We start from the raw sequence: 72,089 nt of genomic DNA, 5'->3' as shown, positions 1-72,089 counted from the left end.
CACTCACTCTTTCGCTTTCTGTGACTCATTGGTTCGCTCACTAATTCACCCGTCCACTCATTTAGTTGAATGTCTTTTTAAGGAGCTGTATTCAGCGGCAAAAGATGGAGGGACGATTATAGATGCGGCGCAAACTACACCCTAACCAACGGTAGCCCAGCAGAGTGTGACCCCTATCATGTATATAATTGTTGCTCTTTGGGAGGCTGGTGCGGTAATACCTCTGAACACTGCTCGTGTTCTACTTGTATTCGATATTATGGTGAGTATGATCTTCGTGAGTTAAAGCTGTACGAAGAATTTGGCTAGTTTAATAAAAACACATAGTAAGTAAGGGTAATCATCGGAAATCAACGTAAAAATCAACCAGCTGATTGTAATTGCCGGGACAAGTCTCCATGTTCCTTGCAGGATAACTGTCAAGTCAATGGCGTGGTTTACAAGGCCAAAGTATCAATGGGGACAACATGGAGAAGGTGCACATTGGCCTCACTGATAACACCTTCAAGACGCGCTTTGCTAACCACATGCAATCGTTTGGTACCGGAAAATACCGGAATAATACAGAGTTGTCAAAGTATATTTACTGCTTAAATAAGGACCAGGTCTTTGACGTGTCATGGTCAATTATTGACAGAGCATCGAGTTACTCTAACATAAGCAAGCGATGCAATCTTTGCACATCAGAAAACTGAACATTATCAATGCTGACAAATCTACGCTCTTAAACAAACGCTCTGAGTTGGTTTCAAAATGTCACCACAAAATAAATATTATTTATCATATTTTACCACCTAATAATAGAATGGTACGTCTCAAGCATATAACTTAATTGAGAGTGTAGAGCTAAGTACTAGTATCATTTCACTTCTATTTGAAGATTGCAGGGTGCATGAAACTTAAGTAATATATATTATTACTTTGTAGTAGAAGTAGAAGTAATATATGATATATATAATATATGATATATATATATATAACTATATTTGTATTATATATATATATATATATATATGTGTGTGTGTGTGTGTGTGTGTGTGTGTGTGTGTGTGTGTGTGTTCTTTATGTTTGTATCGACTTATACACATGTTGGCAAGGGAACGTACATTGCTATATAGATTATACTGTTGTTTTATAATGTACAGATATAAGACATATAGATTACATCAGTATGCGAACGTAAATATGTAGTGTACTTAGGGGTGGAATAATCTTTGATATATTATATAGTACATAAGGTCATTATACTTTTAAATTAAGAATAACTTTTTGTTTTGTTTTTATTTGCTTTGACAGATACGGACCCACCTCTAATTGACTGCACTGCTGATATCGAAACCAATACATATCTTGATAAGCCAGTGAAACAAGTCACGTGGCCTTCTCCACATGCTACAGATGCTGCTACGGAAAATGTTAGTGTGTTGTGTAGTCATGAATCAGGCGGTAACTTTACCATTGGTCCTGCAACTATTGTGATTTGTGTGGCAACGGATCCAGCTGGTAATGCTGCTTCGTGTTCCTTCAATGTCTCTGTGAAAGGTATTTTTGATAACATTATAAATGTACAAACTCTATCATCATTAATTTCGATTATCATTTACCTCGAGCCACGTTCCTGTATAACGTTATGGGAAAATTCGCCCTCACACTTGTTCAATAGTTTCCGTATCACCCAAGTGATCAGACTTTGTCATAGTACGGCTAGCGTGTACGTTTAATAACTAGAATTAATCTGGTGTGACATCAGCAAGCATTCTATTCGATATTCTTAGTTAATTCAAAGTTCCGATTTCAACGTGTCATAAACTTTTATCGAATACACGCTACCAAACAGGTATTGAGCATTATATTACCATGCCCTGTCCGACACATACCCATGCATCATGTCTTGAAGGTGTTGTCAGTGAGTCCGATGTAGACCTTCTCCATGTTGTCCCCGTTGATACCTTGGCCTTGTAAACTACACATTTGACTTGACAGTTACCTTTTAAGGGGTATGTGGACTTGTCCCGGCGATTACAATCAGCTTGTCGATCTTGACGTTGGTCCCTGGTGATTACTCTCTTATTATGCTATTTGATTATACTAGCCATATTCTTCATACAACAGTAACTCACTTTAATTGTGTTTCTATTGAAGATCTTATGAAGCCTAGACCCCCTTGAAAAGTGTTTGTCAACAAGTTGAAGGAATTTCTTGCCGATATTAGTTTCCACGTTCTTGCTGGAAAGGGGGGGGGGGTGAACCACGTGATGTTTCGTTTCCTGTTATTGTTTCTCCTCGCTGATTGATTGGTCTTGACATATTCAATGCTTCGCTAATCACATGCAATCGTTCCGTAACGAAAGGTATCGGCACTGCATGGAGCTTTCTAAGTACGCCTGGTCCTTGAAACAAAAGAACCGGGTCTTTTACATTTCGTGGTCAATTACTGACAAAGCATCAAGTTACTGTAACTTAGACAAGCGATGTAAACTTTGTTTATCAGAAAAACTACACAGTATCAATGCCGGCAAATCTAAGCTGTTAAACAAACCCTCGGTGTTGGAAAATGTCGCCACCGAAACAAATATTATCTATCAAATTTTAACACCATCTACAAATAGAATGGTACGTCCCGATCATACATATATAAGACTGTCGAACTAAGAATCCTTTCACTTCTTCTGTCTGATGATTGCAGGATGCATGAAACTTAAGTAACAGATATCATTACTTTGTACTTTAAGTACTTTTGTGTTATTATGATATATATATATATATATATATATATATATATATATATATATATATATATATATATATATATATATATATATAATTTGCAATAATTATAATATCCTAGTTTACCTGTTTATTGAGTTGTGTACGCTTACCCTGTATTTATACCCTGCATTTACTCAATGTTTTTAAACAAATGCAGGTATTGTCAGACCGTTGTTGATGACGGCGAATGAGACAAACTCGAATATGCCAACAGATGAGGTAAGTCTCTAATTAGATATGAGCACATATTTTTAAACACATATCCTGATGTCCTCTGTAAGCGCTGAACACAATATGTGCATCCCGACGTTCTCAGTAAACTTAAAGGCTTCCAGTACCAAAGAAGAATGTGACGTCACAACATGTATTTATGAGAGTCTCGGCTTACACGCTTAAATGAAAATTCATCAAAACGTTGACTATAATTATGTGAAGTATTAATATGTTACCTCTCAGTTTGCGTTTCTGTATTTTGTTTGATCTTAAATTGAATTGTGAAAAAACAGGCGTCTAAATCTCTGTTTGTAGTAACTCTACAAAGGAAAATATGTCCCATCTGTGAGATGTTAAAGGAAAAATCAAAACACAAAATTGATAAACCTTGCTTTACCTAGTTTTCTGATACCTCAAACCCTATTTTTATTTACGTTCGTTTGCAGTAATCCCGACATGCCAATATGTTTAGATTCATTTTATCAGAAGCCCCCTTAGTAAATGTTACTTGTCCGACAACAGACGAACCCCACTTTAAAGTCTTTCTGTTTGTATTCTTTACAAAATAAAATAGTAATGAAAACAGTCTTATCACCTGACACGCGTCAATCTTTTACATAAATTGTGCAATGAACACATGCAGAGCTTTGGAATTGTGCAGAACACACTTTTTTCTGCGCATAAATGTCCTACATATACTTGACAAGTCACGCAAAACATAGACAAACAGACCGACAGACAAGCACATACAGCAGCATGTAAAACACAGGCATCCTACGGTGCTTATTAAAGCGCCTTGGCGCAAAAAAAACACCGAAGGATTCACTCGTAAATGTTCATGTAGGCTGTGTTTCAGTTTCGGACTCGATTTGAATATGTCTTACTTTGAATGTCATTATCAACAGATCATTACAGTTATTGCCCAATTGTCAGATACAATTTCAGCACTTCATCATGTCGAACTGTCGTCAGGAGAAATCAGGGATGTCGTTAGCGGTAAGTGTCGCGGTAACCCAAATTGCCATTAACATGAGTTACTTTTCTCAACCGCAGATTTTTGTCATGTGTAGAGTAAGAGTGTGATTTCAAATAAGCGTATTTTAATTTGATGGCTAGTGGCACTGCATTGGACTTGGTAAAACTTTTGCTGCAGTACAGCAGAAAAAAAGATGAAAAACATAATACACTTTTTTATGTAGCAGTTCAGGTTAGTCCTTGTCAATAAACCAGCAGACCTTCTCGGCTTCACGTTAGATTCATTCAAACGAAAGAAGGAAAACGAAACAGACTGACGTTAATGGTTTAAACAGAATTCCCTGTTTGCTTTACACCAATGAAGGTCTTTATCTTCACTTTATAATGCTCGGTGTTACGCAGTAACTTAAATGACTGTCCTAGAGTCTATTCATCAAAATGCGACAGACTGAAATTTAATTTTTTAGAGAATTTGTCGATAGTGAAAGCAAAGAAAAGTGACCGATCATATTTCACATCTAGAATGTTTTATTAGTGTTTACAAATAAAACAGTTTCTGTGGTCTGCCACTTCTTGGGCTAATTGGTTCAATATATTTTTTAATATTTTAATAATGTCTAATTGTATTTCTCAAGAATCTATTCATAACGTTGAGCAAACAGACTTATAACCGCATATGTGTTATTCTTCAGATGTCTTGCAGGTAATGGATGAAGCCATATCTGTAGTTGTGTCTTCAGACAAAGCAGGGGAGGATGGGGATATCACTCACAGATATCGTTTGATTAGTTCTGTACTGAACACATCGGATTCTCTGTCAAAGTTCGCGCTGCGCAACGTTGAATCTGGTAGTGGCCCCGTCGTTTTTAGCACACCGTCAGTGCAACTGACGTTGGAGAGCAATGCTGTTGAAAATCTGACGGGCGGCTTTGAAGAGCTTCGAGACGGTAACGGATTTAGCATTCCACCTGCAGAGAGTATACTCCGTAATACAACTCCTGGAGTCGAAGCAAACAGAATCGTAGGTTTTATTTTGATTTGTAGCATACTACTAATTGTTCAAATTATTAAATGTTCAAATTATGATTATTCGAATTTCGGATACTTCATGCAATTCTTTTCTTACAATGTCGTGAAAATAATGGCATGCATATCGACGTAGCTCAAATTTTCCCTCTTGACTATATCAGAAAAGTCTGCAGGTGGGTAAATTTTTAGTGGTCTCTTGAGCTGATAACGATGACACTGCATATCACTGACGGTGCACATCCATTGTAATGAACTCCAAAGACCATGCGTATATTTGACCCCGGTTTTTGACACAATAAACGAAACCATTGCGAAAATGAAGTAATGGTCATGACCATTAATTATTTTCGTGATGGTTTTATTGATCGTGTCTAAAACTGGGGTCGAATGTATGCATGGTCACCCATTCATTCAGTATATTTTCGACATGTCAAACAAAATAAGTAGTATCTCGCATCAAGCAAAATACATGAGAACTGAACGACTTTGTCCCTTTAATTGATCGCATGAAGCATGTATTGGGATAGCTGATGCAGTAGGTGTTAGCAAGTACGAAGACAATCAGATATTTTGTTGATACGCTAGATTTTAAGGAGTAATTTGTCTTATAGTGAATTTCAAAATAGCTTGGAATCACAACGTGCTTAGGTGATATGAAAAACATTTCTGGCGATAGAAAATGACGCCACCTGCATCCATTGCAAATGTTCTTTGATAGATTTTGCACAATTTAACCTAATACGACGTTCACTGATCTCATTTACGGAACATATACAGTTTAGGAAATACCAATCGTTGTACCGATCCGTACACACTGCACCGAGAAAAAAACTATCGTTAGCGTTATGTGCAATTTCATAGCCGGGAAAGTCACTATAAGAATATTCAAGCAATCAGCGTACGGATGAATTGTTTTCAAGAGAGCGCGGCAACACTGACGATGTTATATATGGCACAGTGAACGTCGTATTGCTTACATTGTTGCAAAATCTATCTTAGGAGAACGTTTAATGAATGAAGGTGGCGTTATTTTCTATCGCCAGAAACGTTTTTCTTATCACCCAAGCATGATGTAATTCCAAGCTATTTTGAAATTCACTGTAAGTGCCATTTTGCTTCGCTTAGTGGTCTACCTGACATAAATTACTTTGAAATAAATCTTGATATATTAATTTTCTACTCTTTCTACAACTTTTATGCAGATGGTATGTTTAAACAGAAGTTCATTTCAAATGGAATGTAATACAAGTTACAAGTTGGTGACTGACATATTGAGTTTGTCCTTTACAGACAAGGGTGGCAATGACCTTGAAGGTAAGCACCTCTTGCAATTACTTGCAGTATTTTGCATTGAATCATTTGCAATACGGGAACTAGACATACTTTCTAAATTGAGGAGTTGCTAACACCGTCAGGCGTTATTATCGCACGTTATATAAACAACAAATCAACTCTGTGAAAGATGAAACATTGGAGGAGATCGGCCGTGGTCAAAATGACACCGCATATCCACACACATCCCGCCCAGAACACATCATTTGCCGGGGATTTTTGTACTGAATAGATGTTGTTGTTTTGACTGCGTCTTATCTCTTTGCACACAATAATTCAACTTTCGCAGAGTTGATTTCTTTGTGTTCGGCTGATAACATCCCTGGATCATAGTTACATCTGACAGTGTTGGCAACTGCTAAATTAAGACAACATGCATTGTTTCCGTATTGCAACATTCCAACGCAAACCACTGTAATGCCATAAAAAGAGCATGAAGGGCTTATATGAATTCTACAACTACCCTTGTTTCAATCTTGTTTATAAGGATTTCTCCCTCGGCTTTGAGAACTTTTTCCGATATCAACGATCGTAATCAGATAAGGTCACGATCGATATTTTATGAGTCTTCAAATATCCCTGGCGGAAGAACTCTAGTCCACAAAAGAAGGTTATTTTGAGCATAGCACGCAGGAATAACAAATGTGTGTTACAGCAATCAACAAAAAAGTCTGTATATAGTAAGTCTATATATTTGCATTGTTGACGATTTTAGGCTAACAGATTTGCCCAATTCTTATAATCTAGTGACGGACTCAACTGAAGGTTTACAAATCATATTTGCCACCAATCAACTTGACTATGCAGCAGATGTAATAATAGAAGGGACATATCTCGAAGAAGCCAGTATCACCAACTTCTTTTCTAATATAACGGTATGTATGTATGTATGTATGTATGTATGTATGTATGTATGTATGTATGTATGTATGTATGTATGTATGTATGTATGTATGTATGTATATATGTATGTATGTATGTATGTATGTATGTGTGTATGTATGTATATATGTAAGTACGCACACACATACGTACACATATGCATTTATTTGTCTATTTAGTTTTCTTTCTGATTATCTATTTATAAATATATCTTGCTAATTAACTATCTAGCTAAGTATCTGCGTCTATGTGTATAAGTATCTCCTGTCACGAGTGTGGGAGACATGTATTGACAGAAGGCAATAGTTAATCTCATCAGTGCCTCTCCTAACGCCTGCTTATATTTTGAAGAACATCGTATTTTCATTTTTGCTAGTAATATCATCGTATGGTTTATGCCTTTTCATATATTTCCACATGCAGATAGCTGAACCGGACCATGCAGTCATCATCTTGCTAAAAAGCTCAGAAACTATATACGGTAACACTACAGCGTACGTCTTCAATAAACTTGTGGATTATACTGATAGTTACCATGGTTATCAGTTTTCCGTGGATGTTCAGTTTGAAGGAGACCATTCCAAAATATTTATCCCGGAGCGCTATTTTCTGGCAAATGGGGTCTATTACCTATCATTTGCAATTCAACACAGTAAGTTTACCATCGATACATTGTCATACATGGAAATTTTTAACGATCTCGTTGACACCCAATAACAACTTTGCATTTTATTTTAATGCATTTTTGTGAACATAAGTATGCTATCTTAATGTTTGGAGAGGGCACTGTATATGACTCTCCAAACGTTAAATTATCACGTTAGAGGCATAATGATGAACGCGTGATTGGTGTGATAGCAGCATGGCAAACCAAAAGAGAACTTCAAAGTACAACATGGTGTACATATAGCTACAAATGTTCGTGAACGTTCCTCTTCGAGGGTTGAGTACATGGTACCGAGTCATCTTCATGTTGTAAACTAGGTATTACTGTCTTCGAAACACAGAACTTATAACGACTGAGGGTTGCAGTGACTAGTAAACATGATAACGTATGGTATATATTTTCAGCTCTCTATCGCAAAACTGACATGATTTAAATTAATATCAATGTGCATGTCCAATTCACGCATACGGCGTCTTGCCAGATGTTACACACGGCGCTAATAGCCTCCAATTTTTTCGTAACTTGTCATTTCTCACCAGGGCATGTTGTCAAGTTCTCCATGGCCATAAAACAAACAAAGTGTTTCTCTCTTGGCCATGGAAACCGAATTTGGAGCACTGACAAATGCAAGGTATTCAAGTGATATAATTTCTCTCACTGACTCTTTAAGTTTCCCAAACCGCATGCACGGAGGTAGTAGCCAAGCACTCGACAAAAGAAGTAGGCTAACATAGAAGTAAACGTACAAACATACTGATTGACTGACTGACTGACAGACTGACTTAAAACGAAGAAGCTTACTTACTGACAAAGGGGTTAAATGCAATACAGCATATCTTACAAAGGGGACATATAGAAATATATTGTTATAAGTTATATTATCACATGCACAAGCCAAGTTTGTCGTCTCCGAACAAAAAATACGGGATTTATTCTCTGGTCGTTCTACGTCACGACAACCCGCGTCTATGTCATCAATTTTGGTGCGTCGGACCTTTTTTTTGTCGATCTTCGGTGTGCTCGTAAATATGTAAACAAACAACATGGCGGCCGATGTTTCTCCCACGATCAAAAGTCATGTAATGAAATCGATATTTTCACAGACTACGACATTACTAATCCGAACAATGTAAACACAAGAGTGTACCGCCTGTATATTCCGAAGGAATTATGTGAATAATTTGCGGAAACAACGAACTCGAAGCTGGTCGCGTTACCGTGGGTTCCATACGCCTTGCAAACAGGGTCAGGCACGACGTTTACAGTGTTCGCACCGTCGAGATTCAGTTGATATTTGTTCCCGAAAACTAGCGTATCTTCGTTGTGATAAATTTCTAGGCCTATGCTATCTTTGAAATAGAGTATAACTTTGCGGAAGGTTGCCTACGTGTAGACCGAGAGCTGTCATTTGATCCACACACGAACGAACGTGAGCGCTAACGCACACGACGGACGATTGTGCACGGCGTACTGATATTTATTCCTAAAGTAGTTCAAAAGTTTAAACGCGGAATCGTCACGGAAAACTTATTTTATTTTGCAAAAAATAACGAAGTCTTGGCTTGTGCATGTGATAAGTATATTATTCCCTAATATTTTTCTTCGTTCAGCTCGGAAAATACTCGTGACGTAATGACCGTGTCACCACTCGTCTTCGACTCGTGGTGACACTGTCATAACGTCACTCGTATTTTCCTTCGCTGAACGAAGAAAAATATTAGGGAATAATATCTAATTGTCGTGCAATAATCCTTCCCATCGTAGACAAGAATTTTGAAGATAACTATTTGTTCTCGACATGTCTTTTGAAGTGCATTTGCAGTCCGATACTAGGGTTTGGTCTCAAGTGATAGTATTTCTGTGAAGCTACAACTTTATTGCTATATTTCTAGTAGTACAGGTAAATCAACTAATCTCTTCGGTATACATTACACAATACACCCTAAGACACCGCTTCGCTCAACTCAAGAGCTCGGAGAGCCGTGACGGACGTTTTGCATGACGTTGCTGAAATCGCAATTGTATCTATTTCCAAACATCACAGATTTGCTTGTGCCTAAAAGGGCTTGCGCTAGAATAATTCTAGTTACTTGAAAAACATATCTTTGAACAAATATACTATTTCGTTTATTGCCAGGTATCGTCGGCGACTAACATGACTTCCACCGTATGTCTGTGCCATCTACTGCCTGATCCTACACCTTAAGCTTGAAGCAACGATGCTGCCTTGATAAATAATCTGTAATCATAAAGAAGTGATTTAGATCGACCACATGATGGTGATGTCTGCTTTGGAGTTTTCACGACAATGAAAATGATGGCCGCCATTCGCCTCTCATCCTCCCGATACGCGTACAGCTGAAAAACATAAAAGAGGAGTAAATGTCTCGTAAACACAATAATCATAGCACCAGTTAACAGAACAGATCATACTTCACGTATATAATGACAAGTCGTCGTCTCCGCACAAATTACATGTGTTTGGGGAAAAGCCTATCACCAATCGACAGAAGATAATGGCAACGAAGCTAAGGGGTATAGTACTTTTAATGGTTGCGATTTTAAGGGGCATGATACCTATAATGGTAGTGATGTTAAGGGGTATCCTACCCATCAGCAGTGCACCTTCAGCTTTATGTGAAATGACTTGCCTAAAAAAAGAAAAATAATTGTCCTCGTAATATTGCCATTAGTCTATGACAATGGAACCCTGAGCAACTTTGTAATTCTTCGCTGGTCCGGAACATTTTTGTCGTTTTCTTTTTATTATCTATATAAGTACTTTTCAATCCCCGTGTGTTTGTTTTGCTTTCTTTTAGTTAGCTTCTCGTCTATTATAGTTAAAAAATTATGTGAAAGCAACTTCAATCCGTTAACTTCTTACAGTGTCAAATATTGTTTTAACAATTACAGTAAGACCTTCAAACACAATTATCCTGTGATTTCTTTTCTGTAAATTTCAATAACATTATTTCCCCACCACTACTCCTCTGTATTCTTTACATATGGTCCCCTCTTAAGTATCACCAGTTATCCATGCCCACGATATATCTTTACATGGTGGTCCTTCATCGTGCCAACCACCTGTTAAGGTCGTCGCCTGGTGTACATTGATAATTCCTGGAGGATTCATTGAAATAGTAGTGCAAAGATTCAATGCCCTGCTCTGAAAGAAACCCAACCCTCTATGAAACTGCTTAACTCTATCTAAAACATGACATTAAAGAAATTGATGTTTTGGGAACACATTTTCTTAAGGAAATATCTTCCTATAATGAGGAAGGAGACCGATAATGGCCATATCTGAAACAAAACAGAGGCTGTATTTGTCAGCATGATGTTTGCATTTAATGCAGGGATTGTTAAAAAATCTATATACATATCTTCAGTGATTAGAGCATGTAAAAAGGCTTAAAATATTCATATATAAATAACCCATGGTTTGAGCTTCGTTTCGGTGTATTTCGTTTGCGTTTTGGTCGCCGTGTTAGCGGGTTTTTGAAAATTGTTATAAAGAATCTAAAACATTAACATAAAATAATAAGAAATTTGATTAAATAACTACAAAACAAAAATATTTTAGTCAAGCCCAATCGTGTAGCTCAAAAACAAACGATCGATGTTTTGGTTAAATAGTATGTGATTTGGTAGAAATTCCCAAGACTTATCCTTCGTATGTCACTATGGCGCTCGAAAACGCTGCCGTGAAATGGGAGGAAATTAACCGTCAGGCGAGGTGTTTTTAGGCACCCTTGAGAACAGTTACCTAATCAGCACTTAATATTTTATAGTTTCACATTTTTCTCTGATTTAATCATTTATTGACCTACAGAAAGTAAACTGTATTTAGTACTCTATATAACGATCGATAGTGAGTATTTCGGTAGCTGCTCTTAAGAGTTTACGGCTGACAAAATATTATGGTTTTTAAAGTTTTAGGGTACATAACGAATGAGCATTGTCAACAATCGTCACGTAATATAATGTTTATGCTTTTGTTGCTTTGGGGTTTATTTGTAGTTTTTTTTTATAAAGATGGTTTCTGTAAAGAGTTTTTCATTTCCTTTCCATCATCAATTACTGACAAGTATCAAACCTACCTTAGTTACTTAAATATGTTTGTTTAAAGACTAATATATGAAACTTTTAAAGCTCTATAAGCTGTTTCTTTTGCCTATTTTTTCAGAAGTTTTGTTTTGTAGTTTCCCTACACTTTCAGCATTGAATCCCTAAACTGTAATTTAATGCCAAGTATTTTGCATATCAACACAACCAATATGAGTATAATCTCCATTGTTATTGTTGAAAATTGTATTCAAGTCCGGACTACAATTCATTTGTAAATGATAAACATTGATCTCTACACACATAGAATCTGTGTTGACAAAAAGAATACTCGAAATTTCAGCATGACAAATGGATTAGGGTCAGACACGGTAGTTGATATACAGAAACAGAATACTGAAAAACTTGCAACAAGTTACAGGTTATGTTCCTTTAATCCAAAGCCTTTTCAATCTTAGGAAAAAATGAAACGATTGATTTATAAATTGTAAACTGTGTTTTTGACACAGATGTGTTTTGTGGACTCGCAACACTGCTCCTTCCAGCGTCTCTTGAGATAGTCTCTATCTGCCTGTCAGCTCCTTCTCTGCACACGGCACACAGCCTCAGTCATCCTTTGTTCTTGCCACGTTTCATTCATTCAGTTTTCATTGTTCGCTGTGTGCAGACTGCATGCTGTTGAAGAGGCTTTGCTTTGCATGCTCGGACACTTTTCCAGTTAACACCGACGTTCCGCTTTGCCTGTTCCGTTCACCGCTCTACATGTTTATTTTCTTTGTTGCCTCAAACACCATACCTCCACCTTTCCACCATTGCAACATGCTGATTACAGGGACTTTGCTTTGCATGAAGTAACTCGACTTTTGTTTATCATGGCCGTGGACTTGTAATCACTGCAGTTGTGCTGTTAAAGGGATTTTTGCTTCATGGGAACTGTTGTCACTGACTTTAGGTTGCCTTTTCAGTTCCTTGCTTTATTGTCTCTTTGCTTGCATTTTTCCGTTTTCAACCCATGCACATATCATGTCTGTTCCATTCTCTATCTGTTCGACTTCCCAGACCCGTATCATATCACCATGATCCCTTGGACTTGAGTTACCTGTTTAAACTCACGCACGTTTTCACCGCAGTTCCATTCTCCTCACGTCTGACTCTTCCCAGGCCCGTATCATATCTGGACCCAAGTCATCGGTCTATACCCATTCATGTTGCATTGTCTGTTCCCTTTCCACCTGAGGCCAGTATGTATGTTCTGCTATGTCCCACACTTTATCTGGCCCCCTACGCTCATATCATATCACTCATGTTTCACTATTTGTTCTGTTCTCTACCTGTCTGCATCCTCCCAGGCTCGCTATCATATCAACATGGTCCCCTGTGCCAGGATCCTCTGTCATACCCACACATGTCTGTTCGATCACCACATATATGACCGTGTCACATCACAGTGATCCCCTGTGCTCCCGTCACCTGTCTTCGTCAGTTCAGGACCTACCAGGCTCGTATCACTTCACGGTGATCCCCTGGGCTCGAGTCACTGTCTTCGTCAGTTCATGACCTCTCAGGCTCGTATCATATCATGGTGATCCTCTGGGCTCGAGTCACCTGTCTTTGTTCATGTTCATGTTCATGTTTCATGTTCTCCACCTGGGCTCGTAAAAACGACTATTCCCAGGTCAGACTTCCCAAGGCTCATATCGTGTACCATGATCCCCTAGGTACAATTTACCCGTCTTTGTTGTTTCATGTTTACCACCTGGGCTCATACAGTTTGCCTGTCCCCAGAACCCTACTCCTTCGCCAATACATGTATCCCACCCAGGCTCGTACGGTCAACCTGTCCCCTGGGACCCCACTCTCCTAGGCTTATATGATACTTGCGTATCATCCCCTCGGTTTGAGTTCCCTCGTCTCTGTCTAAATATTTGATGTTCCAGCCCGGGCTCGTACAGTCGCTTTGTCCCAGGAGTCTGCTTCCTCAGGCTCGTATAATAACATCTATGATCCCCTGGGCTGGAGCTTCCCTGTGTAACCTCATCGTCACATCACTCCATCACAATTGTATCTTTCTGATACCATCCCGTGCATGGTAGCCACCTATCAACACACAATCTGTTACCCTTCATGTCTCCACCATTCCCTCTTTCTGGGGTCACTTCGGTCATTCTTCCCTCGCTTGGGCATTGGATTCCATCCTGACCCCCATTCCTCGGGAATTCTGCTAATTCCCCACACTTTCGGCCTCGCAGGATTGATCCAATTTTGGGCAGTTGCCTGACCTTAGCTCCAGGTCATCAACTGCCTCCCACCTTTACACTCCGCTTGCCTGACTGAAGGGGCGCTCGCTAAGTTTTGTAGTGTTCAAATTGTGTAGTGTTAGTTTATGTACTTTATTTACTTTGTTTAGCATTTTTGATTTATAGCATATTTTTGAGAGTCTGAATTTTCCTGTATGTACTTGAAGTTTACCGCAGGTTCCTTTCTATTTGCAACAAATACTTTTAGCTATCACAATGCAGTGGTGGCGTGTCTCACAAACAACTTTATTTTCACACAGTTCAATATATTTTTATAACTCTGTAGTTTCCAGTCCACTGTGGAACTACAGAGCAAATGTGTCTTCAGAGAAGCTGGACTTACACATTTGTTTGAGTCTGGAAATGATCAAAATATCAGTATCAATGTTATTCTAGACCAAGAGAAAGGGAAATTGAAAGCAAAAGAATTTGTAGATTGGCGATGATACAAACCAAAATGGAGGACTTACTGTACTTTTGAACATAGCGATATTACTGAACCTTATTTATTTTATGGTGATCGCCAGATTGCGCAGCGGAACATTACCTCTGAGAATCGAAACTGGTCGATACTCTAACTTACAGATTAGAGAAGTGTACTCTTTGTAAGGAAAATGTTGTTGAAGATGAACTCCTGTTTGTTTTTGAGTGTAGATTGTATAATGGTATTCGATCACGATTTGCAAACGCAGTCACTAATTTACCACCAAGTGAGAAGCTTGCAAAACTTTTTCCCATTAATCACATGAATACATTTTCTAAATGTGTTTATGAAATGTTTATCCGAAGGAGAAATGTAACTTCAGTTCCCTGAGAGAACACCATGCACACTGGAATTTATACTTATGTAAAAGTGACTCATAAGCCAATACTCGGCTGTATTTTCACATTATTTACTTTTGATGTATTCTGAAGGATTTAATTCTATGTATATATTAAGGTATGTGAAACTGTGTCACTATAATAAAATATTAAATTACTAATTATAATCCAATAACTGAAACATTTTCATCAACATTTTCATATTCCATTACTTCCAACTTTGAATGTCACTTACAACCAAAATAATGGAGTAATTATGATAAGATTAAAAGGTTACACTTTTTAAAGATATAGTAATATCTAATTCGAGGCGGTAATAAATGACAAAAAACTCTGAACAAGGACATGATTAAAATGTAAATAATAGCTGTTGAAGTTTATTTGATTTTCAGTGTCTTTCAAAATCCTGTGTGTATATAATGATGTCCTGTATGGCCAAGACCTGTATATTATTATCATTCGAAAGGAATGTTATCTATCGCACCAATTTAATCAGCGGAATGGTTGCCACGAAAACATTTGGTTGAGGTTATTTTTGTTATATATAAACTAAAGTATGTTCCTTCATCACATATTTTCGCTATGAACGTCGTCATATTTCAACAAGTGTTTTTTTTTCTTTAATGTCCATAGCCTGTGGTAAACTAAAACAAGTATATACATGTACATACCAAGGTGCCATAAAGGCAGCATGCAGTACATACTGCGTGCACGCAGCACACATATTGAAAGCCAGGAATTTGTTTAAATGGAATTTTTTTCATATAATTTGAGCATTTAGAGTAGTGTTGTGTCTTTATATATACATTGTAACTTCTGTTTTTTATCACCTACCAATTGTATATGTCATTATTTGTACAAAAAAGCATTTTGGTCAAAATTACACTTATCCGGAAATTAAATTTACCCTTTGTATATTTGAAACCTGTAGAAAAGTTTTTTTCTTTGCTGACACGTTTTTGTTGCACGTTTTATGCATCAAAGTTCGTGTATAGAATTTGCTGAACCTGGCTGATTATAATATTTAACCCTTATTTGGTATCTGGAAAAGGCACGTTTTGAAGCAAAGTCAAAATTAACACCATATTTCTGACAATATGTTACCTTTTAAACATGAACTTTACTTATTTTGTAATAACACTACAGTAGTACTATAAACAGATTAACAATTACTTGAATGTCCAACCCATAATTTTACATCTTGAAAGACTAAATCTTTCAAAATTTGTATTTTTCAGTCATTTATATTTTTTACTGCACAACATTGAACAAACTGCAATATTTGAATATTTAAACTCACAGAGTGAATTTCCGTTTGGTCACAAATTAAATTATTTTTGAGAAGAAGTTACTTTTAGACAATTTTAGCATCATATTCTTTACAGGTTCATGTATTTCATGGAAAACATGCCTATTAAAAACGACAATTTCATCATTTTTTTCATTATGAGAATTAAATTATTATTGGCCACGAGGTTTAACGAGCACAAAAATCTCCTTAACTTTTAAATGGCCATTTTCCTGTCACTATGTGTCGGCCAGGCTAGCCACCGAATATCGATTTAACATCAACGACATGTTAAATGACTGCAGACTTTACTAGAGCCACACTTGCCTCGTTACTTAAGTTACAGAAGTCCAGCCTAGTTTAGAAATCCGTGCCAATACCGATCAACTTGATTAGACTAGGAAGGTTACAAGTGCATATGTGAAAGAGAAATTGATATCGGAGTTTCACCGAAAAGTTGATTCACGATACATATAGGTTATGTGGAAAGTGTGAATATTTTTTCCAATACAAAACTAGCTTAATCTGGGTATTTATAAACACTTACAAATTGATTTCAATGTACTTGTTTAGACTAAGGTGCTTACAAGTGCATGTGTGAAAGAGAAATTGATATCGGAGTTTCACCGAAAAGTTGATTCACGATACATATAGGTTATGTGGAAAGTGTGAATATTTTTTCCAATACAAAACTAGCTTAATTTGGGTATTTATAAACTTTGACAATTAACATAAATGTACTTGATGACGATGTGTGTTTGAAAGAGCGTTTGTAAACAAAAACATGATATTAGAATTTCAACAAAGTTTTTATTTGTAAAAATTGAAAAGTATTCTCTGAAACTACAAAGGTCAACTGTGACATTATATCTCAATTAACATATTATTGATATGGACTATACATGTCGTCTGTGAGGAAACTGTGAATAATTTTTTTACAAGACAAAACCAGCTAAATCTGTGTATTTATAATGCATGGATGGATAGATGGATGGATGGATGGGTGTTTGTGTGTGTGTGTGTGTGTGTGTGTGTGTGTGTGTATGTATGTATGTATGTATGTATGTATGTATGTATGTATGTATGTATGTATGTATGTATGTATGTATGTGTAGCAGCTTGTGTAGAACCTATGTCCCCATAGCGACACAAAAGCAAGGAATTGTTAACAAACAACTACTTTAAAATACAGCTATTTAATTCATTTATCTTCTTGTAGATGAATATTCATAACAGTCCTCTTGGGAAATTAATGTTCTAATGCTAACAGCAGGGCGTTATAATAATAAGACAAATTACTTCAAAATGTTGAAGCCAACATTCGCAAAATGTACTATCGACTTCTTGAACACCACTCCCCAACGGAAACTAAACTGGTCAAGCTGTTTAACAGAAGCGCATAAAAGTAAATAAAGTGCAGGTATACTAAAGTTGAATTGAGGAAAATTACTGGATAAATAAATCGAGTTATAAGAGAGTGATCACCGGTATAAAGATCAATCAGATGCGCGTAATTGCCGTGTAAAATCAGCTTGGCCGTTGAAAAGAGATTGTAGTCCTCGATATGTTATTTTAAGGTAAAGGTCTCAAAATGAGTAAGAATTTATAGGATGTACACATGCCTCACTTACAACGCTTTTAAGACAATATGCCTCATTCACAAAGCTCTATTGAGTGTTTCATCTTCATGTTAGGCGTCGCTATAGAAAAGTATCAGTGTTTTTCCTAAGGATAAATTCTACGACGTCATCAACCGCCGTTTTTTCAAAGGTCGTCCTTTACTGAATATGGCCGCGTTCCTTGGATATTTATCTAGTGACAAACAAATTTTGAACAGAAGATGGTTTTATCAATAAATGTTTATCAGACAACCTCCAATAAATAACCATCTATTTGGACACTAACAAATCATCCGAAAGCGTTGCCTACATTATATTCATAAGGGAAACTAAAACCATTGAACCGTATCAATCTCTCTTAAAGGAAATTGGAAAGAAGCCAAATTAGCTATAGCAAGTATCTCACATGTGATCATGGTACACATAGCTGGGCTTGGGATATCAAGATATGAGTACTGGGTTGTGGATCAAACCATCGGATAAATTAGGTTGCGTTCGTATATAAATGGTTAGGGGATTTGAGGAATTGAGGAGGCAGTCTTTTAGGAAAGTCATTTGACTGTTAAAGAGGGACATCTGGATACGTTAATTCTTTCTCAAACGGACACAGAATGTATGTCAGGTAGCTTGTTTTGAAGTCCGTTCTGAAGTGCATTTTAACCTCATCCACCGATGCTCACAGCTGTGAGAAACACGAGGTGGCCAGAGCATTACATAAATTTCACTGCAAAAAAAATCACACCTTTGGAAATTTATTTAAACCCTTGTAAATTCATTCTTTACGCAATTCCAAAGTACAGAACACATAATTATGTCATTTTGACATACTCATGCTTGGAGGACGTGGAGACGCGTAGACCAAAAGTATATCGGCGATGTAGTGTATGTTAAACGTTTAGAACGCCTAGAACATAGACCCTCGAGAATCTCGAGACTCTATGTCTAGACATATGAAAAATGGACGAGTCAACCTATTTACAAAGTTACGTAAGAGATAAACTAATATGCCGGAAATGTCAATATATACCTACCGCCTAATGAACAATTTAATGTAAGTTTTAGACTTGATGTACTAGAGAGAGATTGCATTTTTGACAATGTAGAGGGATACTCTGAATTTTTTGTCTTTATACATTCCTTTACAGTGTGAATAACATTGTTATATCGGTCGATACAGTTTAAGCGTTGAACAATTGTGGATTGATGATTCTATGATCAATTGTTTGACATGCTGTATCTGCCACTAATATACAAACACAGAAACCCTCGTGTTGCCATCACTCGGGAACTGTGTGCTACTGGCCCAAACATCAATTATACGTTATCGACCCAAAAAACAACAAACAATACAATTCGTCTTTTCAATATTTTCCACAAGAAAATTGTAGGAGCATTGTGAATTGTTCAGTCAAGCATATTTATAAATTATTGCTATATTGATTGGTGTACTGGATACATATTTACCCACGTTATCTAAATGGACTTAATTTTAAGATTCTGTGATTGTACGCACAAGTTTGCAACTTCTTTAAAATCAGTATGTCAGTTGCTGCTTCACATATAGAATACAAGCGTCACGTATTGTAGGCAGGTGTTTATCTGTTTTAAAACGGTATATTAACATTGGCGGGCGACAACTTGCTGCGTTTTGTGTTTTGGCTTTTTTACAGATGACCTCTTGAACAAACCAATCCTAACTATTGAATGCCCTCAATTATTTGAGAGACTTTGCTTCGAACGGTTTTCGGCTGAAAATTGTGTTGCATAGATCATTCACTGCAACGTCAACTTTATCATTATTACTTGATAAGTCAAAGGTTCTATCATTGTTATCTTTCGTCTAGTGACCAGTAAGTCAAAAACTCACAAATAAGAAACCATAATGACAAGTCGTTGCAAATCACTCATTTTCTACCTATAATTATTTATTATAGGTTTATTCATTCGATTTAAGTGCATTGAAGCCAATGCACAGATGATTCGAATTGTGTGACTGGTAAGTATAGGTAAATTTAGCTATATGTCTTGCACCTTGTCTTTGTCAGATTTAAAATTGGTGTTTTGCAAGACCAAGATATAGCTCTACCCTTATCAAATTTGTTCCGGACTTTGTCTGGCAGGGACTAATTATGATACTGACGTAGCACTGTGAGAGGATATGATGACGCATGATATTCACATATACAGGGGGTAAACATATACATGTATGTGAATTTTTTTTGACCAAAATATCCGAACTCTTATAAGCCTTATGCTTGAAAACCTGTGGCATATGGATTTCACTTGTTGAGATAAGACGACCTTTAAATTCTATCCACAACTGTGAAGAGATTATGACGTAATGTTCTTACACTCACTGATCTTTAAACTTAGTATGTCAAAATACGTTTGATGAAAACGTTAGATTTAGACACATCTGCGAGTAGTTATCAGACATCAGGGCAATTTTTGATGATAGATAGCATTAGTGTCTACAGGAAACTCGGTTATTGTTTCTACAACAAACTATGTTTTTTTCAATTCTTGCAGTAGATGTCGCCCATTTTTCTTGATTTTCCGAATTTTAAAATTATTTTTGTTTGTGCTTAGTTCTAGAGGTCACGTCAGCAAATTTTGTTGGCCTTTCTTTCGATTGTTTTATGAAAGTCATTTTCTATACGCGTTCGAGAATCCCCTCATTGATATGAATTCATTCTGTGGTAGGCGATTTAATTACGCCATAGACTGTGGAGCTAAAGAGCTCCACTCTCTCTGATTACATATTATATTACCGTGCCCTGCCTGTCGCATTTTGATTGGTCGAGCTGAACCACGTGACTGACCGCAAATACACAGTAGTGGTCTCTTTATATGCCCGTTAATATGAATAATAATATTAACAACTCAAAGTATCGTAACTTTACAGCTCAAGTGTAAATCATAATCATATTACAAAATAAAATGAAGCTCTTTTGGGCCAAGTTGAGACACTTTTGTCTGAAAATATCTCCGGATTTGCCAATATTTTACAGCGCGCGTGACAGTGCGTCGCGTATTGCTCAGTCCTGGGGCAAAGTTGTCGTTCGCTCCGAAAATTTTAGCAAATTTTGACGGTTTTCTCCGGTTCGATGATAATATAATGGAAATAACAGACTCCGCTCTGACCATTTACGTATATTTATAGGCGTGGGCTCGAGGAAAGCCAATTTAACGGGCTCGGTTAATTTTTGGCTTTCCTCTCGCCCTTGCACATAAATAAACGTTAATGGTCAGCACATCGCCCGTTATTTCAATAGTTAACAGTTAACCTGTATAACGCTGTTAAATCGGTCAAAATGCAAATTAAGGCCTTGTCTGGCCATAGGCGTACGACGAATTTTAAAATCACTTATCTGAATTTTTAATGTTGAAACATGCATTTTATTAACAAATGTGCAAACGGAAATCGTGCGACCAGATTTTGAGGCATAATGTGAACAGTGCCCCTCAGTGCAGTGCACGGCTGTGGCCGTTTAGCTCTGCTGTTACTTATACATTCAGCGAATTTTAAAACCACTTGTCGGAAATTGAATGGTGAAACATGCATTTTATTAACAACTGTGCAAACAGAAATCATGAGGACAGCTTTTGAGACATACTGTGAGCAGCGCCCAGAACACGGCTGTGGCCGCCCGGCTGTCTTGTACACATTACTCTAAAGGTACGAAACTATTGGGAAAATAAATTAAATAAAATCCGTAAAATAAAACGTTGTTGGCTACCCTTGGGATTCAAACTTCTCTGTGTTGTCGCATGCGTGGTTACTAAATCAATCGAATGGGTTCTTGAAACACAAAAACTGCACCGGGCCATGTAATTGCTGGTAAGTCGCTAAATTTTACCTCCGGACAACTCCCGTGACACCGCCATTTTGAAGGCTCCTGTATCAGTACGAATAAAAATGACGTATTGGTTTAAAAGGAAAGTATGCGCATGCGTCAACTTCAAGCTGCACACTTTGAAAATGGCGCTGGCACGGGACTTGTCCGTAAAAAAGCATTGCGCTAATTATCAGCCGTAGATAGGGTCGATGTTGACTTTACAAGTTAGGAATCCGATCGATCGATTTTTGTAAGTATTCCCTTGATTAAATTGAAGTTTGAATCTCGAGGATGGCCAATAACCGTTAATTTTGTCTAATTTAAAAATTATTTTCCAAATACTTTCGTACCTTTAGAGTAATGTGTACAAGACAGCCGAGCGGCCACAGCCGTGTTTTGGGCGCTGCTCACTGTATGTCTCAAAAGCTGCCTGCATGATTTCCGTTCGCACAGTTATCAATAAAGTGCATGTTTCAACATTAAAATTGTAGACAAGTGATTTTAAAATTCGCCGTTTGTATAAAGTTAATAGCAACGTTAACAGTAGAGCTGAGCGGCCACAGCCGTGCACGGGGCACTGTTCACTGTATGTCTCAATAACTGCCCGCACGATTTCCGTTTGCACAGATTTTAATAAAGTGCATGTTTCAACATTAAAATTACAGACAAGTGATTTCGTGCGCCTGTGGTCTGGCCGCAGATATTCAAACTCACAAATTTTCAGAACACATTTTCGGTCTACCACTTGTCGGGGACTCATTTTGAAAACCATTTTGTTACCAAAGCTGTCATCAGCATATTTTTGTCGAAATCAAAATTGTAACTTTTCTTTGCAACGTTAACACAGAGAAGGCGGCCATGACACCGTATTTATGTCGTCATAATAGCGTTGATGGTGATTTCAGGTCTGTTACTAAATATAGCTGCACGCGCGCTACTTCGGACAACGCTGCCTGAAATTCGGAAAAAAAAATTGTTGTTGAATGCGCTGCTTCTTGTTTTAGCTTGTCGGCAAAACCATAAATTCATACGAATCAGTTTGACTTTTTGTAGGCATTGTAACACTACCAGGTTATCTTTTCGTCGTTTATGCGGATAAATATTAATTTAATGCATATTGATGAGAGAAAATGTGACGTCATTTGCTATCAGCGCTATTGTGCCTTTTATTTAAAGGTATACAGTCACCTGTAATCTAAATATGCCCATATATGGTAAAAGGGCGTCCCTTTGTATTCAAAATGCCATGTGAGGGCGCTGTTTTTAAAAGCGGCCACCCGCTTAAAATCAGTGATTGGTTAGATTTTCTCTTTCCATGGTAACTGTGGCAAAACTTGGAACAGGTGACAGTATACCTTTAAGTGAATAAAACTTTGACTTTGACGAAGAGAAACGCATATTTTGGTGCTGCATAAATTACAACAGCTGTGTACTTTGCAAAAAATGATACAAAATTGTTAAGCTGGTGCATAGTCTTCTCAATAGCCTCCATGATACGGAAGGGGTGAGAGGAAGTAGCGCTGCGCGGCGGATAAGGCTGCGAACTATCTGTGAAAAGGCTGTCCTGAATTGTTAAGGACCAGTAATGATTCTCTCAATACTTTTGCTCGTTGTATCGATTGTTTTCACATTGTAGTCTACATATGAACAGGCTAAGAAGATGAGCTATATAGGCAACATTGAATGGTTTTTAATATCACATGGTTAGTTACTATAGCGACCAACGGCAATGAGGCTGGTGTCGGTCACACTGTGGCAAGCAACCCTGTGATGTGTCTACATAACGCATTCGTCGAGATGCGTCGCCAGAACAAGGCACCGCTAACAAACCAGCTGAGGATCTTATCTATGCTTCTGTTGGCGGGTAGGTAAAATTTACAGATTAATTGGTTTCCCGAGTTTGAGACCACTTTTACAACTGAAAACAGCTTATCTGTTGATGACTAGTTTTACCCCTGCGGGCTGAAAGTTCAATTTCCACATATTATTCAGAAACGGCGTATTTGAAGAAACATGTTCTTCCACGTCAAAAGGTTCAACTTTCTCTATCAACTGGATTTCGCTCCATTTTGTTTTTATATCTTAAATATTTTTGACATTGTCCTCATAGAATATCAGTATAACTTTTATGCAAAGAGAGTAATATTTGTGTTAATGATGGTAACAAATTTGAGACAGTGCATTGTCAGCGGAAAACATTACTTTATCCCGCTGCCTGCAAGCTTCATGATGGATATTCGGCAGGTGAAATGGAAAAAGAAAGCGAAATAAATTGGAAAAATGCGTCAAAAAGACACAACAATCAAGGCAATATTACATCAGGCATTGAACACGTTTCTTGATGAAGTCACAATGGAACACTAATATAAGGCCAATTAATTTTAAAGGGACGTATACAATTGTATTTCTTGATTATTTTCACTATTTTTTGAAATGCAAATTACCCTTTCTTATTCTATTCTCCAAAGTATGTTGACATACCTTGTATTCAGATTGTCAACTCAGCCTTTACATGTGTAGTCTGCATTGTTATTATTGACAAATTAATTGAAGTCAAAGTTAAAATTTAATTTAAAACATTAACAGTGCATTTTACATCTATAAACACTGTGTTGACAATGATAACTTAACATTGACATTCAAAGTAAAATAGTGTTAAAGTCATCAAAAGTGAAAACTACTTCCCTTATAAACCAATCGACAGTAGAAATAGCCGAGTCAAGGCCGCGCATTCCCCAATTTTTCTGTCTGTAGGCGACAGCTGTTTTATCCACAGGGTAGAGGTTTTCAATCAGAGTCAGTAAAATGGAACATTTTAACCGTTAGGAGGCCAAGCTACGTCATTAACCCTAATGTTGCTTCGTACAAATATTTGCAACAGCAAACAATATGTATGTCGATTTTAATTATTCTCTCACCGAGTCTGAGCATTTAGTAGACGGAAAGAACCAGTCGCGTATTGATCTTACTTAGGGTCTAAGTTTGATTAATTCCATTCAAGACTGGATCTGACAATCTAACTATTTCATTTACTTTCAATTGAAGAGAAGCAATAACCGGGACATTAAAGTTTGAAGTGACTAATTCGCTTTGCGATCGTGTAAGAAAACGACCACCAAAAGCCAAATGCCCCTATTATTTAGAGCCCCTAAGACAATCCCTTATAGTTCGCAACGAAAGATGTGTCCACTAGTTTTTCAGTCGCCTCGAAAATTCTTGCCGTAGAGTGTATTCAGAAAATATATGTTGGCAACAGCATCATATAACCGCTCTCATTTCCAGTATCTACATTCAAGTGTTCCAAATGCCCTCGTCCCATTTTACAAGGTCAAGTGATGTACTAGTACTTTAATTTGTTTTCCGAACTACGTTGAAGTTGCTCTTTTGTTGAAGTTAATTGCGAACAATTAACATTGCATTTCGATGGTACCATTAATCATTAGTGTTGAATACATTCCCAGGGTAGGAGAAGATTGTTCAGACTCTTGAGGCTAAACACTCTTGGATGTAGATTACATAAAATTTCTATATCACATGCAGAAATGAACACATATTCGTCCATTGATCGCCATTTCTTGTCAAATGCCTGCATTGCCAGGCATAATTCCAGTCTACAACCCTATTAGATAAAGCAGGGGTGCAACTGTACAAAGTGAAAAAATATCTATATTCATATAAAATAGGGTTCTCGTAGTGAATATTTTCGTTAATAACATAAAACCCAGTTAATCAATTGATCCATTATTTGCAATGATTACGTGCATTTCGATTTTGGAAAGATGAATCTTGAATGTTCCTCCAACAGTACTGTCTTTTGCATATACAAGGGACAAATGTTGTTTATTGAATTCTTTGGCTAAGTATGCTAAGATTACCGGTGGTTTTAAAAGACAAAATACGTCAAGACATGGCTACTTGAAAATCCACAGAAATCGAAGGTTGGCAAGGGAGGGGTTACTTGGAATCGCGTGTGTAGCCATATTTGCTAGGGTCGCCAAAGCAGCAATCGCAAGGCCTCATTTATCTGTACGTAGGAATAGCAGGTTGCAAAAATGCCGGCTCTTTCTACAAAATCTCCATCAAAACGAAACAACAACAACAAAATATCTACGCCTAAACTATCATAAACGAGCATCTTCACTTAAATAAAACGCCATAAACCTCACTATTGCTATATTACCGAAAAAAGCAGAGTCACTTCGGCTTTGTTAAGCCATTTGGTCGACCAAGACTATTGTATCACAAACGTACCACTTGCACTGCCATTGCTAGCCAAGTGAGGAGAGATATAATAAACAACCCTAAAACTCCTATACGTGGACCTCATCATATAACAATAAAACTACAACGCTTTATCAATAGTCAACTCTTCAAAGAGAGAGATGGCTCATTGAATGTATGTCAAGGTTATTAGCCTAATTGGGGGGGGATTTCTGAAGAACCAGAAAATAAATACACCAAAACAGAAATGTCGTGCATCCGTATTTCCGTTATGCCTGAATTTATGCCTTGCCTGATTTATGTCTTTTGTTGGGAGGCATTTACGCCTGAATAGATCTCATTGAAAGTTCGTGAAAAGAATGTTCTATGACAAACATACGACCTCAGTTTGTTTTATGATATGACCATTTGTGTGGCGAATCGATCGATTTACTGTATGACATGCATGTCATTTTATCAGGTCCTATGGTGTCCAGGTCACCTCTGTGCATTGCAATTTTCCAGTCCTTACATGCCATTAAAAGCTACAAACAATTCTTCAAGTAATCATCTACAGTGACCAACGGGCTCATACACTATCCTAGATACATGGTCTCTCTCGCGTGAAAAAGAATGAAATGAATAAATGACAAAATACACTTAGCATAAAAGCATTGAAAAGGCCAGGTTCATCAGGTGTTAAAAATATCAATATCTTTCCAACACAAATGACGATAAATAAGATAACCTATTTCTGACAGATATTAAGGTATATTTATGCATGATATCTAGCCTACTTTTTAATACAATAGCTGAAAGGAATTACAAATTATTATTATTAACGTGGATTATATCATATTTATATAAACCAACGCTGATGAAAAAGTCCATATTTTAATCAAGTAAATGGTCATACCTGTATCAACAGAAACAATGGGAACAGTTGTAAAGGTATAAAAATCTGAATATTTTTACTGTTCATATGACAAAGGCAGAAAAATGGCCTGTGTTCAAGATATCGTGAAACGCTAATGAGAAATAACTAAGCTATTAGTGTTTCATTAATACAGTAACGACTATTCATCGTGACTTACTAGAATAAAGGGTTCGGGTGTGGGGCTTTTACGGCAACACAATTACCTAGTTGGAAAATACGCAAAAAACAGGCTTCGTTGAAAGTTTTTGACAATTCTCATTTAACGCGATTATTTGTCACTGACATGTCAACAAATGCCTCCTCAAAACCAACAAAGCGCAAAATTAATATCGGTCCTTGCTTAATGAGAAAAATACAGTGGAGCATTTGCTGTACCGCAGCTGAGCTGTTGATTTACAATGACTATATATCTTGACGTTCTACGATAGCGTGTTCTAGGAGAGTATAATTTCACGGCGAAAGTCTAACTTCTTGTAGAAATGACGCAATAAACGGGTTCAGTACAAATTGCAAGACACTAACTAAATATACATCTTCGACACATCATTAATTACCTTTTCTATGCCATTAAATCCTCGGACATATCAACTTTGAACTAAAATATTGATTATATTTAACGAGAATGTAAAGTTAAACATAGCTGGAGTGTATGACAATGTTTAAGTTTCTGCGAGAAGCCCCTGCCTTGTTTTCATAATACTTCTCGTTATAAACTTAGAGGTTATTACCCAATATTGCCTGCTCCTGTGTCGTATCAGCATGAGTGTCATTTATGCCGCGTGTCACGAAACGAAGGCGAGTATCTCAGGCAGTACACAAATGACACGAATGCTGTTGAACTGGTGATATTTGTTAATAACCGATTTATCATATACCCTTGCCAAGAATTTTACGAATGATAGGAGAAACCATCTTGCGAATAAATGTTGAAAAATAAACAGGCTTCATTCATAAACTATACAGAGAAGTCAACACCATGCTCGATAAATCCTCCACAACCCAATTAACAGCAAAAGAAAAGATACCGGGGCTCAAAAATAGTCGCCAGGGATACACTTTTTGATGGTGCAAAATGTTATAACAATCTTTACCTGTGTTGCCCTTAGCATTTAGAATGTTGTGCTAAGCATTCAATATGTTGTCTTAGGTATTTAATGTTTTGTCCTAGGCATTTGTCTTAGGCATTCAATATGTTGTCGTAGGCATTTAATATGTTGTCGTGGGCATTGACCATGTTGTCCTAGGCATTTAAATACCTATCACAACATATTAAATGGCTACGACAACATATTGAATGCCTAAGACAATATGGTAAATACACATCACAACTTGTTAATACTCATTACAACATGATATTAGATGACTAAAGTCAGTCATGGTTTCCATAAAAACTTCTTTAAATATCTTCTGATTTTAAACTTGCTCAATCATCATACAGGATATCGCTGGTACCCATGACGGTAATATTGATGCTACCACAGGCACCCATGCGTTGAGTAGTCTGCTAGATCAATCGATTTCCTGTTCGATTTATCGATCCCGAACTTGATCTGCCTTCCATTGTAACCTTAATACTCTTAATGTGTTAAACAGAATTTGCACACGACCCGAGTTTTCAACTGGCCGTACGCTGACACAAACATTTAGAACTACTCTCACGTGAGCGAGTGTTCATTCTATTTTGTCACATTTTAGTATAAAATGTGCCAAAGCAGAATTTAGTCAACATATCTTCATTTTGTAAAATACTACTACTATCTACTACTACTACTACTACTACTACTACTACTACTACTACTACTACTACCCACTACATCGTGCACCCATAACTAACTCTTGCGCTTTCTCTGACTCAGTTACTCGCTCAATAACTCGCCCGTCCACTCATTTAGTTGAATGTCGTTTCAAGGACCTGTACACAGCGGTAAGAGATGGAGGGATGATCTTAGATGCGGCGCGAGCTACACCCTAAGCGACGGTAGCCCAGCAGAGTGTGACCCCTATGGTATATTTCCTTGTTGCTCTTCGGGAGGCTGGTGTGGCAAGACTTATGACCACTGCTCGTGTTCTACGTGTATTCGATATACTGGTGAGTATCATGTTCATCAGAATATCTGATGGCAGTGACCTTGGTTATCATTCCATTTATTGGTATTGGTATGTTGGAATGCTAGAACGCTGTTGTAATACTGTCGAGTGACTGTTCAGAACAAACCACATGGGCTGAAATGATTTTTAAAATTGTCAATGTAGTTCAAGACAAGATGGATAGATTATTTTTCCCTAGTTTGAAAAATAAAAACCCTTTTTATCGTCACCATATTCGCGTGTCAGGAAAAAACAATAAGCCGGCCATAGTTAACTCCCTACATACATACATACATACATACATACATACATACATACATACATACATACATAAATACATACATACATACCTGTGTGGTACTCTGTGTGTCTGTATTTGTGCTTTTATGTCAGTGTGTATTGACGTACAGTTGTTCTCTTGTTGAAGATTACATTGACATTAATGATATCTATTTATCTCGGTAACATCGGTAGACGAACGTTAATATCGATGGCCCTGTGCAAGAGAGGCGAAACTCACTTTTTCAACAAACTGAGTTAGAGGGGAATAAAGTTTTTAAAAGCCTCGAACTAAAATTCAATTTGATTGTAGTTAATGGTTTTGTTGGTAAAGGGCAATGTCATATATACATAAAATGTCGTAAATGAATGTTATATATAGGAAATCATTTTATGTTAAACAAAAAGTGGAGTTGCCTGTGTCTTGCACTAGCATTGTGAGCAAAAAGAAGTACCTCACCGTGAGTTACGCCCTTTATTGGGACTTTACTCACTATATATGTTACTTCCTTTATGCACAGGTCGATTTTCTATTTTTGATGAAAAATTCATGAAAGCATCTCATTATAAGATGTTTTAAATTTTGGTGATTTTACATCCTGCGCGTGCAAAACAGGCGTATGTACGGAGTTACCCACTTAGTGCACTTAGTGTACGTCCCTATAGGAACATGAGTTATATTGACTATTTTGCTCAAAGTTGTCACAAAAAGATGCATTTCACATTCTTATTTAAAAATATATCAAAAACTCAATTTTGACCAAAACATGAGTTACACATCTTTTGCCCAGGGCCGTGTATATACATTGGCGTAGAGTAACTTTGGGTATACAATATAGTTCATATCTGTTACGTCATTATTTTCTTTTGTCCCTGATTAACTTTCCTTTTGCAGATACGGAGCCACCTCTCATTGACTGCCCTGCTGATATCGAAACCAATACATTTCTTGATAAGCCAGCGAAAGAAGTCACGTGGCCTTCTCCCCATGCTACAGATGCTGCTACGGAAAATGTTATTGTGTCGTGTAGCCATGAATCAGGATATAATTTTACCATTGGCCTTGAAATTGTAATTTGTGAGGCAAGAGATCCGGCTGGAAATGCTGCTTCGTGCTCTTTCAACGTCTCTGTAAAAGGTATGTCAAGTTACGTCCCTACAGCAACATGAGTTATAATGACTTTTTTACTCAAACTTTTCACATTCTTGTACAAAAATATACATAAAAACTCAATGTCAACCAAAACATGTGCTACGCCTCTTACCCTGGGCCATCGATATGTAATACACATTTGGGTAGAGTAACCCAGGGTACATAATATAGTTCATATCTGTTACGTCATTATTACTTTTGCTTTTGATGAACGTTTCTTTGACAGATACGGATCCACCTCTAATTGACTGCCCTGCTGATATCGAAACCAGCACATATCTTGATAAACCAGTGAAACAAGTCACGTGGGCTTCTCCACATGCTACAGATGCTGCTACGGAAAATGTTATTGTGTCGTGTAGTCATACATCAGGCGGTAACTTTACAATTGGCCTTGCACTTGTGATTTGTGAGGCCACGGATCCATCTGGAAATGCTGCTTCTTGCTCTTTCAATGTCTCTGTAAAAGGTATTTTTGATAATTGCACATCATAAATGTACAAATTATATCGTGAATAATATAAGATTATTCCCAAAATATCAAGATTTATGTCCTCGTACATCGTACGCTTCGGTATTGTCCTCGACGCTACGCGTGTCGGACAATACCTCCGCTGCACGATGTACTAGGACATAAATCCGGGTATTTTGGGAATAACCTTATTATTATACACCTTGTTAGTCTAACTTGATAAAAAAACCGACGAAATTAAGGCATGTTTTGGATGCCCGTCGCGCACTGTACTAAGCGATCGCGACCAGACTGGGAACGCATTGAGCGCGCCCGCTAAGCTCACAGACTGAAAGAAATTTCAACCCGCGCTGCGTAGTGCACATTGTAGAAATTGAAGATCAGCGGCATAATTTCACTCGAATTCACATATTTCAATAATTCAATAATTGCCTCTATACTATCATATATATATATATATATATATATATATATATATATATTTATATATATGTAGATCAGCGGCATAATTTCACTCGAATTCACATATTTCAATAATTCAATAATTGCCTCTATACTATATATATATATATATATATATATATATATATATATATATATATATATATATATATATATATATATTCACTTTCCATGGAAGTCTCGTGGTGAACTGTGAAATAAATTCCCCGACAAACCTTGCTATATCAGTGCATTTATAGGTCAATATTGTAACTTATAGGCAGTAAAAAGTTAGTTTTTTAACGGACAATAATAGTGATATTTGTACAGTGCCAAACCAGCATTCAAATGAAGGTAAACATTACAGCTATTATCCTTTTTGATTTGAATAGTCAATTGTCCTGGAAGTAGTTGAAAGTTTTATTTATTGTGAAAGATGATCGTTTTTCGTTGACTTTCTTGAAAAACCTATATTAAAGCGATTATTTTAAAGGCAAAAAAGTAATATTACTTTTAAATTTAAAACGTTGAATGAGGAATTAGATTTAAATTAAGACATAATTGATACAAAATGTGACATGCAGGGGAGGGTCATTGTATTCAATGTATTCAGAGCACAGAAATCGGGAGGGTTACTTTTTTACGAAAACGCTTTTGAAGGGTTATTATTTTTCGCGCAGTGTCACTTTTAATACCCCCTGTAATTTCTGTCCAGTCCCTAACCTAACCCTGTATTAGTATCCTGTACTGTTTTAACAAATGTAGGTATGGTCAGACCATTGTTAACAACGGGCAATGAGACATACTCAAATATATCTACATATCAGGTGAGTCTCTAATTTGATATGAGTACATTTTAAAGGTAATTGGATAAAAGCACATGTTACTTAATGATTTTAACAGGACCTGTTACAACCAATAACGTAGTAACTAACCGATGACGTATCAAACCCGGTAACGTAGTAAAAGTGTACCGATAACGTAGTAAATCAATCGATAACGTAGTAACGGACCAATAACGTAGTAAATTTTTGTAACCGATAATGCAGTAAACTTTTACCGATAACCGATAGACGCAAAGGAAGACTGTACCAATAATACCAATGATTGACATACAAAACGGATCGTCAATTGCAGGACACCTCCAAATAAAAGTCTAAGAAATTAACGGAACCTTAAAGCATACTTTCACTTTATCCACAAAGTTACATATTAGACAACAGACGAATAACCCTAATCTATGGATTATATAAATTGTACAACGTGCATAGCTTCTGCATTTTGTATGATACATTTTCTGCACATACAAATCCTACACATAATAAATAAGTCACGCGTAGACACTAGAAAGACAGACAGAAAGAAAGAAAGACAGATGCGCATACACAGGCACCCCACGGTGCTTAATAAAATGCCTTGGTGCCAAAACAAACTCCGAAAGACTAACTCGTAAATGTTCATGAACACTGTGTTACACTTTGAGACAGTGCCACAGTGCCATATGAATAAGTCTTTCTTTAAATGTTATAACAGATCATTGCAGATATTGCCCAATTGTCAGATACAATTTCAGCACTTCACGATGTTGACTTGTCGTCAGAAGAAAAATTGGACGTCGTCAGCGGTAAGTGTCACGGTAACCCCTATGATATAAGGTTAGATTAACCATCGAGGACAGATACTCAACTCGATGACAGATGCAGAGACTCTCAATAATTTAAAATACAGTGCCTTCTCGGCAGCAAATTAGATTCAAAGCGAAACCAAAGAAGTAAAATGAAACAGGCTGACGTTAATGGTGTAAAGTTTAAACACAGTTCCCTGTTTGCTTTACACTAATGAAAAGTTTGACCTTCGATACACAAATTTCGATGTTAGATAGTTGATTAAAATATGTCGAGGCGTCTATTCATCGAAACCGATACACTGAAGTTGAAATTTTTTAGAGAATTTGTAGATTGTGAATAAAATGAAAACATACCGATGAAATTTTACATCTAAAATATTTTATTAGTGTTTGCACATAAAATCGTTTATTTTTTCTGCTACCTGGAGAGCACATTGGTTCATATATTTTTCTGCATATTTAAATAATGTCTAGATTACTCAAGCATGTATTTAAAACGTTCAGCAGCCATGCTTATAACAGCCTGTGCGTTGTTTTCAAGATGTCTTGCAGGTAATGGACGAAGCCATCTCTGTAGTTGTGTCTTTAGACAAAGCAGGGGAAGGGAATATCACCAACATACGCGGTTTGATTGGTTCTGTACTGAACACATCGGATTCTCTGTCAAAGTTCGCGCTGCGAAATGTGGAATCCGGTAGTGGCCCTGTCGTTTTCAATACACCGTCGGTGCAACTGACGCTGGAGAGCAATGCTGTTGAAAATTTGACGGGCGTCTTTAAAGCACTTCGAGACGGTAACGGATTTAACATTCCACCTGCAGAGAGTATACTCAGCAATGTAGCAGCTGGGGTCGAAGTTAACATAATAGTAGGTTGAATTTTGACTTATGCCATACTACTCTATTCTATTCAGTTTTTGTTGTTAAAATGTTAAATTGTGATTTCACGGATTTCGGATACTTATAGTGCCGGTCATTTCTTTCGACAGTGCGAAAATTGTGATAACAGTATGCAATACGACGTAGGTCAACTTGCCCCTCTCGACTATATCAGGATAGTCAGTATGTGGATAAATTTTGAGTTAATATATAAGCTGATAACGATGACACTGCATATTTCTGACGGTGTACATCCTTTGTAGTGAACTCAAAACTTGATCCTCAAGATACTGTAAGATAGTTTTTTAAAGGTGCTTTAATTAATTAATAATGTGATCCGTGTACTAGAATAATTGGTGTTGGCAAGTGAGAAGACAATCAAATATTTTGTTGACACGCTCGATTTTACGGAGTATTTTGCCTTAAACCGGTGTGCGGGGTATAAAAGGCCCCTAACTTATTGAAAATTCATAATGGCGCTTGAGTGACAACTGGCAATAGCTAGGTAGACCGCTCCGTGAAAATCGGCCTAAACGATTCTCAAACATATATTATTGGCATACCATGAACATAGACTGTTTCATAAACACCTAGGCCATACAGGTATCTGCAAAGTTTCACAAAGTTTTTTAAAACTACGACGATTAGGGGAAAAATCGCTTTCTGAACAAAGGGAATGGCCCTCAGAGACAGTCGTTCCATGATTCAAACAATTGTCAATCATTCGGTGACGCGCAGAGGCGTAAACTGGTCAAACATTTGCTGTGCATACGAGAACAATTACGATGTAAACAAACTATATGTAAACTTAGACTTATATCAGCGGGCGAAGGATGAAAACTTTGTGTTGCCATCAACTCTTTTGCTAGCGTTTATGGTGCAATGACATCACGAAAGTGAACCATTTTCAGACGTGACTTAGCAAGAGGACTAGTCCGTAAGCTTACCCGTAGTACGATGTTTTCTAGCGCAAAGCGCGTAAGCAGAGTCCGTAGTTTGCACTGAGAATGGCATCGAAAATAACCATCAAAAAATGGCGGTAGCCTCCATGATCAATTTAATTATTGTCAGTCGAAGAGATCCACGTTTTTAACAACTTCCCCCTTCCAAATCTACGGCCGAACTTGACGGTACTGAACAGTTGTTTGGGATATATATGCTGGCCCCGAAAACGGCCGTATGTACACGTGTTTTTACACGTGGAAATGACATGTCGTGTTCGGAGGGCTGGTACTAGTAAGGTTTTGACATACCGATTATCCCAGTTACATTTGGACTTCTGTGATGAGAATTTAACAAAAATTGTAAGATATTTGAACAGTTGAAACATTCAATCTTTCAGTTCAAGATGAGCAAGTAAGCGCCATCACCCAATCTTGTAAACGCTTTAGGATACGCGTGTCTGAGGACAGCTCATTGATTCCGCGCTACATCGTAATAATATTTCGTCAAAAGCTGGACTTTAATTCCTTCAATAACTATGGAGGTAGAAAGAAAGACGGAGAGGAACCCAGTCTGTCATTGATTCAGTTGAAGGTTAACAAACGTTTCGAGCAAAACTTGCAATTGCTCCGAAAATAAACATAACTCGTGATAATTTTTCGATATCACCCGCCGCCAAGCAACCGAGCAACTGACCGCGATCGCTATTACAAATATCGTGATACACGAGATTCAAGGAAGTCTCGACCCTTCCGTGAATTTCCTTTATTTTTTGCGATCGGTCATGACGTCGCCGTTTACCTATTTCCTACCATTTTCCTGACGTGTTCCTTTTCCTTCCTAGTTTTTCTTTCTTTCTTTTTTCTTTCGAGTATTGCCATGGCATAACTGAAACGAACCGGGAAACGAAGGCTGCAGTGTACGTACCCAAGCCTGAGTGTGATTTGAGAGCAAACAGATTACGCAGATAATGCGAACGATCGCAACCGTTGCCAACAGACTCATTATGCAGAACCATGCCCTAAAACGCCCACCCAAACTTGGCACTAATCCTGATCCCGGTCCATTTCGAGCCGGGCTTTAATTAAGAGCCAATCTGTTTTGCTTAGATGTCTAATTGACATAAATTCATATTTAAAAAACCTGGTATATATCAATTCTATAATCTTCCTGCAACTTTTATGCAGATGGTGTGTTTAAACAGAAGTTCATTTCAAATGGAAGGTGATACAACTAAGACGTTGGTGACTGACATATTGAGTTTGTCTTTTACAGACAAGGGTGGCAATGACCTTGAAGGTAAGCACCTTTTCAAATTATTTCTAGTGGTTTGCATTTAACCATTTGCAATACGAGAACTAGACATAACGTCTAAATTGAGTAGTTCCCAACACTCTCAGGCGTTATTGTCACTCATAATATAAAAACAGGTCAGCTCTGGGAAATATGAAACATACATGAGGGAAAATGCCAAGAGAGTTTGACCGGTTAAGAAGGGCTTGACTACGCAGTTTCTGCGTAGTGAAGCGTCATTACGTATTCATGGTGACCCCTGGCCAGCTGTCAATATCTTTGGGGCTTTTGTCTTTTGGCCTGCTTTGCATATGCGTCGTTGGACACGACCTGCCAATCACCCAGGTAGTCAATTAAACTATTAATTGACTGTTTACCGACCTAATTAACACTATCCAGCAGTATCAGTCATATTTTAATCGCGTGGCCCGGGTGGGCACAACGTAGGAACGCGTGTATTTCTATGTGTACGTTTCACTTGTGGTGTTGTTTGTACCATCGTGCGTTTGAAGTCCTTGTTTCACCTACAGTATTACCTTCAAGGTGACAGGCTTACTATTAATATCATTGCACCGAGTTCTGCCCACGGTGAAAACCACCTGTTTTGCCTACTAATTACTGCCCGTCGCTGCCCGTCCTGAATGTAGCCTATCTATAGCTACAGTAATCAGTCAATATATAATACCCCGCGCCTTATAATTTTTATATAAACCACAGTCTCTCTATCCACGAGGGACTGTGTATAAACTTATAAAATCATATAATATAGTCCGTGCCGTAAAATTGTTGACTTTCGATGCGATATACAGGTTGATCGTTGAATCGCACCGGCGCATCCATGTTTACTTGCCCCATAAGCTTACTACTCTGCAAAGGGTGGGTAGGTGGAATTCCTGGGCCAAAAATGAACACCGGGGCGAAACTTTTTTGTGAATCCATGTGAAAACATAAATCATTTATCAGTTTTGATATATACTCCTAAATTGTAAGTTTGATCAAAATCGAGACCACATTCAAGGCTATGCAGACTGTCCATATACGCACACACAGTGACAAGAAGGCGGCAAACACCTACTCACCAAGCACATCGAATCGGCGAAAAGAAGCATAAAAAAGCTAGGCTCATCGCCAAAACAAACGCGCCAAGCGCTAACAAAAACCCATACCAAGCGGCCCTTTCAGGGCCACCAAACACTCCAAAAAGAGAACTACCCAAAAAAAACATAAAATGACATAGAACACACAAACACTTAAAAGAAATAACAAAAATCGTACACATAAAAATAACGTGACAGAAAAAATGGCCGTGGAAATAAATCAGCTATTTCCAAAGAAAAGCCGACAACAACATGAAATTCAACAACAACCTATCATTGCTCAAACTATGAAACTCAAAAAAAAATAGTACTAGGCAAAGGCCTTAAAATTAATTCGGACGCCAACAAAACCAAACAGAATAAAACCACCTCAGGATTTCAACAAATAAAGTCGTAAAATGTGACTACGCTACATCGTGAGACACAAACAATCGCAACAACACAAATTCAAAGAAAAGTCAAATTGGGCTCCACAAACAACAAAAACCAAAAACTTGAAAGCTATCTGAAGCTGCTAAACTCGCACTTCTAGACATACCCTTTCAAACAAGGAAACAAAACATGTCGCGTGCTAAAAGAATCGCGATAAACCAGCTTGCAAACAATAGACAAATTTCGGGAAAAAAAACCCTCGATAAGGGTCGGGTTTTCGTTATTGTCAACACAAACGATTACGTACTCGAATGCGAAAGGCAATTACGCAACACTCAGTATTATACACAACAAGCCAGAACAAACAGTAAACAAAGTAAACGAACTATGAATCAAAATGTACGAGAACAAGCACATCAACCAGGATACTTGTGAGTATCTTGATCCAATAAACATAAAATCCGTACCCCCAGTGGTACTTATTGCCTAAAAATTCACAAACCCCGCAAAAATCTAAAAGACACACCAGTCAAAACAAAATTTACCGAAGTAAAGAAACATAGAACAAACAAACCGAACCGCCAAACGGACTCACAACGTGACCAAAAATTAATATACTTGCCTCGCTAATCGAAAAGCAAGACCACTAAAATGCATTAAAATAAATTTCACAAACACAAACTAAGGAAAGAATCTACACTTCGACTGATAAGAAACCACACTCGGGTTTCGAAACGCAAGCGTCAAAGGGCGACTCTATCAACTTTTGTAACAACATAGGTCCGGCTGCGTCTCGCCATAAGCTTTCCCCACACAAACTAAACATTACGTACACACTAATCCAAACTTCTCTACAAATATCCAAAGTTAAACTAACATTTTTATTAACACACACAATCGGATAAGAATGTAGGAACACATTTTCTAAACGAATCAAACACAAACTTGACACAAAAACATTTAGGATAGTTAGGTGGGGAGCCTCTTTCACATTTTTACATCTCGCTATACTGTCTATGATTCTAAAAATAAAGTCATCTGCCACTTTTTCTGTATACGCGGTTTGGCAAAACTCATCTCTTCAATCGAAAGTCGGGTGATTTCATGCTTCTTTGGGGTACCTCGAGCTTAAGGAATGTGGTTATATTCGCGATGTTTTATTCGAAATTATTTATTTCTTCTAGGGCAAATGCACGTAATTCATGCTGTTGGAAATACTGGCCGCTCATAAACAAGACAATAAACTCGATATCTGTGCATCTTTACTTTTATTGTCAAAGTACCACCGACACCCACAAAAAACCAAATGGTTCAGTCCACGCGTGGGTTCAGTCCAGGTATTTGCAACGCCAGTCACCTAGGCGACGGTAATCCGCACCACTTATCACCATCGGGAAGGTACTCCTCCCCCTATACCACTGGCGATCCCACCCTCAAGGCACTGCGTCATTCGACCAAGCATTGTTATTGTAATTTCCTGCATAAAATTAACAGCGAGGTCAACCGGTCAAACTGTCTTGGGATTTTCTGGCATGTAGGAGGACAGCTGTGGTCAAAATAACACCGCAAATCCACACACGTCACACTAAGAACACACCATTTTCCAGCGTTGAATGTAAAGATCTTGTGGTGTTGTTTTGACTACGTCTTACTCCTTTCATAGAATTACCCAATTATTGCAGAGTTGATTTCTTTGTGTTCGGCTGATGACATCGCTTGACCATATTTACTCCTGACAGTGTTGGCAACTCCTCAATGGAGACAGTATACTACTATTGCCAACCTTTTAACGCAAACTACCGAAATGTGATAAAAAGGAGCATTAAGGTTTGGGGCGCCCTTTATAGTGCGCAACGTATTCTGCGCACTATAGAGGTCAGTCAAGATGGCAGCGTTATGCAACAGTCCGCGTCCGCGACGCGTCGACGGCAGGGAAATTTGTTTCCAGAAAATCAATAATAAGGCGAAGTCAAGCTCAAAAAAAAAAATGAAAAAATTGAACAAGGTACATGATGAACTTTACCCCGATCATGTTTCTTTTTGTTACGAATTGAATGGCGTACAAGTACTTTGTTTCTTGTCAGTGGCAGCACAACATCGTTTATTACAGTTTGAGATTTACGTAGCTTACGTATGTTATGTATAAACATGAACAAATTTGATGCCAAATCTAAAATCCCACGAATAATATTGATTCCCAAATAATGTAAGTGAATTTAGGAAGTTCTATATGCCTCGTAGCTGACCTGTTTCGTGTATTCAAGAAACATTTTCCAATTCTAATCTATTTGAAAAAAAATTATGTAAACATGTACAGGTACGAATACAACTACGACGTCGCGTGCTAGCTACAGTCAGTGGCCATGGCCCAGCCAAAAACAAAAAAAAAATTATTGATTCATTGTTTGATCACTTCAGTGGTACCTAATATGATAATAGTATATTTTGAATAAAGAGAGCTTTATCTTACACATTATAGACTTGTCTAGTAGTTTAGATTTCAAAATGAAAAAAGTCCCATTAATTCACCAATACACTGATGGTATATCAATCTTACAATGTTGTCTAGGAGTTTTTGAGTTCAAGATAGGAAAACACCCTCACTAATGCCCTATCGTATTTAATTATGTTTCCATTCAACATGTTAAAGTAAAGTGATACCTACATCTCATCATTATTCAGTCCAAATAATTTTACAGCAATCTCACAGCACTGATACAAAAAAAAACATTGTATGCATGATTGTCACGGTAGAGTAACATTCAAAAGCTGAAGTAAACATGATTTAAAGGTATTATTGATGCAATTACTTCTTATGTCACATATTTTATCGTTGTGAGTTGTCAAGAATTTCACAATTTACGAGTATATCATGGAAATATTGCCATAAATTATGAAACATAATTTCTCATCTTTGCCTCTAGGGGGCGCACTTCAACATCAAAGTCTCCGGTTTTTAGAACTTTTGGCTATATCTAAAGTACTAAGATGGTGACCCCCACTTTTTTCTATTGATATACTTTTTGGTCACTTATCCCTCGGTTGAGGAAGTTTCATCAAAAGCTATTGGCGGGAAATACTAAATTCTGCCATGTTATTTCTTAATCATTCAGTCCATTGTTTTCCTATGCATAAATATGAAAATCATAAAGTTTAATGATTGGATATCTCAAAACTTTTCACGGTGACACCTTAATCTATATGGGGTTCTTGGTCCTTCCACAAATTTTAATTGAAATCTATTGGTGAGAAATAAAAGGAGCATTAAGGATTTATCAGAGTTCTACTTGCTGCCATTAAGTTGAATAATCATGTATGTCAATATATTTGCATTGTTGACATTTTAAGCTAACAGATTAACTCGTTTCTTATAAACTAGTGACGGATTCAACTGAAGGTTTACAAATCATATTTGCCACCAATCTACTTGAATCTGCAGCAGATGTAATAATAGATGGGACATATCTCGAAGAAGCCAATATTACCAACTTCATTGTCAATATAACGGTATGTATGTATGTATGTATGTATGTATGTATGTATGTATGTATGTATGTATGTATCTATGTATGTATGTATGTATGTATGTATGTATGTATGTATGTATGTATCCTCTATCTTAGTAACGATGTCTATTTATCTGTGTATGTAGGCTTTGTCATCAGTGTCCCTGCATACATTTTGAGGATATCTCCCTTTAATTTTACTGATACCATCATCCTATGTTTTATGTATTTTCATATATTTCCAAGTGCAGGTAGCTGAACCAGACCAAGTGGTCATCATCATACTCAAAGGCACAGAAAATATATACGGTAACACTACAGCATACGTCTTCAATAAACTTGTGGATTATTCTGATAGTTACCGTGGTTATCAGTTTTCCGTGGATGTTCAGTTTGAAGGAGACCATTCAAAAATATTTATCCCAGAGCGCTATTTTCTTGCAAATGGGGTCTATTACGTATCATTTGCAATTCAACACAGTAAGTTTACCATGATATATCTTAATATGATACATTGCCATATATGGAATTGTTCAAGATCTCGACAACACTCAATAACAGACTTTGCATTTTATTTTAATTATGTGGGTAAGAATGCAATCTTAATGTTTGTCGAGGCAACTGTACATGGCTCTCCCGACGTTAATATTATCACAGGGCTAATGATGAAAGCGTGATCGGTGTGTGGTGCCGAATCTAAAGAAAACTTCAAAGTACAATATGTGGTGTGCATATAGCAACAATTTTTCGTGAACGTTCCTCTTCCAGGGTTAAGTACATGGTACCACGTGATCCTCGTGTTCTAGACTAGGTATTGCTGTCTTCGAAACATAGAACTTATAACATCTACGGGTTGCAGTTACTTGTAAATATGATAATGTATGGTGTTTATTTTCAGCTGTATATCGCCAAACTGACGTGAATTAGGCAAATATCAATGCGCATGTCAAATTATCGCACCCGCTATTTGCCAGAGGTTACACAAAACGCTTACAGCCCCAAACTTTATTTCGAACCTGTCATTTCTCACCAGGGCATGTTTTCAAGTTGTCTATGGCCATAAAACAGACAAAGTGTTTCTCTCTGAGCAAAGGAAACCGTCGTTGGAGCACTGACAAATGCAAGGTATTTAGATGGATATAATTCCTCTCACAGACTCGTAGAAATGTTTCTGATACTTTATGTTTCCCCAAACGCTTGCACGGAGGTGGTAGCCAAGTACATGAGAAAAGAAATAGGCTAACATAGAAGAGCATTTTAAGCTAACATAGAAGAGCATTTTCAGTTCATATCTAGTAAATTGCGTGACGTTGTTGAAATCGCAAGTTTGTTCGTTCGTTTCCAACCCCCGGAGATTTACTTTCGTTTTTTAAGGGTTTGTAGTAGAATAATTCTTGTTACTTGAAATTCATATTTTTGGACAAATTAAAATCGACTATTTCGTTCATTGCCAGATGTCATCAGCGTCTAACATGACTTCCACCGTCTGTCTGTGCCATCTACTGCCTGATCCTACACCTTAAGCTAGAAGCAACGATGTTGTCTTGGTAATAAATCTGAAACCTTCCCAAGGATTAGTTGGATCGACACTTGATAATGATGTCGACTTTAAACTTTTCACGACGACGGAAATGATGGCCACCGTTCGCCTATCATCCTCCCGATTCACGTAGAGCTGCCAAACTTAAACGAGGAGGAAATGTCTGGTAAACAAAATATTCGTAGCTCCAGTTAACAGTATAGATGATGTTTTACGTATGCAATGACAAGACGAGGTCCCCGCACAAATAACATGTATGCTTGTGCAAGAAACATTATCTTCAATCGACAGAAGATAATGATGGTGAAGTTTAGGGATACACTACCTATAATATTAACGATGTTACGGGTTATACAACCTATTTGTAATGTATTTTCTGCTTTATGTTTAATCATTTACCTAAAGAAAGTTGTCAACATAATACCGTTATTGTCCGTGACTATAGAACTGTGAAAAATGTCATAATTGTTCACTGGTCCAGAGCATTTTTGTGTTTTCTTTTAATCATCAATGTAATTTGTTTCAATCCCCACGTGTTTGTTTCGCTCAGGTTTTGTTTATATTTTTTTAAAAACATGACTAAAACTAATTTGGGAGAATAGGATCTTTTAATTGTTCAAATTCATTAAGACTTTTAGATGCCTTATCGCTGAAAGTTGCAATATTACAAATTACCAACAAAAACAAATTAATCTAAAAAAAAAGAAAAGTTGATGAGCTTAAATTTACTGATTAAACAAACGTAACTAGTACCAATCTTGTTCAAAGAGAAACTTATTTTTTCAAAGTAAGGTAAATACATAGGGTACAGCAGTAAGTCCCCTGGTGTGGGAGGGGGTGAAAGGGATGGGTTTTTGTGCATAGGTTTGCTGTATTTGATTTTATTAATTTTGACTGTGATATTTCAAATAAAGACTTCAACTCCAAACCGTCTGATTGCTTTCTTTATTAGGACCTACTACACATAATGTTATTAATCATGACTGTGGTATTTCAAATAAAGATGTCGACTCAAAACCGTCTGACTGCTTTCTATATTACTGAATACAACAATGCGATTGCTCCGTAAACATTGTCAACTGGCTAATCCGCTGTCAGTATCAGCGGATTAATTGATAAAGTAAACGCCAAAGCCGTCACACACGTAGTAAAAAAAGAGAAGGGGTGAAGATCACCGACACAGTGTCACTAAAAAAACCGCAAATATACGCAAGTATAGAGGTCAATCGAAATTTAACGACTATCAAAAGCATCACAGAACTGATGAACTGCTACATGCCAGTTTACGCCGTCTAAAAATGGTCGCCTTGAGCCAGAAAACCAGTCTACATTATTGAGTCGGCCGTGGTCCGATGTCGTCCGTCAGGGCGGATGTTGGAAGTAGAACATTTTGACCTCAAACCTATTTATTTACAGTCAAGAAGTAAACATATTTTCCATGATGCGTTTGGTGTTCTACAAGGTCAAAATTCAAACTTCGGGCTCGGAATGAGCAAACGTTTCATATAAGCACGCCCTACGACCGGTTTCAATCAATCCCACAAATCAAGTAAAGACTCAACTTGTATCCTTTTTGTAAAAAAATGTTGCTAACGATGACTTCGGGAATATAACCAACACTTATGTAAATCCTGCACAGAAAAGAAGCTCCACCATATGCACATCGTATTCACAAACATTTTGAATGGCAAGGAACACGACTTAGACTTCCGAGTATTACCAGGCTTACGAATTTGCTGACATTTTCTTGCCCGTTCTCGTTTTGAAATGTTAATGTGTATTTTCCCTTCCGCGTCCTTGTCTAGCGTCAATTATTTTTCCCAAATACTGACAGCCCTCACTTCAGTTTCTGACATCTGAGATGGACAAAACCATCAACTGTTCTTCATTTTTATGTCTGTTCAAGACATGGATATATTAGGCCTAATTTGTCTAACACATTAATGGAAAAATTAACAGGTCCTGGTACTGCCAGCACGCATTTTCAATGAAACGATTTCATGGTATTTGCAACATTGTCTGTGTATTTTGTCAGAAAAAACGTCAGCGACTGCGTTTAGGTTGTTACGCGGCACAACAGAGGGTCCGCGCTGACCTTTATATATTTTCGCTGTATTGTTATCGGCTCAGTCACAATCAGGGTGCTCTTGAGTGTTTCACTTTTGTCAAAATTTCATCTTGTAGACACATATCAAAATTTACTAAATTCACAAAACTTAAGGTTTGGTACATATTTGCTTGAAAAGTTGTGAACCAAACTTTCTCAGTATTTCCATGGCAACCAGTTCTTTTTTGTGTTGACACACCGTCACGGACACTACAAAATATTATGAGTTGATGGAGAAATAACATAGTAGACTATACAACATTTGTACAAATATTCTTTTTAAAAGTTTAACCAGAATATATACATCTGTTGTAGAAAATGAGGTGGATATATCAGGATTTTACCAAGCTTTGTATGATTTCCTGCAAAATGATTTGTTACGAAAAAAAAAGAATCTTTCATTTTTTTCTCCCTATGATAATGATTCCTCTAGTTTACACATTTGCCCTTTAGTACATTTAAGTTATCTTTACTGCAATTGTTGAAGTCTTTAGAAAACATATATTTGCAGCAAAATTTTGCTTATTTTTTGTTAGTTTTCTAGTCATTTTTGTAGTATGGTAAAAGCGTCACGGACACTTCACATTCAGGAATATGTGTGTGAAACAAACTATTGTTTATTTTAACCAGTAAACCTGTAAAAATAGTAAAAGTATGACAAGAATTGATTACAAACAAATCAAAAACATATTATTAAGAAAGTTTGACAAAAAGAATATTTGTAGTACTCATAAAAAAGCCAACATTTCCATATTTTTATCTTGTGTTGAGAGTTTTTGTGAATTTTGTTTTTGACAAGTGTGTCTTTTATGTTTTTGTTTCTTTTGTAGGCTGTTATTAGGGGTCCAGGGAAAAGGGTTTTCAATGTTTCGTCCTTTTCAAGTTCCTCCCAATATTTTGCAAGACTTTCTTTCAAGTCTTTTGTTTTAATGTATGGCCTATATGTTGTTGCGAAGATTAGATTATTTGTTGTTTCCTTCTATATTTTGCTTGTACTTTTTGTTGAGTTCAATTCCTGTGTTTGATTTCTGTTGTAATTCTAGTTATTTCTTTTTCCGTGTATTCTCTGTAAATTAATTTGCTTGTAAAGAAATCAACTATCTCCTTGAAATCAATTGGGTCATTGCATGCACAGAAGAATCTGATAATTTCACCTTCAATTAGACCTTTAAAATTTGATTTGGGTAACATGATTCTCTGTACAGGTATTGGAATGTTCCAATTAGTTTTGTGTGGGTTTTAATATCCAAAATATTTTCTTGGTTGTGCCGTGGGCCCTTCAAAATTTTGATGTCGAGAAATGTTATTTTTTTCTAGTGATTTCTTAACTGTAAATTAAAATGTTGGGTGCATATTGTTTATTCTATGGCTGAACTCTGCCAGTTGGTTTTGTATTCCAGTTAAAATTATGTCATAGTCATTTCTAAATCTTTTCCACAAGTGAATCACATTTTGGTATTCAAAGATGATTTCCATTTCCAGTTTATGCAATGCAATCATGGCAATCTCCAGCAATGCATTTCAGCCCAGCCACACAGTAGAATTCATTGTTGAATAGCCCAAAGACTTGCAAGAAATTATTGCAAAATAGTGGCAGGAACTTTAAAAGGACGAAACATTGAAAATCCTTTTCCCAGACCGTCCAATAATAACACACAAAAAGAAACAAGAACATAAAAGACATTCTTGTGTCAAAACAAAGTTCACAAAAAGTGACAAAACGTTAACAATAATCTCAACACAAGATAAAAATATAGAAATATTGATGTCATTATTTGAAGCCAATAACACGTGAAAACAAGAATAACACAAACAACAAAATATCTGACACAACAACTTAGGAAAGACAGAACTTTGCGACTGAGGAGAAACCACACACTTTGGTTTCGAAACAGATTTCAGGATCACAGCATTCAATAGACACCTCATGATAGATGTGACTATGCCTCACCATAGCTTTCCCTTAACAACCAACACACGATTGAAATTTCATCAAACACTTATAATACAGCCTTATAATGCAAACAAGGCTTAAAAGAGAAAACTTATTTTAAGGGATATAAACCCTCCCCTTATATACATCACTGTTGACACAGATCCGCGACGGAGCCAACTCTACTGCAGCACCATGATGATAAATAGTCAAATGTGCAACCACTTACTCCCCTTATACATCGCCATAGCTTTCCCTTAACAAACAACACACGATTGAAATTTAATCAAACACTAATAATACAGCCTTATAATGCAAACAATGGGTTAAAACAGAAAAATTATTTGAAGGGAAATAAACCCTCCCCTTATATGCATCACTGTTGACAGAGATCTGTACTGGAGCCAACACTACTGCAGCATCATCATAAATAGTCAGATTTGCAACCACTTTCCCCCTCATATAATTCAAAAACACATTTTCTTTTGTTTTTAAAAAGATTTATTATGGTCTATGACGTTTACTTCAGATGTCAAGTGAATTTAAATGTACATTCAGTAAAAAATGGTTAACCACTTGTTAGGTGTAGAGTCCGTGACATGAAGCCAGTTGCAAATGGATAGTGGTTTAAAGTGAAAGTAAATTAGTTTGTTAAGTGTTTATGCCTTAAGTATAGGATAAAGCCCGAGTACGAGGGCTCTTCTGGTATATAAAGTCCAACCCAACGATAAAATGTCGAGGCCGCAGGCCGAGACATTTTATCGTAGGGTTGGACTTTATATACCAGAAGAGCCCGGGTACGAGGGTTTTATCCGACTTAAAAACTATCCCCCCTAACTAATATATTTTCGTTTTCAATGTGTTTACGTCAACCGTCCCCTTTGTCAATGTAACATGTTTAGGATATGAATTAAAACTTTTATTTGTGAAATAGCCTTCCAAAGTAATGGAACATCCTATAAATGCCTGGGGCACATTATATAAATGCCCTAGGGCACAGCAGATTTTGTGTTGCAGCTGGTTTCCGCTGTGTTACCAAATTTGAATATTAAAACGTACCAGATGTCTACAGTATATGACATGTTCACTTTTGATTGGACAGTACTTTACTATGGCGGTGTCATTCTTTTCTTGAATTTGGTGACCAAGGCTTTACGAGTAGATAAAACACCCTGAATTGAGTACTCTGATTTGTCAATCAACAGTAGATAGTTTTTAATTTCACTATAAATAACATTTCTATCTAAAGTTAAATTCGGAAATAAATGATAACACTATTTCTTTTCCTTTTTTAAACCCCTATACCGTTATTTCATAGGACAGTTTTTTAACATTACAATCTTATAAGGTAGAAAAACATCTTTCACTGGTTTAATATATTTCATTTGATGTCTTACTCAAAAACTAAGTTAATCTTTTATAAAAATGTAACTTTAGCTGGTAAACAATAGAATTAATAGCTTAAATCACTGTAACAAGTAATGTATGGATTTTGTGTCACGGTCACTACGGCTGTCACGGACACTCCATTTGGCCCCTTTTTGATATACTGACACGATACAAGTGGTAAATGGATTATATTTTTATAGCACATAAGGAAGGCAAACAGGGCCACTTTTGCTAATTACATCAGATCTCTACTATCTGAATATGGCTGAAAGTTATGAGGGTGTCATGGACACAACAAAAGTTTGGGACAAAAAATGTTAGCAACTTTCATGATTTGTCATTCATAATCAATACATTTACCCTATCGACATTTAGTACCAACGAAACATAGTTGGTCTTTTAGTCAAATAGATGTTTTAGGAAACACTCAAGCGTAATGCTTTCCAAATGATAATGGAAAGATAAATGAAAGCTGTTGTCAAGATAGAAAAAGCGTAATGACACTCCCATTTCACCTGTTATATCGCATTTCCATTCAAATCCATGTATTCAGATGAAATAACTTGCAAAAGAAAGAAGAGATGCTATTTAATGTTTTAAAGATATGAACAATTGACAAATTAATCTAACAATTTGAAAAAGTAAGTTTAAAAATGTGCTTTTTCAGATGAAACGCTGTAACGCTCATTTTGACCCATTTTTAGGGTATTTTTATACTAAACAGCTCAAAATCATCGAAAAAAGCACATTTTTTGATGCGGCCTTTTAGGTTCTACTGGTTGTTTCATTTTGAGAACAATATTCATCAAATTTTGCACAATATTTTTTATATTAGAGTCTAACAATTCAAAATCTGTCTAGAGCACCCTGATTGTGACTAAACCCTATGCACTTTCCACCATTATCACTCTTCAAACACGCAACTCAACGACAGCAGAACACAACATGATGTAGCTAAAAGCCTGGACTTAGTTTTTTAAGATTCTAAGGTGGGAAAAATGTAGTCAGGAACTCAAACATTTTGTAACGTTGCTGTTCTCCTTCAGTCCGTTCAGATTTATTTAAGTTTTTCCCTGCTTTCTCTCCACATGGCTGTTGTTAGTGACTTTTACTCCCCCGATCGGTCGGACGGTAGCCTTGTTGATTTAAATACAGACAAGGAGTTGCTATTTCTCTCCACGACCGGTAGTGTTGTCGTAGATTTCAGGTTTCCGATTTTTCCCCAGTATTTTCTCTCCACAAGCCAGGTCGTGGCTGTAGAGTTGAAATTTTCCCGACATGTTTCTCAACGACCGTTACTTTCTGGTATTCGACTTTATTTTCTCTCCACGACCGGTCGCGAGGTCGTATCCGTAAAGTCGTGAGGTCATGGCTTTCAGGCTTCCACTTTTTTCCGGTAATTTTTCTCCACGACCGATCATGATCGGTCGTGATTGTAAAGTGTTGAATTTTTCCCGACATTTATCTACACCACCGGTCGTGAGGTCGTGGCTTTCGGGGTTCCGACTTTTTTCCAGTAATGTCTCTCAATGACCGGTCACCAGCGAGCCCATTTCCCGTTTATTTAAATATAATAAGTTGTGTAACTTCCTGTTTATTTACGAATTCATGAATATTTTAAGCGTCCACTTGTTTTACGGACGACATCGTGACACTATGTCTGTGATCTTCACCCCTTCTCGTATTTTAGTAGTGTTTGACGGCTTTGGTGTTTACTTTATCACTTAATCCGCTGACACGGACAGCTGATTAGCCAGTTGGCAATGTTAGCGGAGCAATTACAAAGTGGCGAGGAGGTAAGGAATTGTAGCTAATATAGAAAGCAGTCAGACGGTTTGGAGTCGAAATCTTTATTTGAAATACCACAGTCAAAATTAATAAAATTACTTGTAGTATTATAGAAAGCAATCAAACGGTTTGGAGTTGAAATCTTTATTTGAAATATCACAGTCAAAATTAATAAATATCAATAAAAGTAAACCGTTGCACAAAATAAACATCCCTCCCCACCCCCACCCCCACCCCACTTCAGGGGACTTACTGCTGTACCCTGTGGTAAATATTGAGAATAACTTGTTTTAAATTCGGTAATTTTGCAGAAATACATACATCTTATCCATATATTTGAAGGGTGTTCTCCTATTTTGAAAGATTATGATTGAAAGCTTCTTCACAGAAAGCATAGAGTATGAAATAAGTAAATTACAGTACAATTAATATTGTCGCATTCCATTTAACATGCCGAGTTTATGCCATCCAATCTTCTGGGATGTTTTGTAATCACGTTGGTAAACCATATTGACGATACAATGTGCAGCTGCATCTTACCAACAGTTTTTTAAAGCAATATTTCTCATCAAAGATGACAACATAACCCCCTCACACTGTATATTTTCAAAAGGCAGAGATTTTGAAGTTTAGTATTAAAGGTAGCTGGAGTTTACTTGGAAGATGAAGTTTGCGTATATTTGGGGTAGTAAACCAAAATTGATTTCAGTAAAAACTTGATACTATTTTCTGAAATTTAATATTTCACTTGAAAGAAGAGAATATGTCGAAAACACGACTGTTTTATTTTTACTATCTATCATCATTCTAAAAGAGTAGGTGTGAAAGACTAACACTCAAAAAGTGATTGAGTATGTATGTATAAAATAAGCGTGGTTGTGTAAAATTATCTTTTTTAAATTTGGCGCCTCGTATCCGAACCTCATCAAAGATGACAAGTAAACTCCCTCACACTATATATTTTATATATAATGTACAATAATACAATAAGCAGAGTATCAAAAGTTTAGTTTGGTAGCAATAATTTACTCGAAACATGAAGGGGGTTATATTTTGGTTAGAACACCTCAATATGGGTATTTAATGATTTAAGTGAAAAGCGTGATAGCATTTTCTGAAATATCATATTTCACTAGAAACGAGAGTATAAGTATAAAAACCCCGACTTTTTATTTTGCATCATCTGTCTTCATTTTCAAACGGCAGAGGTTGAAACGTGACACCCCAAAAAACTTGATTAAAACGTGAGCAAAATTAAAATGCGTCTCATTCAAAATTTAAGAGTTTTATTGCAAAATCAAAATAATCAATGTATTAAATTGTATTTAAAAAGCATAATGTGAAAGTTTTAGGAACGTTTGACCTACGTAAAGTGGATATTTTTGGGATATCTTGAATTTGCGAAAAAAGGGAAGCCAGGAAATTGGGTGATTTGCAACTTACGACTACTTGAGCAGCTAAAAGGTAAACCCGACCAATATTTTAATCTTAGGTTAACAAATAACTTAGGGTTGAATGAATCTTTGCAGAAAATGATTTTGTGTCAAATACGCTGTGTCACGTACCGCGCCAAATGGTAACAAATTCCTTTACAACCCCTTCAAGACACTTACAAATTGATTCGAAAAGTGCCTTTACAACAGATGACACAAAGGATTGGGCCGCCAAATGTAAATGATTAGCTTTTACAAGAAACAGACTTGGTACAGGCATGGAGTCAATACCATAGTGGTTGCCGTAAATATTTGACAGAAATGAAAGAAATACATGTAGGTATCAGGCTCTGTGTGCATGTTCATAACTTTATGACAACACATTCATGCTGGTATGTACAAATACAATTGCACATCCATCCATCTATCCATCCGTTTATACATAGATACATACATACATATGTACGACGAGCAAACTTTGCTATACGGTTAGTTTTCAATCGGATTCGAACTCACAACATACGGCATCCAGCCAACAGAGGCAACAGACAAAACCGCTCGGCCGAATCCCCACTCTCATAAAAGAGTGGTTCAATAACCTGGCTAATTGTTACAATATTTCTGACTGCAATGCCTCCACACGCTGTAGAGTCCGCAATCACGCTCGTACGCTCACTATCACACATCGCGCACACAAACTTCATCGAAGCAATGAATACATCGCTTTAACTGGGCGAAAGACATGTATGTTTTTAATATTTTTACCAACATTTGAAGCTCTCAGACGTAAATATCTATGAGCGTCTTAAAAACCATCCCTAATGCTGTTATTTAACCGTTCTAAGTTCGGACGCTCTATTGCATTCTAAAATCTATCGAATTATGGGAAACTGATGTATTTTTAATAGTTTTAGCTTTTTTACTACAGTCAAACACCTCTAATTGTTTGTTGTGTTTTTTAACGTTTATGAGATTGTGTACTTTTTTGGTATGATATCCTCAAATAAAGCTAACTATTATAATTACTATTATTAAATTGTATATCTCAACGTGTTTGGAGAAAACAATAGGCAATATGGAGCTATTTTAATATCACATGGTTTGTTACTATGGCGACAAACGGCAATGAGGCTGGTGTCGGTCACACTTTGGCAAGCAACCCTGTGATGTGTCTATTCGTCGAGATGCGTCGATACAACAAGGCACCGCTCACAAACCAGCTGAGGTCCCTATTTTGCTTCTGTTGGCAGGTGGGTAAAATTTACAGATTAATTGGTTTTCCAAGTTTGATACTACTTCTACGACTGAAAACAGCTATCTGTTGATGCCGGGTTTAAACCCTGCTTGCTGAAAGTTCACTTTACACATATTACTCAGAGACGGCGTATCTGCACAAAATGATGCTTGCTTAAGAGATTCAGAAATCTCCTGCAACTAGAGTTTAGCTACATTTTTGTTTTCTTTTTTTAACAGTTTTTAGTCTGTCCTCGAAGCATATTAGTATCACTTTTATGCAAAAAGAGAGAACGATGTGTTAGTAATGATATTAAATTTGAGACAGTGCATTGTCAGTGAAGAACACTGCTTTATCCCGCTACAATGTGCATATACTGCAGGGAAGTGGACAAAGAAAGTGAAATAAATCGGAAAAATGCGTCAAAAAGACAAGGCAATGAAGTCAATATTGCATCAGGCATGGAACACGTTTCTTGATTGAGTCACAACGGAACACTAACTAACCAATCAGTTTTAAAGGGACAGTATACAATTGTCTCTTTCGCTGATTTTCACTCTGTTGTTTTAAATGCCAGTTACCCTTTCTTGCTGTACTCTTCAAACTATGTTAAGAAATTGTTGACTACAATATTATTATTGACAGGTTAATTTGAAGTCAGAGTTAAAATATAAATGAAAGCATGTTACAAGTGCATTTTACATCTGTGGACACTGTGTTGACGATGAGAACTTGACATTGACATGCAAAGTAAAATAGTGTTAAACTAATCAAAAGTAAAAACTATTTCCTTTTTAAACCAACTGCCAGAAGACATAACCAAGTCAAATGCTGCGCATTTCCCAATTTTTCTGTCTGTAGGCGACAGCTGTTTAACAAACAGGGTAGAGGTTGTCAATCAGAGTCAGTAAAATGGCATATTTTAACCGTAAGGAGGCCAAGCTACCTCGTTAACCTTGATGATGCTTCATACAACCTAGCTCTTGCAACAGCAAACGAGTTTGTGATCATAGACGACAACTTGGTTGATTTAAAGTGTTCTGTCACTCAGTCTGAACATTTCAGAAGACCTAAAAAAAATAAGTCGCGTAATGGTCTTTCTTAGGGTCTAAGTTTGCTTTATCCCTTAAAAGATTGGATCTGACAATCTATTTCAGTTCCTCCGATCGAAGAGAGCAACAATCGGGACATTAAAGTTTGAAGTGACTTATTCGCTTCGCGATCGTGTATGAAACACCCATATAAAGCCAAATGCCTCTATTACTTAGAGCAACTAAGACAATCCATTTTAGTTCGCAACCAAAGATGTGTCCACTAATCTTAAGTCGTCTCGAAAAATCTGTCCATACAGTGCATTAAGAAAATATCGGCAACTGCATCATTTAAACTCTCTATTCATGATCACGTGTTTCGAATGCCTTCGTCCCATTTTACAAGGTCGAGCTATGTACTAGTTATTCCATTTGTGTTCCGAACTACGTTGAAGTAGCCATTTTGTTGAAATTAATTGCAGACAATTAACATTGGATTTCGATGGTACCATTAATCATTAATGTTGAATACATTCCCAAGGTAGGAGAAAATTGTTCAGAATCCTGAAGCTTCACACTCATGGATGTAGATTACATTAATTTTTTACATGATATGCAGAAATGAACACATATGCGTCCATTGACAGCCATTTCTTGTCAAAAGCTTGCATCGATTGTTATGCATAATTTTATAAGAAAAAGCACGGATGCAAGTGTACAAAATGAAAAACATATCTATATTCATAGGATTTTTGTAGTGAATATTTTCGTAATAAAATAAAAACAGTTAATCAATTGATCCATTGTTATTTACAATGAGTATATGCAAATATGACATTTTCGATTTTGGAAAGATAATTGAATGTTCCTCCCGACGTGGTCTATTTGTTAAAGCATTTTACTGCTGACTACAGAATGCTGTACCTGATGTACTTAAAGAATGCACGGACGAATTTTACCAACGATACTGTCTTTTGCATTCACAAGGGACAAGTGTTTTTTTAAATGTTTAAATGTTGTTGGCTAAGTATGCTAAGATTGCCAGTGCTTTTAAAAATACAAATTACATCCAGACGTTGCTACGTGAAAATCCACAGAAATCGAAGGTTGACAAGGATACCTTGGAACCGCGTGAGTGGGCATATTTGCTTAGGGTCGCCTTAGTAACAATCGCAAAATGCGAGGCACTTTTTCCTAAATCTCCAGAAAAACGTAACAACAGCAACAAAATATCAACACATAAAATATCATAAACGATCATCTTGGTCACACTATTATCAACAGATACACTGGAAACAGTTCTAAAGTTGTAAAACCTCAACATTTTACTAAATGCTTGACAAAGGTAGAAAAATGGCCTGTATTTAAGATGTCATGAAACGCTAATGACAAGTAACTTAGCTAGTAATGTTTCATTAATGTACTTACGACTATTCATCGTGACTTACTAGAATAAAGGGTTCCTGTGTATTACTTTTATGACAACACAATTACCTGATTGGAAGCTACGCAAAACAGAGTCTTCGTTGAACGTTTATTGACATTCTCATTAAACAGACAATTATTTGTCATTACCATGTCGTCAAATGCCTCCTCAAAACCAACAAAGCGCGAAATTAAAATTGTTCCTGGCTTAATGAGAATTATACAATAGGGCATTTGCTGTACTGCAGCTGAGCTGTTGATTTACCATGACTATAAATCTTGACGTTCTACGATAAAATGGTCCAGTGTATAGTTTTACGATGAAGGATTACTTCTTGTAGAGATGACGCAATAAACGGGTCAAGCTCAAAGTAAAAGACACTCATGAAATACACATTGTCGCCACATCATTAATTACCTTCTCTATGCCATTAAGGTTCCAAGACAAGGAATTGACCTTTTTAAGCTAACAATTCTCTAGCGATTAATAAGCTAAGGAACCCCGTAAATTATATATTTTCGGAAAGCCTAGATTTAGGGAAACATTTTGGTTACAATAGTGTCACCATTATTTACATAACTATCATGTGACAGGTAATTTGCATAACCTTTCAAAAATCGGTTTCCCCTATGTTTTGTTTCAATGCTTTGAGATATGTGGCCGAAATTTGTGTGAGTGCAAGCTGTCTTAAAGGCCAGGGCCGGGTATAAATAGCTGGCTGCTCCCGTTGGAGTTAGTTTATGCAAAGCGTGGCTTTTGTGGCTTCCCCCTCGATCGCTCCGTGAAAACCATGCCAAAATGATCACAGGCGAAGAAATTTAGGCGTCCATGCACCTATACCTAACTATGAATGTCCAGTGATTGAATGTATCGAGAAAATTTTATGATTTGAGCATAAATAAAGCTGATTTTGATCGATGAAGGTATTTCTCTTTGTCTTCAACTAGCGTGGCAAGCGGTCATAACAAAGGTCTGCAAGCTGTCACTCAAAAAAGGACGCAATACAGGTGTGAATCGGTGAACGTTTGCGATGTCAACATGTTAGATACGGCACAGCATTGTAATTAGATGGAGCGACCGCAGTGCAGACCCGCAAGCACAGACGCTTTGTAGCTTGGGAGTCTGCTAATAGATCAATTTTCGGCTCGATCTATCGATCCCGTAGTCGATATGCCCATGACTGCAACCTAAACACACATACTGTGCCCGCTAGTATGCTACTCTAGCCATAGCGCGTTCTTGCGTAGACGCCGTACCACGACACACCGTTATTTCCAATCGTTTCTTCCACAGAACTGTCATGTAAAGTTCAGATTTAAGTTTTTTTAGATTTCGCTGTCGTGAAAAGTATTATTATTATCGTCTTGCCGTTTTCAAAGATTTTTGAGGACCTAAACGACATCGTGTGTTGCTCCATTGCCATGGAATCCGATGTCAAGGAAAAGCGGTGACGCTTTTCAAGTTGAATGTAATTTCCTTTCTGTTTGCACTAGTCAATTCATCGAAATACTTTTGTTCACAATTGAGTAAACTATAGACAGTGGACTGTCTCGATTCTCCCGTCTATGATTCGATATTCACTGACTCATTCTTTCTCTAATTTCATCTACAATACTCTGTCCTAATTTGACAGATGTAATATCCAAACCTATATTGTCATTTATTTTTGACCAACGTACAAAAACTTGGTCCGTTCGCCAAAGCACATATCTGACGAGATGTTTTGCGAAACAGTGAATAAATATATTGGATGAACAGCCGTACTCTATGCATTAGGGGATATTCATGTTGCAGTCTCTCCGAAAAAAACCGGGGATGTTTAGGCGATAACAAAGGCGATGACTCAGTATATAGTTGAATAAAGAAAAATTCGGACATCATATTTTTATGTAAGCGTACACTTGTCGGTTTGATGTGCGACCGTACGCAGATCGCCCATATTCTCCTAAAACTAGTCAAAATAATTCTGCGACAATGATGGTTTCTCTTCGTGAACGTCCTTGAACCCGTACCCGCGACCATTTTTTTTATGTGTTTCGTGGTTGATGATTGGTAGAATTCATGTATCAAAATTTGAAGACACACGTGATTGAATCCTGTGAATGTTAGGCAATTGACGGTGTGTAGGGACGGCAACAGTCCACGCACCATTGAAGTATCAGCAGTACGCAGTACATTGCATGCTTTCTAAGAGTGAACAGCGTGTTTCCATAGCTACCATGCGAATTCCGGCTTTGACGTCGACCAATGTTCCTGTCCTGTCGTAGGATAACTTTCGAGCTGCGTAGCTACTGAGGTTCAGATATCCGAATCTTTCGTGTTCGAAAGGCTTATCGAAAATACTAAACGTTTGTTATTCGTTTACATGTACATAACTCAGTACACAGGGCAAAGCTAAATACTTACCAGGTTGGAAAATTTCTGCGAGAACATCAAATGGCTCTAGACGAGAGAGAGAGAGAGAGAGAGAGAGAGAGAGAGAGAGAGAGAGAGAGAGGAGAGAGAGAGAGAGAGAGAGAGAGAGAGAGAGAGAGAGAGAGAGAGAGAGAGAGAGAGAGAGAGAGAAGTGGTTTATGCACTCGCGAACGGATCATGGTCCAGCCTATAGGATGGATGGATGCTGTGTCGGTTTACACATTTGCGCTGCACAGATATCGAAAATTTACAGATACTTTCCCGAAATTTGACTTATTTTATAACAAGAGTAGAACAGAACCAAAAGTGTTGAAGATACTCTTTAGATGCTTGATTCGTAAGTTTGATAAAGTTATATTATACTTACAGAAAATAGTCGCTGTAGTCTTCTGTTCAAAGAAATATGTTCTTCAACACCACGTTTCTTATGATCGGTGATGTTACATTTTATTATTTCTGTTAAAAATCTTTTATAGATTAATGCATCACGGTGTTAATTTCGTATTAATGCAACGATTTGAAATGTAATTATTTTTCATTAGGGGACGACTGCATTAACTTGCAGGGTACCTGAAACCCGAGTCCTTGCCTGAGCAACTCGGGTGACAAACAGAAGACTTTTAATCCCCAAGGTGTGAACGTTCCATTGTTATGTTTATCTAATTCAGCTGGTGCCATTGTAGTGCCATTGTAGGAAAGGCGGGTCTGTGAAATTGATCCTTAGGGAAGTAGGGTATTCCTAAGTTAATGTAGCCTTCCCGTAATGTTTAGTGAGAGGGCTTTTCTGTAGACGAAACGATCGGTAATAGCAAAGTATCTTGGCAATGGCACGACGTCTGCACTATCGTTTTATTTAGCTGCAGCGATTGTACAGTTGCAGCCCGCGCCCGGGCCCCGGGTAGGCCTAATTCGGAACCTAATAAAGCAGTCAGTTGCAGCAGCGTCGTGCTGTACCTTTGTCATTACTGTTGAAGTACACCTGTCATTGCTACAAGCATCGCCGGCCGCTTCATGAAACGTTTCTCAGTCTGCTCACTGTCCTGTTCTCGCCGTTATATTCAGTTACGTATAATCTGTTGTTTGCATGTCAACACATTGGCCTGTTTACAATCTCCTGTGCACACTAATGGTGACCGTAATTTACAAAGACATAAACATTAGATCCCGCCCGTGAATGTCAAAGGTGAACGGGATTAACTTGATCCCGGGTATCAAGTCCCTGGCCTTTAAGGATCTTCTGAAGTGTGTCTCAGAATTTTCTAAACCTTCTTAAAAAAATTTATACCGGAAAAACTTCCAGAGCGGTGAATTTAATCCTAGTTGATTTCTTCAAAATTGTACTCAAATAAAAACTAAGTAGGATATAAAAAATCTGAGACACACTTTGGAAGAGCGTTGTAACAGCTTGCATTCCAGAAAGTTTGAGTTAGATATTTTGAAGTATTGAGACAAAACATAGGGAAACCGATTTTTGAAAGGTTATGCAAATATACCTGTCACGTGATAGTTATGTAAACAATGGTAACACTGTGGTTACCAAAATCTCACCCTATATCTAGGCTTTCCGAAAATATATAATTTATGGGGGGTTGTGAGCTTATTAACCACCAGAGAATTGTTAGATTAAAGAGGTCAATGTCTTGTCTTGGAACCTTTAATACCTTGGACGTATCAACTACGAATTAAGTATTGATTATGGTTAACGACAATGTAAATTAAAACATCGCTGGAGTGTATGACAAGTTTAAATTTCTGCGAGACGCCCCTGCCTTGTCTGCATAATAGGTCTTCTTATTAACTTAGAGGTTATTACCCGATATCGTCCTGTGTCGTCACAGCATAAGTGTCATTTGTGCCGCGTCAGAAACGAAACGAAGGCGAGTATCTGAAGCAGCACAAATGACACGAATACTGATACAACGCACGGAACTGGTGATATTTGTTAATAACCGATTTTTCATATACCCTTGCCCAGAAACCACATTGCGAATAAATATGGAAATATGTGTTTGAAGGTAGGGAAATCGATCCAAGGGCCCTAGGAGTGGCACATGTAAAACAGTGTGTACCATTGCATCAGAGGCAGAATAAATTATGAGTTTATCTATTCATTCAGGAAATCCTGATCCTGAGAGCTAGGTGTGTACGCATATAGAGCCAGTTAAAAAGAGCGAGTTAACATTACGGACACACAAAAAAGACGAGGGGCAAACAGATGGTGGTTTTGAATCAATGTATTTCAACAATATCGGTAACTCGTACTTGAAAATAGTCCTAGCTTGATGCACTTCAGCATGGCTCGTAAAAAGGAACAGTTGAATGCAGTTTGAGCACTGTGAAGATTTTTCAGATCAACAACTTTGACGGAGGTTGGACTGACCTTTCCTACCGTAACTTTTCCCTCCTTCGATTCAACACAAAATTTTCGTATGGACTATTCATGCGGGGTTACAGTCGTTACGTGGTGGCAAATCCTAACCGTACGACGACTGCTGCGTAAACAGTCACTAAATAAACTTTGCACGCATTTATGAACAGTGGATATTTTGACCGTTTTTAATCGAAAATCGTCCTTCCATGGGTATGACGGTGACAAAAACAACACAAGGAATCTGAGCATAAGTTGGACAAACCAATCTGATTTATGACATTCATGCATATGCCGCACGGTGATCATTCAGGACGTTGCAGGTTTCTGTACGACACTACCCCAAACCGACCCAATCTCTGTCAACTGTACGTTACTCCTACTCGGCTAACCGAAAACCCGGCCCGACCCGAGTCGACCTGAGACGAACTTCGGACAACCCGCACCCCTAGGTCAACACTTGTAAGGCAAAATTTGACACATGCCGTGTCGCTTCCTGTTGGTAACAAGTCTAATGTAAGAACACAGCGGAAGACCATTCACAGCAATTTGACGAAGAAAAAATTGGACCCCATGACGATCTACTGTTGAACAAGAGCTAGCTAAAAATCACCCACTCTACGTGTGCCTGGTGTGAAATTGAAACCTACTCGGATACATACAGCCATCACCTTTTCTATGCGATAACCACCACACACTAGTTAGTCCACAGTTCTATGTATTATACCATATGCGGGTTAGCTGCAATGATCTACAATATAACTGTTTCTTTTACACTTTCAGCTAAGAGTTCAAGAGGTGAAGGTATTCTCAACAGAAACTAACTAATAAGACACACATTGTAGATCAAGTGTATCTCTCAGTCTAGACAGAGCGGCTGCCCCATGCTGGTTTACTGTAATTAATCAACGAGTTAGTGACTTTCAAATGTGTCGTGATACCCAAGCCAATCGTTTGTTTTGTATGTGAAATGTGTCCGTCCCATACGCTGAGTTGCTGTACCCAGGTGAAATGCACTGTAATTTGTTCAAATTTTCAGGTGTGCACTATTTCTTCTCAGCGCAAGTTGTATTTTCCGTATTTTCCTCACTGTGCACCTAGCTGACGATCGTGTGACTTACTGTAAATCGCACGGGATATTCTTAAATATTTTTTCAGTCTTGATGACAAAATTGGGCTCTAGAAGGTATACAATAATGCTTATTCACAATATACATCGCACGCTTAGGCATTTCTCTCGAGTTTAAGCGCACGCATGTCAGACGATATATACCTCCGGATATTTTAAAATCGTGTTTATTTCAATTCCATAATGAAGAGATTTTCCTGTAGATTTCTTGAAACTACTACTATTACCGTTCACTGAACTCTTCAACAGTTCCTCACAGTGCATTTATTTCACATCCGGGTTCTCTTTCAATTAACACCCGCTCAATGAATGTATTTTGGCGTTTCGCTCACTTTTCACTGAGTCGTCACATTCAAAATTCAATTATTAGAGGAAGAGAATAAAAAATATATTAAAGCAAGGGTAAATCTACCGCTCATTCAGGCAAAAAACCGTTGAAATGCTACGTTTGATTACATTTCGATTTCCATTAAACTAATTGAGCGAAACCAAAATCACATGAGTGGGTGTAAATTCTATTTTGTCACACTCTAGCATGAAATGTGCTGAAGCAGAATTTAGTCAAATACATCTTCTATATTTTAAAATACTACTACTACTACTACTACTACTACGCATGTGTACACAGCGTGGTAGTGTGCTCTGAGTTTTCTTTCAGTTATTGAGTCCTTCAGTGATTTCCGGACTTAGATCGTTGTCTGATCTGTTTTTGCTCCGGTTGTGGACTGCTGCTGTCAAGTTTTTTGTGTGTTTGAACTTTCGATTGAAGAGATTTTTGCGGATTCCCTCAGTGGTTTCCGTGTGCTGTTTCCTGGGCCAAGATGGCCGCGCCATTCATTGACAATGGACGCTTAGCTACGTTTGCCGGCCTCACGAGGAAACATGGTGTGAAGTGTGAATCCATGGAAGGAGTCTCTGTCGAAAAGTATTTACAGGCTATTTCATCGATTACTGGTCCACAGAATATCATCGCTGCTTCAAGAGTTTACGGTTCAGTCATCGTTTATTTCAACTCAATTACGTGGGTGGAAAACGTTTGTGTGAGTGGTTTTGAACTGAACGGCTACACGATTCAAGTTGAGCCTGTTGTGAAACCAGCGACAAAAGTCATCGTATCAGGGGTTCCACCGTTTATTCCCAATCATGTGATTGAAAGTGAACTCCTTACTTTTGGTAAACTGGTGAGCAAAATCAAAACAATTCCTCTCGGATGTAAGAGTGAACAATTGAGGCATGTAAGATCTTTTCGAAGACAAGCTCTGGTACTGATTGATGCCGACTTTCACTGTTCATGGGAAGGACCTTTGACCGTAGAGTACGAAGGTAAAAGATACAGAATTTTTCTTTCAACCGAAGAAATGAATGTTTGAAGTGTGGTCAAAAGGGACATGTTCAGCGTGATTGTCAACAATCAGCCCAAACCGAACCAACTGCAACATTGCCAGAAAAAGACAATGCTACCATAATTAACGACAGTCAATTTGAAAGAGGTGTTAAAATTCCGACCAACAACGATGAATATGTTCAACGCCCGATGGAACCAATCTGTGGTGATTCGTCTACTGTTTCCAATCAGGGCACAGATGTACATCAACGTGAAAACACAACCATGGCTGATAATGTTGATGGTCATAACGTCGCTGACATTTCTGATACACCGCAAATCAACAGTGATGCCTATGGTAATGAGGAACAAGAAACTATAGTTTGTGATGACGAAACTGACACTGTTCAACGTGAACCGTCTTTGAAAGATGATACAGAAACTGTCTTGAACACTGACGGAACGAATGACAACGAAATTTCAAAGGGCAATGATGTTACTGATGATGAGAGGGTACGAACCCCTCCATCGCCTTTCCCCCCTTCTCCGGACCTGTGTTTTACGCAAGCTTCAGAATCCTCAGATTCTTCTCCAGCTTGCACTCCGTCGCTTGTTCTCTCCGGACTTTCTGATTTCGTTCCGGATTCTCAAGACATTGCAGACAAGACCAATGCATCGATGGATATGGATATGTCTACAGACGATTCTAAGAGCATCTCATTCTCACCGCTTTCTTCTCAACATATTGCTAGCCAGTCTACAGAAGAAAGTTTTAAAGATTCTACGCCAAAGGAAACTGATGACAATGAATCAGTGGTGTCGGACGTTTCAGATTCTTTGTTTTTCCATGATGTATCAACTCAATCGATTGCAGACTTCTTGGAAAATACAAAGCATTCAAAGAAGTTTATTCAGGATTGTTTTGACTTCCATCCAAATTTGAAAGAACTTGCGAAAATGTTGCTTGGATATCGCTCTTCACAGCCCGTGAACACCTCAACGAGAGCTCGCATCTACAAGCTGGTTCGTAAAATCAAAGACTATGTCAGAACTACTGGTAGGTCAACTGCGATTGATTCTTCAATTTAGTTCACTTTCGTTATGTGGAAGCATCTTCTCTCAATCCTATTTACAGGCATGGCTCTGTCCTGTGTAACGCTTAATGTTCGTGGGTGTCGAGACTCGATGAAACGCTTCCAAGTTTTTGATTTCCTCAAGCATTCCAACCCGGCTTCTTGTTACCTTTTACAAGAAACTCACAGTATTCCCAGTGATGAAAAATTATGGCCTTTGATTTGGAGAGGACGTTGCATTTTGTCACATGGTTCAACAAACAGTGCAGGCGTCGCTATATTGTTTTCACCCACCTCTTCAATTGATATCATTCGTACATCAGAACCAATTCCTGGACATTTACTGCATGTGCAGGCACACGTTGATGGCAGCCTAGTCAATATTATTAATGTGTATGGACACACTACTTCCAATGAACGGTTGTGGTGTTTTACCAAGCTGAATGATCTGCTATCGAGTTTAGATGTTGACAGTGTTGTTATTCTTGGTGGAGACTTTAATTGTACTCTGAACGAAGAATTGGACAGAATCAATTGTAAGGAATCTGATATGTGTGCAGTTCGCTATTTTTCTAATTTAATTCACAAGTACAGACTTGTTGACAGTTGGCGTCACTATCATGGGGACAGCCGTAATTACACCTGGCACAGAAATGAGAAAAAGGCTCGTCTTGACAGGATTTACGTCAACAAGTGGATGAAATCACGCATCACGGTGGCTTCAATTCATCACTCTGCGCTGACGTTTTCTGATCATTCATTGGTAAAGTTAAGGGTGACACAGAAAGAAGTCAAACACCGCAACCCAATATGGTGTCTCAATACAAGCATCTTGAAGCATGAACTGTATACAGATATCATTACGCATTTTTGGTTAAACTGGAGACAGCAACAGAATAAATATTGTGATTTGTGGACATGGTGGGAGATTGGAAATGGAAAATCAAACTTTTAACTCAGCAGTATTGTGCTTCAAACCAGTACAACCTGAAATGGGATAAATTACGATTGGAAAAGGAAATTCGAGAACTTGAGAAGAGTTTACATGAAGATAAAAGTCTCTTGGATGAATACCAACAAAAGAAAAGTTCTCTTCATAAAGTTTTCATTGAATGTTTCCGTAATGATAAGCTTCCTATCTCTTGTCGGAGAGCAGTGCTAAGTCTTCACCCAAAAGCTGGAGACAACACTTCAGTCAAGAACTGGAGACCCATTAGCTTGTTATGTAGCGATTATAAAATTGTCACTAAAGCTCTCTCAATTTGTTTACGTAATGTCCTTTCCAAAATAATTCATGTTGATCAGTCCTGCTCTATTCCAAATCGTCACATATTTGATAATGTGAATTTATTGCAGGATAGTATTTTCTATGCCAATGACACAAACTCACCTCTTGGTATTGTTGCTCTAGACCAGGAAAAGGCTTTTGACCGTGTCAGTCATGATTACCTTTTTAAAACTCTGTGTTCTTTTGGTTTTGGCCCCCGCTTTATTAATTACATTAAAACACTCTACACAGATATTCAGTCAGTTTTAAAGATAAATAGTTCCATTACCTCTCCAATTTCAATAAATCGTGGGATTCGTCAAGGTTGCTCACTTTCTGGTCAACTTTATGTGATTGCCTTAGAACCATTTTTAGATAAAATTAGGAATAGCAGTAACATAAGGGGATTGATGATATCAGAAGCTCCTAGTCCTACATGTCTTTCTGCGTATGCCGACGATGTTGATGCTTTATTACTCGAGATGAAGATTTTAGTAACTTAAAGTCCACTCTTAAGTTATATGAAAATGCATCTAATGCAAAAGTTAACCTCAAGAAATCTGAAGGTCTCTGGGCTGGTAGTTGGCGAAATCGTACTGACACGCCATTAAATATCAAATGGAACTCAACAGGGTTAAAACTGCTCGGTGTGTATGTTGGTAACTCAAATAATTATTGTCAGAAAAATTGGTCTGAATTAGTGAACATCACTGAAAACAAGGTGAAATTTTGGTCGTCATTTGCACCTGGCATGTCATACAGAGGTCGTGTTTTGATCATTAATCAGCTGATTGCATCAAAATTACTTCACAGATTGACTTGTACAACTCCCGATGTTCAAACATTTCTTATCTTCAAACCCTTTTTCTGAGATTTTTCTGGCAAGGACGTCATTGGATTCCTTCAGAAACTCTGTATTTACCTCTCATTCAAGGTGGCCAAGGCCTTATTCATCTTAAAACTCGTTGTATTTCTTTACGTCTCAGTTACATTCAAAAGTATTTGTATCAGGATGTTCATCATCCGTCGTATTATTTCACAGATTTTTATTTTAGAAGAGTTGGTGGTCTCAATTATGACAAACAGTTACTTCTCACGACTGACATTGATATTTGTAATACTGCTATTCCTGCTTTCCATCGTGATTTGTTAAATTGTTGGAATTCTGTTGACAAAATTCGTAAAGGAATTCCACTGAGTGTTCCTGACATTCTTAAAGAGCCAATTTTTTCAAAACCCACTCATTATGCATCCCGTTCATAAGTCTCCTTTTACTGTACCAGCCTTTGTCAACGCTCAAGTTACAACTATAGGTGATCTTTTCAATACTGTGGAAAATCGTTGGTTAACTTCTTCAGATTTGTGTGATAGAGTTGCGATTCATTCACAGCGTATTATTTCTATGTTTTTACAATGTGTTTACAAGGCTATTCCTATTCGTTTGAAATCCGTCATTGAAAATTATTTTTGTAACAACAATCCAAACAATGCGCCAGATACTGTGTATTCTTTTCAGCTGCAACATTCTACAGAGCACAATTATTTTCTGTGTAAAATAGAGAAAGGTGCAATTTACAAGTACTTGATAATGGTTCATCATTATGCATGTTTACCAGACAGATTAGACACCATCTGGAGGGACATTTTGAGTATTCCACATTCCATCAAACCAAACTTTGCTTCATGTTATTGTGATCCCATCATAAAGAAAGAAGGGGATTTACAATGGCGCATTATGCACGGAGCCTATCAAACTAGTTCTTTTTTGTTCTGTGCTGGTTTCGTTCAGATGCAAACTGTTCTCTCTGTAATGACGTTGATTCACTTTTGACATACTTTCCTTGAGTGTCCAAACATTCAACCGCTTCTAGGTGTTATTTCCACTATAACATCTCGTTTAGTTTTACCTGGGCAAGCTGTAAACATTGCATGGTTTTTCATTAATCCCCCCGGTAAAAACTCTGTATTTATTCATAGACGTGCAATGTCTCTTTTTATTTACCTTTCTACATGGCTAAGTTGTGTATACATTTAGCAAGAAGAAATGTGTTTAGAAACCAGGGTCCTGTTGATCCTTTGGACATATTTAAAAGCAAGATTTTCACCAGATTGAGACTTGAATTTGAATATCATCGTCTAAATGAAAATTTACATTCTTTTAATATTACTTGGGCTTTTGATGATATTCTTTGTGACACTCATGATGGTCAACTCAATTTTCACATTTAAGATACTTCCCTGCTTTTGTGCATCGCCAGGTTGTGTCATCTTTGAAATATTATGTGATAGATTTAAGATATGTCTTTCTTGCTGACATTTACTGTTGTCATTCATGACGTTTTCTGTTCAATGCCGACCATCACTTTATAGTGATTTTCTTTTATTTGTATCTTATATTTCTTTTGGTTCCTTGAAATGTAAAATTTCTTTTTACAGTTTTAGTATGTAGGGACCTATGTGAAATAAAGATATTTGAAAAACTACTACTACTACTACTACTACTACTACTACTACTACTACTACTACGCATGTGTACACGTCGTGGTAGTGTGCTCTGAGTTTTGCTACAGTTTTTGAGTCCTTCAGTGTTTTCCGGACTTACATCGGTGTTTCATCTGATTTTGCTCCGGTTGTGGACTGCTGCTGTCAAGTTTTTTGTGTGTTTGAACTTTCGATTGAAGAGATTTTTGCGGATTCCCTCAGTGGTTTCCGTGTGCTGTTTTCCTAGGCCAAGATGGCCGCGCCATTCATTGACAATGGACGCTTAGCTACGTTTGCCGGCCTCACGAGGAAACATGGTGTGAAGTGTGAATCCATGGAAGGAGTCTCTGTCGAAAAGTATCTACAAGCTATTTCAACGATTACTGGTCCACAGAATATCATCGCTGCTTCCAGAGTTTACGGTTCAGTTATCGTTTATTTCAATTCCGTTACTTGGGTGGAAAACGTGTGTGTCAATGGTTTCGAACTGAACGGTTACTCAATTCAAGTTGAACCTGTTGTAAAACCAGCGACAAAAGTCATAGTGTCTGGCGTTCCACCTTTTATTCCGAATCATGTTATTGAAACCGAACTTCTTACATTTGGTAAACTTGTCAGCAAAATCAAAACGATTCCTCTCGGATGCAAGAGTGAACAGTTAAAGCATGTAAGATCTTTCCGAAGACAAGCTCTGGTACTGATTGATGCTGACTTTCACGGTACATGGGAAGGACCTTTGACTGTAGAGTACGAAGGTAAAAGGTACAGAATTTATCTTTCAACGGAAGAAATGAAATGTTTCAAGTGCGGTCAAAAGGGACACGTTCAGCGTGACTGTCAACAATCACCCCAAAACGAACCATCTGCTGCATTGCAAGAAAAAGACAATATCACTGTAATTAACGACGGTCAAATTGAAAGAGGTGTCAAAATTCCGACCAACAACGATGATTCTGCTCAACGTCCGATGGAACCAATCTGTGGTGATTCGTCGACTGTCTCCAATCAGGACAAAGTTGTTCAACAACGTGAAAATGAAAACACAACGATGGATGACAATGTTGATGGTCACAACGTCGCGGACATTTCTGGTGTAAACGTTATCGATACTCACAATAGCTCGCAACAGCCCAGTGATGACCATGGTAATGAAGAACAAGAAAGTATGGTTTGTAATAACGAAAATGACATTGTTCAACGTGAACCGTCTTCAAAAGTTGATCCAGAAACTGTCTTGAACACTGACGGAACGAACAACAATGGAATTTCAAAGGTAGATGATGTTGTTACTGATGATGAGAGGGTACGAACCCCTCCATCGCCTTTCCCCCCTTCTCCGGACCTGTGTTTTACGCAAGCTTCGGAATCCTCAGTTTCTTCTCCGGCTTGCACTCCTTCGCTTGTTCTTTCCGGACTTTCTGATTTCGTTCCGGATTCTCAAGACGTTGCAGAAAAGACCAATGCATCGATGAACATAGATATGTCTGCAGATGTTTCTCAGAGCATCTCATTCTCACCGCTTTCTACTCAAGGCATTGCAAGCCAGTCAACAGAAGACAGTCTGAAAGATTCATCGCAAAGAGAGACTGATGACACTGAATCTGTGCTGTCGGACATTTCAGATTCTTCGTTTTTCCATGATCTATCGACTCAATCGATTGCAGATTTCTTGGAAAATACAAAGCACTCAAAGAAGTTTATTCAGGATTGTTTTGACTTTCATCCAAATTTGAAAGAGCTTGCGAAAATGTTGCTGGGATATCGCTCTTCACAGCCTGTGAACAGCGCAACGAGAGCTCGCATCTACAAACTGGTACGTAAAATCAAGGACTATATCAGAACTACTGGTAGGTCAACTGCGATTGAGTCTTCTCTTTAATTCATTTTCGTTATGTGGAAGCATCTCTCATTCCTGTTTACATGCATGGCTCTGTCCTGTGTAACGCTGAATGTTCGTGGGTGTCGAGACTCGATGAAACGCTTTCAAGTTTTTGATTTTCTCAAGCATACCAACCCGGCTTCTTGTTACCTTTTACAAGAAACTCACAGTATTCCAGTGACGAAAAAGTATGGCCTTTGATTTGGAGAGGACGTTGCATTTTGTCACATGGTTCAGCAAACAGTGCAGGTGTTGCAATATTGTTTTCGCCCTCCTCTACAATTGATATCATTCGCACATCAGAACCAATTCCTGGACATTTACTGCACGTGCAAGCAAACGTTGATGGCAGCCTAGTCAACATTATTAATGTGTATGGACATACTACCTCCAATGAACGGTTGTGGTGTTTTACCAAGCTGAATGATTTACTTTCAAGCTTAGATGTTGACAGTGTAATTATCCTTGGTGGAGACTTTAATTGTACTCTGAATGAAGAATTGGACAGAATCAATTGTAAGGAGTCTGACATGTGTGCAGTTCGCTATTTTACTAATTTAATTCACAAGTACAGGCTTGTTGACAGTTGGCGTCACTATCATGGGGACAGCCGTAATTACACCTGGCACAGAAATGAGAAAAAGGCTCGTCTTGACAGGATTTACATCAACAAGTGGATGAAATCACGCATCACAGTGGCTTCAATTCATCATTCTGCGCTCACGTTTTCTGATCATTCATTGGTAAAGTTAAGGGTGACACAGAAAGAAGTCAAACACCGCAACCCAATATGGTGTCTCAATACAAGCATCTTGAAGCATGAACTGTATACAGATATCATTACGCATTTTTGGTTAAACTGGAGACAGCAACAGAATAAATATTGTGATTTGTGGACATGGTGGGAGATTGGAAAATGGAAAATCAAACTTTTAACTCAGCAGTATTGTGCTTCAAACCAGTACAACCTGAAATGGGATAAATTGCGATTGGAAAAAGGAAATTCGAGAACTTGAGAAAAGTTTACACGAAGATAAAAGTCTCTTGGATGAATACCAACAAAAGAAAAGTTCTCTGGCTCAGTTGGTAGACCTGGAGAGCAGAGGTGCAGCAGTACGATCTCGTCATCAATTACTTACTCACAGTGATGTTTCGAACAGCTTCTTTTTTGCACTTGAACGAGAAAGGGGAAGGTCAAAGCCAATTATACACATGAAACGTCTGACGGATCAATAACGGAAAATCCCGATGAAATTCGTGACATTTTTTACAGTTTCTACAAGGATCTTATTCTGCTGAACATGTTGACGTTGACGCCCAGTCTGCAATTCTCGACAATTTAGTGCAATTGAACGAGGAAGATCGTGATTACCTTGATGGTGAAATTACTCTTGATGAACTTACTTTTGCTGTTAAGCAACTTTCAACTGACCGTACTCCAGGTATGGATGGTTTGCCCAATGAATTTTACAAAACATTCTGGTCTATTATTGGTCAAGACCTTCATAAAGTTTCATTGAATGTTTCCGTAATGATCAGCTTCCTATTTCTTGTCGGAGAGCAGTGCTAAGTCTTCACCCGAAAGCTGGAGACAACACTTTAGTCAAGAACTGGAGACCCATTAGCTTGTTATGTAGCGACTATAAAATTGTCACGAAAGCTCTCTCAATTCGTTTACGTAATGTTCTTTCAAAAATAATTCATGTTGATCAGTCCTGCTCTATTCCAAATCGTCACATATTTGATAATGTGAATTTATTGCAAGATAGTATTTTCTATGCCAATGATACAAACTCACCTCTGGGTATTGTTGCTCTAGACCAGGAAAAGGCTTTTGACCGTGTCAGTCATGATTACCTTTTTAAAACTTTGTGTTCTTTTGGTTTTGGCCCCCGCTTTATTAATTACATTAAAACTCTCTACACAGATATTCAGTCAGTTTTAAAGATAAATAGTTCCATTACCTCTCCAATTTCAATTAATCGTGGGATTCGTCAAGGTTGCTCTCTTTCTGGTCAACTTTATGTGATTGCCTTAGAACCATTTTTAGATAAAATTAGGAATAGCAGTAACATAAGGGGATTGATTATACCAGAAGCTCCTAGTCCTACATGCCTTTCTGCGTATGCCGACGATGTTGAAGCTTTTATTACTCGAGATGAAGATTTTAGTAACTTAAAGTCCACTCTTAAGTTATATGAAAATGCATCTAATGCAAAAGTTAACCTCAAGAAATCTGAAGGTCTCTGGGCTGGTAGTTGGCGTAATCGTACTGACACGCCATTAAATATCAAATGGAACTCAACAGGGTTAAAACTGCTCGGTGTGTATGTTGGTAACTCAAATAATTATTGTCAGAGAAATTGGTCTGAATTAGTGAACATCACTGAAAACAAGGTGAAATTTTGGTCGTCTTTGCACCTGGCATGTCTTACAGAGGTCGTGTTTTAGTCATTAATCAGCTCATTGCATCAAAATTACTTCACAGATTGACTTGTACAACTCCCGATGTTCAAACTTTTTCTTACCTTCAAACCCTTTTCTGAGATTTTTCTGGCAAGGACGTCATTGGATTCCTTCAGAAACACTGTATTTACCTCTCATTCAAGGTGGCCAAGGCCTTATTCATCTTAAAACTCGTTGTATTTCTTTACGTCTCAGTTACATTCAAAAGTATTTGTATCAGGATGTTCATCATCCGTCGTATTATTTCACAGATTTTATTTTAGAAGAGTTGGTGGTCTCAATTATGACAAACAGTTACTTCTCACGACTGACATTGATTTTGGTAATACTGCTATTCCTGCTTTTCATCGTGATTTATTACATTGTTGGAATTCTGTTGACAAAATTCGTAAAGGAATCCCACTGAGTGTTCCTGACATTCTTAAAGAGCCTCTTTTCAAACCCACTCATTATGCATCCCGTTCATAAGTCTCCTTTTACTGTACCAGCCTTTGTCAACGCTCAAGTTACCACTATAGGTGATCTTTTCAATACTGTGGAAAATCGTTGGTTAACTTCTTCAGATTTGTGTGATAGAGTTGCGATTCATTCACAGCGTATTATTTCTATGTCTTTACAATGCGTTTACAAGGCTATTCCTATTCGTTTGAAATCCGTCATTGAAAATCATTTTTGTAACAACAATCCAAACAATGCGCCAGATACTGTGTATTCTTTTCAGCTGC

At 37.6% G+C, this 72,089-nt stretch overlaps 2 protein-coding genes across 2 annotated transcripts in view; both read left to right on the top strand.

The window, feature by feature from the left end:
* LOC139149735 (hyalin-like) overlaps positions 1 to 6,651 on the top strand; it is a 15,417-nt gene extending 8,766 nt beyond the window's left edge. Inside the window, exons 2-7 of the mRNA XM_070721687.1 lie at positions 1,297 to 1,542; positions 2,927 to 2,988; positions 3,888 to 3,978; positions 4,650 to 4,978; positions 6,189 to 6,300; positions 6,608 to 6,651. Of these exons, the coding sequence (XP_070577788.1) occupies positions 1,297 to 1,542; positions 2,927 to 2,988; positions 3,888 to 3,978; positions 4,650 to 4,978; positions 6,189 to 6,300; positions 6,608 to 6,651 (884 nt within the window). The remainder of the gene's footprint in view (positions 1 to 1,296; positions 1,543 to 2,926; positions 2,989 to 3,887; positions 3,979 to 4,649; positions 4,979 to 6,188; positions 6,301 to 6,607) is intronic.
* Positions 6,652 to 23,590: 16,939 nt separating this feature from the next.
* Positions 23,591 to 43,634, top strand: LOC139147932 (uncharacterized). Its single transcript, XM_070719166.1, has 12 exons — positions 23,591 to 23,661; positions 28,844 to 29,023; positions 30,197 to 30,439; positions 30,681 to 30,923; positions 32,133 to 32,194; positions 32,901 to 32,991; positions 33,536 to 33,861; positions 36,001 to 36,112; positions 40,955 to 41,082; positions 41,333 to 41,561; positions 42,115 to 42,206; positions 42,536 to 43,634. The coding sequence occupies exons 1-12, from the start codon at positions 23,595 to 23,597 to the stop codon at positions 42,602 to 42,604; spliced, it is 1,842 nt and encodes a 613-aa protein (XP_070575267.1). The 5' UTR covers positions 23,591 to 23,594; the 3' UTR covers positions 42,605 to 43,634.
* The last annotated feature ends 28,455 nt before the right edge of the window (positions 43,635 to 72,089 follow it).

Source organism: Ptychodera flava, chromosome 2 (genome assembly GCF_041260155.1).
Source record: "Ptychodera flava strain L36383 chromosome 2, AS_Pfla_20210202, whole genome shotgun sequence".
NCBI lineage: Eukaryota > Metazoa > Hemichordata > Enteropneusta > Ptychoderidae > Ptychodera > Ptychodera flava.
This window is presented reverse-complemented; position numbering and strand designations above follow the sequence as displayed.

Excerpts from the sequence above, each read along its gene's own strand:
- LOC139147932 (XM_070719166.1), top strand. The coding sequence starts at position 23,595 with ATGCGTCGCCAGAACAAGGCACCGCTAACAAACCAGCTGAGGATCTTA. Across the intron at positions 29,024-30,196 it reads TACGTGTATTCGATATACTG|ATACGGAGCCACCTCTCATT; the intron begins GTGAGTATCATG and ends TTCCTTTTGCAG. Across the intron at positions 32,195-32,900 it reads CAAATATATCTACATATCAG|ATCATTGCAGATATTGCCCA; the intron begins GTGAGTCTCTAA and ends ATGTTATAACAG.